The sequence below is a fragment of the Puntigrus tetrazona genome, chromosome 1 (assembly GCF_018831695.1).
Source record: "Puntigrus tetrazona isolate hp1 chromosome 1, ASM1883169v1, whole genome shotgun sequence".
In the NCBI taxonomy this organism is placed as follows: Eukaryota; Metazoa; Chordata; class Actinopteri; order Cypriniformes; family Cyprinidae; genus Puntigrus; species Puntigrus tetrazona.
This window is the reverse complement of record NC_056699.1, coordinates 5,572,163-5,636,025: the sequence shown is the minus strand read 5'-3', so window position 1 is coordinate 5,636,025 and position 63,863 is coordinate 5,572,163. Positions and strand designations below refer to the sequence as shown.

General features: G+C 35.9%; 5 protein-coding genes and 1 pseudogene across 8 annotated transcripts; 3 read left to right on the top strand and 3 right to left on the bottom strand.

Moving 5' to 3' along the window:
- The first annotated feature begins 6,958 nt into the window (after positions 1-6,958).
- LOC122342384 (interferon-induced GTP-binding protein MxB-like) lies at positions 6,959-10,316 on the top strand. Its single transcript, XM_043236157.1, has 3 exons — positions 6,959-7,123; positions 9,754-9,987; positions 10,077-10,316. Exons 1-3 carry the CDS (start codon positions 6,959-6,961, stop codon positions 10,299-10,301), a joined length of 624 nt encoding a protein of 207 aa, XP_043092092.1. The 3' UTR covers positions 10,302-10,316.
- Positions 10,317-12,065: 1,749 nt separating this feature from the next.
- Positions 12,066-18,573, top strand: LOC122347241 (annotated as a pseudogene).
- Positions 18,574-19,910: 1,337 nt separating this feature from the next.
- mxa (myxovirus (influenza) resistance A) lies at positions 19,911-24,118 on the top strand. The gene is made up of 12 exons (XM_043241868.1): positions 19,911-20,309; positions 20,632-20,769; positions 20,836-20,990; positions 21,080-21,218; positions 21,441-21,639; positions 21,753-21,831; positions 21,920-22,042; positions 22,142-22,283; positions 22,507-22,665; positions 22,872-22,948; positions 23,309-23,566; positions 23,656-24,118. The coding sequence occupies exons 1-12, from the start codon at positions 20,111-20,113 to the stop codon at positions 23,878-23,880; spliced, it is 1,893 nt and encodes a 630-aa protein (XP_043097803.1). The 5' UTR covers positions 19,911-20,110; the 3' UTR covers positions 23,881-24,118.
- Positions 24,119-25,286: 1,168 nt separating this feature from the next.
- Positions 25,287-27,697, bottom strand: LOC122347193 (PEST proteolytic signal containing nuclear protein). Of its 4 annotated transcripts, none has more exons than XM_043242343.1 (6): positions 27,600-27,689; positions 26,819-26,845; positions 26,542-26,750; positions 26,359-26,433; positions 25,857-25,912; positions 25,287-25,751 (listed from the first exon to the last, which is right to left on the bottom strand). In XM_043242343.1, the coding sequence occupies exons 1-6, from the start codon at positions 27,643-27,645 to the stop codon at positions 25,643-25,645; spliced, it is 522 nt and encodes a 173-aa protein (XP_043098278.1). In that variant the 5' UTR covers positions 27,646-27,689; the 3' UTR covers positions 25,287-25,642. The 4 variants fall into 4 exon arrangements, with proteins under 4 accessions (XP_043098278.1, XP_043098286.1, XP_043098293.1 ...); XM_043242351.1 differs by having other exon boundaries at positions 26,542-26,747; positions 27,600-27,676; XM_043242358.1 differs by lacking the exon at positions 26,819-26,845 and having other exon boundaries at positions 27,600-27,697.
- Positions 27,698-28,610: 913 nt separating this feature from the next.
- mylz3 (myosin, light polypeptide 3, skeletal muscle) lies at positions 28,611-32,319 on the bottom strand. The gene is made up of 6 exons (XM_043246294.1): positions 32,193-32,319; positions 31,785-31,815; positions 30,264-30,407; positions 29,992-30,162; positions 29,278-29,355; positions 28,611-29,087 (listed from the first exon to the last, which is right to left on the bottom strand). Exons 1-6 carry the CDS (start codon positions 32,193-32,195, stop codon positions 29,059-29,061), a joined length of 456 nt encoding a protein of 151 aa, XP_043102229.1. The 5' UTR covers positions 32,196-32,319; the 3' UTR covers positions 28,611-29,058.
- Positions 32,320-35,970: 3,651 nt separating this feature from the next.
- lancl1 (LanC antibiotic synthetase component C-like 1 (bacterial)) lies at positions 35,971-42,384 on the bottom strand. Its single transcript, XM_043251527.1, has 11 exons — positions 42,329-42,384; positions 41,574-41,675; positions 41,321-41,438; positions 40,840-41,047; positions 40,089-40,236; positions 39,033-39,179; positions 38,749-38,931; positions 37,580-37,756; positions 37,171-37,243; positions 36,781-36,859; positions 35,971-36,688 (listed from the first exon to the last, which is right to left on the bottom strand). Exons 2-10 carry the CDS (start codon positions 41,658-41,660, stop codon positions 36,783-36,785), a joined length of 1,218 nt encoding a protein of 405 aa, XP_043107462.1. The 5' UTR covers positions 41,661-41,675; positions 42,329-42,384; the 3' UTR covers positions 35,971-36,688; positions 36,781-36,782.
- Between the last annotated feature and the right edge of the window lie 21,479 nt (positions 42,385-63,863).

The following is a 63,863-nucleotide window of genomic DNA, read 5'->3' as shown; positions in this document are numbered from 1 at the left end:
AAACCAGCTTTTCTAGCATAGATTTGTTTTGGTCTGGTTTCTAGCCAAAATATCTAGAATTTTGAGACAAGAAAAAAATCAAGTCAAAATTAAGTGAGTTTTTATTTGAGACAAGCAAAATAAATGACCAACGGTATAAGCAAAATAATTTAGTTTTCTGTTTAAAATAAAATTATTTTGCTTGTTCTAAGTATTTTTTTTCTGAAAACAATACAATATTTTTTTACTAGAAATAGTACAGATTTACAGAAATTTTGGATATTTTGGCAAGAAACAAGACAAAAAAATCTAGTTGAGAAAAGCATTTTTTACAGTGAACAACTTCAGGGTGAGTAAATTACACACACACACACACACACACACACACATATATATATATTTATATATACACACACACATACATTAAGCTGGACTATTCCTTCAGTGCATAAGAATCCCTGTTAGATCATGCTTCCCCAAACCGAAGCCTTCCGTTCTACTGGATCACCAAAATTGTTGGTTTTTTTCAGTTTGTGTGTGTGTGTGTGTGTGTGTTCCCATAGCTTTTGTCTTCTTCGAATTACCCAGAAGGCAGCGGGGCAAAGGTCGATTTCTGGCAGGGTGTGTCCACGCAGTCGGTGGACTTGCATGGGCGCATTTCTGGGGCCCACTGCTGCTCCAAGATCCCGTTAGGTTTGTTGGAGGCTGCAAAACACACAGCTAATATGTGAAGACCCAGCAGCAGTTCCGATACTAGAGAGGCTTTATATCAACAGAGATGGCCAAGCTAGCAAGCAGCAGAAAGATAGTGAGTTAAATGAGCATCAGCCTACCGTACTTCATAAGGTGCAACACATGCACCCTGCAATAATGCAAACATGCAATTTACAGCAAAAGACAAGTCATTTGTGAATGAATGCATGAGAGAGTGAAATTAGAGAACTGAGAGAAAAAAAGGAGAAAGGGGAAAATAACACAGAGAGAGAAAAAGACAGAAAGAGAAAGCCTGGAAAATATTCTGTGTAAAAAAAAGATAATTTCTTCTGACTGGCTTTTCCAGCGCGGGGGAAGGGATGAGAACAGTTGTAGCAAGCCTGACATCATGCCACGGCAGTGCTACTATAACTATAATATAGAAGCACAAATATAAGACATAGCACTACATATATATACACACACATATATATATATATATATATATATATATATATATATATATATATATATATATATACTGTACACAGTACTGTGAAAAAGATTTAGGCAGGTGTGAAAAATGCTGTAAACAAAGAATGGAAGTGTTAAACATTTATTTTCATAAATGAACAAAATTCAGTGAATGAACAAAAGAGAAATCTAAATCAAATCAATATTTGGCGTGACCACCCTTCAAAACAGCAGCAATTCTTTTAGGTACAATTGCACACAGTTTTTGAAGGAACTCGGCTGGTAGGTTGTTCCAAACATCTTGGAGAACTAACCACAGATCTTCTGTGGATGTAGGCTTTCTCACACCCTTCTGTCTCTTAACTCGATGATGTTGAGATCAGGGCTCTTTGGGGGCCATGCCATCACTTCAAATAGTTCTTGTTCTTCTTTATGCTGAAGATAGTTCTCATTGACTTTGGCTGTATGTTTGGGGTCGTTGTCCTGCTGCAAAATAAATTTGGGGCCAATCATACTCCTCCCTAATGGTACTGCATGATGGATAAGTATCTGCCTGTATTTCTCAGCATTGAGAACAACATTAATCCTGACCAAATCTCCAACTCCATTACAACTTCTACAGACTTCTCCAGACAGTGGCACTGATGCACATCTACCGTTTTCAAAGGCTAATAAGCTTGATGTGCCTTTCATCTGCTGCACTATGTTTCCTTGGCCAACCACTGCGTCTACGATCCTCAACGTGGTCTGTTTCTTTGTGCTTCTTCGAAAGAACTTGAACAGCCCATCTTGAAACACCAGTCCGCTTTGAAATCTTTGTCTGGGAGAGACCTTGTTGATGCAGTATAACTACATTGTGTCTTGTTGCCGTGCTCAATCTTGAAACTATTTTTCACACCCTCACCTTGGTAGCAGAGTTTGGTTGTTCCTCACCCAGTTTGAAGCCTCCTACAAAACTGTTTCTGTTTCAGTTCATGACTGGGTTTCGACCTATGTGTGACATTAATGATCATTAGCACTTGTTTGGTGTAATTGGTTGATCATACACCTGACTATAATCCTACAAAATCCCTGATTTTGTGCAAGTACAATAATGCACAGTTTATTAATCATATAGATATTTGAATATTTTGTTTAAATTGTTAAAACTAAATTGTTTTTGTTGAAATGTTTGAACTTGCTTGCAAGGCCCAATCATCATTAGCTCATAAGTAATAGGTCTTCTTTTATAGGTGAAAAAGCATAGCACATTTTGAACTATGAAATAAGCAAATTGCAAATAATGTAAATATAAAATATACGGAATTTAACAAAACCCGGACGTGCTATCAGCCTTTTCTTACATTCATTATTTAATCAGACCAGAGATTTTACATTAAACCGGATTAAAAATGCAAAGTAATTTTTTGACTGCTCACTGAATTCAAGAGGTCACGTGGCAATACTGCAGCCCTTCTTGAAACTTTTAAGGTTACATTCGCGTGGCTTTTAAAAATAAATACTGTCGGCTAAAGTACCTCCGGCGGGTAGCGAGCTAGTTTAGCATTCTGGACGGACTTCGGTTTGTCGTTTTTTGTCTTATTTTTCTTTCTTTCCGTTTCTCTCTTCCCCTCAAAGTCTCTCTGCGCATTGCACTTGCACTTAAATACCTTTTTTCCACTTGTGTGGTAATTGTACGTAGCGAGCTGTGCACGTGAATGGATTTCCAGGCCTGCCGTGAGGGGACCGTTTCATAGCCCAGAAGGTTCCAATTTAATCACACGCCGAATGTATATTTTGTATGGGGGACATTCTCAACATGTCAGAGAAAAATGGCTGGTGTATATCTGTAAAAATACATAATTATAAGTCACAAAAATCGTTTCAGACTGTTTCGTTTGCAAAAAGGGGTTAACAAAACATTTCACTGTCACATGCGCAGTCTCCGAGCGTCTAGGGAGTGAAAGTTAATAAATGCTTTTCACAGCTTGTGTTTTGCCTTCCCGCTATACTTTGACTAGGCAGTCAGCATTCGCCTCAGCGGCCATAAATTACAGTGCGGTGTGTTTGCCTCGGGTCCTGATGGTTTATTTCAACCCTGTTCCTTCATGACAGATTTGACAATGTGGCTGTGAGATCCTCTCCGTTTCGGCTTTTTAGCCCGTTGGATTGCGTGTGATTCTGCGTCAGAACATCTGTGAAGCCGTGGAGGAGATACTGTAGATTTCGTCAGGTGAGCGCTTCAGCGTCTGACGGAGTACGTGCTGCACTTTTCTGCTTTGCCCGCTGAAAGGTGCAGAAGTCTGTAAGGCATTGACAGGCGTGTGTGCAAAAGAGGGAGCAGGAAAAATGATTTCACCCCAGAGGAGACTGGCTGTATTATTTCAAGCCTGCATTAGCCAGATTCTGCTAATGGAGCAGGACTATAACTCAGCAGTTTGAAAGAGCTGTTGCCCCGAAGCACGAGTGTCCCTTTGACCCTAAATCTGAATACGAATTGCAATGTTGATGCGCAGTGACTGTATATAAATAGCGTTCACATGCAACAAACGCAAAGTGCATACGGGGGCAGAAACACAGCTTTAGCACTCTCTGTCACGTCAGTATGATGTAACGACAATAAATAGTACGCCAAATAAAAACTTGTGATATAGATATGTAAAAATTGATTTTGTGTATGTGCTTTTCTATGGGTAGGATTAGAGTTGTGGGATGCATATAATACGTACGTGAAAACACGTTTTTGCATATATCAAAACCACGAGTTTTCATTTCTATTTGGTGCACTGTTTATATGCATTGTCATGAGACTGGGCTATCAGACAACCACAAAATTATGAAGCAGCTTTGACAGAAGGTAGTTATATTTAGGTATTGGGTAGGATAAGGGATGTAGAATAAGACATAAATATGTGCTTAATTGGTAGTAATGAATGGCTAATATTCTAGTAATATGCATGCTAATGAGCAACTAATTGGTGTAACCGTAAAAAAAAACAAATGTTACCAAATGTTTCTTGTGCAGCAAATCAGCATGTTAGAATAAGAAACGCTGAAGACTGGATTAATGATGCTGAAAATTCAGTATTAATTTACATTTTGAATATTTCACGGTATTACTGATTTTATTGTGTGTGTGTGTGTGTGTCTGTGTGCATATAATAAATAAAATTTGCTTTTAGTCAAATTGTGTTTGTGTGTGAATTCCAATCAATATCTTCAAATTCACAGCATGATCGTTATTTTACATATTATATAATTAAAGACATATTACAGTATTTCTTCCTTTTTATACAGAAACATTACGCTATTATTTCTACAGTATTAAATGATGCTCAAAACTCTGTAACATTACACACAATACCTGTAGATAAAAATTCGCTTTCACCCTCGTGTCATTCCTAACTTGTTTGTTGATTAATGCATTAAAGCGTGCTACTTCTCATGCCTGACTGGAAAATCTGCGATATATATAAGTCGTCCATATTACTCATGGGACCAATTCTTACGAAACCATACGCGAGGAACACAGAAAATGAATCATTATTCACAAAAAATATTCACAAACAAACAAACAAAAAGTACTGAATCTGTACTGTAAAATTCCTGGCAGCTTTGGATTAGTGATATTATGACTGAGCTATTTGTAATGAGATTCTAAAACAGGTTAAAGAACAAACACAGAAGAGACTGTCGCTAAGCAAATATCTTGATACGGCCACTGATTTCATCCTGCTTTCATCTGCTTTTCAGATTGAGTTCTTTAACTAACTCTACGACTAATATTGTCCAAGATAAGGAGGGAGCAGAACTTTTTTTCTGGTGCTTCTCAAGGCAGAGAGGGAGGAGAGGAAAGGAGGCACAATGTGGCGACAGAATGCTCTAGTCCACACCCGGGCTCAGACAATAGGGGAAGTCCTGCCTCATAATGCATTGTGTTTAATACAGAGCCAGGACGGGGAGAGGGAATTTGTCAATCTAGCTGTGGGCTGTCACACGGTACACAAATCAAACCGCCGGCATCCTGCCAAACCTTTGGAGGGTTCTCATGTGAGAGCAAACAAGCTATTTTTCTTCATTGTGTTGTGCAGAGGTCTCAAAAGCACAAAATACAGCTTTAATGGGGTTGAATAGCACTCTGTAAACAGGTGATTGCCATATGCACCCATACCCATGGCATGGCAGACGTTTATGATTTAGTACCATTTACAAACTTTGGTGGGGAAATGAATGTGGTGTAAACATGTAGACCATTGTACACATTAAATACGGAAAAGCCTTGTCTTCATTATTTAGCCTAATGGGTTTGCATGCCACGAGCACTGTTTGGATTGCTTACTGCTTAATGTAAAGTTGCTTTACTGAAAGCGAACTAAAACAATTTTTGTTTATTTGGGAAAAAGTTAAAACATTATTATTATTTTTATTCTGTTGGTTGGTCTTGTCAGCGCAGAATGAATTAACCATACATCTAAAAATTTTTCAGCATTTTTGTGTTTAATAAAAAAACATCTATATCTATCTATCTATCTATCTATCTATCTATATATATATATATATATATATATATATATATATATATATATATCTATCTATATATATATATATATCTATCTATCTATCTATATATATATATATATATATATATATATATATATATAAAAACACAGAAATGCTGAAAAATGTTTAGATGCATGGTTAATTCATTCTGCACTGAAAGAATAAAATAATAATAATGTTTTAACTTTTCCCAAATAAACAGAATATATATATATATATATATATATATATATATATATATATATATATATATATATATATATATATATATATATATATATATATATATTACTTAATGTAAAGTTGCTTTAATGAAAGCAGTTCTTTAGTAATAGAATATATAACTAAAGAACCAAAGAATTTAAGTTTAGGAATGTTGAAACTGGAGTCTGAATTTTTTATTTGGATGACTTTATTGACTTTAGTGATCTAATAATAAAAAAAAGTTTTACTTAGAAAAGTAGATTAGGTCAATTTGATTACAGAAGTGCTTTACAAAGAAAGGCTTTAAGTCAACTTTATTTTAAGCAAGTATGTTTATAAAGGCTTTTGGTCTGAATGGCTTTGTCTAAGTAAGGCCAACTAATTAGAGTGCAATATACACTTTATAGACCCTAAACATTTTATATTTGCATTCAATTTCCATTAAGGTTAACGCACGGTTATTTGAAAAAAAAACGTTTAACGTCCAAAATATATAATCAAGTGCCATACTCAAGTTTCATTATGAATTGCTTACAGAATAGAAAAAGGTAATTTTTCCAGAGAGATTTGGAAGTTTACAACAAATCATTTCTTAAAAGACGGTCAGCATTTGCACCGACTCTTTCAGACATCATTTGAAAGACGTTGTTGTATAACGTTTTCAGCAAAGGGGAACACATCTGTTCTTTGCCATGCAATATGAGACCATTCTATATTACAGCACCGACAGCAACATAAGCAAACTGGCAGTTGTTATTGCAAATGACTTATGACAGTATAACAGTGATTAATCAGGAGAGAATTCTTTTAATGCATGGCTTTACATATTCGTCGCATAAATCATGAAAAAAATAGTCCTGCGCGTACATAACGAAGCCAACGAATGAGGTGTTTCGTGCTCTAATAAAAAGAAATAACAGCTTGTGGTTAACAAACGCATTCAAAACACAGCCGCACACACATCACTAAGCTAAAAGCGGTGATCTCACTCGCGAAATTTTGACAAAGTGACCAAACGAAGGCACAAAAAAAGAAGACGTTTCAGCTTAGAGGTACTACAAGTCTCGGTATGAAGGAGAACATGGTCTCCGTGGGCTACATCAAGCAGGAGAGCGTGGGTGAGACAGTTTCATGCTTCTTGGACTATGTCATGCCTCCCATTTTCAGCCTGCCAGCATCTATGATCCCAGGCAACCGAGGGACCTTCACTCAGTGTGTGGTGGGCGACAACACTGTACAGAAGTACGATATGCTACAATGAACTGTTGCGATGTTTATTCTTGTGATAGATCGTTGGAAAGCTTTACCATTATAGCGCATTAACTTTGGTCGGTCGGCTCTAAAATCAAGCAGGACAAAGCTAAAGCGGAAATGGAAACATACGCGGGCAGGATTAAAACGCCTGTTGTTTTTAAAAAGGAATCCGTGCTGCGAGCATACAGAAAGACAAAATTGATGCCATTTCTTAGATATGTTGTTGGTGGTGACAAAGGTTATAAAAATAATGTCGCTGCGTATTTCATTTGGGTTGTGGTAAAAGAAAGGAAAACAAGGAAGAAAAAACAACACTCCTGGTGTTTGTCAAATTCAGCTCTGATTAAGCCCTGACAAGCTTGACGATAAAAACGTCCCTTGAGGAGGGCCATATGCTTAGACCAGTCTTCTTTCCATTGTCAAAGTTGATTTGACCTTTTTAGATAATAGCTTTGAACTAGACATTGGAAATGTCTTTGCGAGTAGTTTTTAATTTGCGCCATTTTGCTTGATTTCTTTTTTTTTCCCCATCGCGATTTTTGTGCAAGCGCCCAGACGTGCAGCATGCAACATGCGACGCTGGCATGTTGAACTCTAGGCCTGTTTTCTGTTATTTTTAATCTCAGGCTCTCTAAACAAGTGCCTAATAGACTTTTTAAATAACTGGGTGGCTCTCCATACAAAAGCATCTGGGAATAGGAAGGAAGCGTGTCTCAATGAGGGGAAGATATGTGTGTGTGTGTGTGTGTGTGTGTGTGTGTGTGTGTGTGTGTGCGTGCATTACATTTGCATGGGAAAGATTCATAAGTCATAATAGACTGGACATTGTAGGTTACTCAAAGTCAAAAATAACATCTGCGCACAAAAAGTGTGGCAATGCAATACACTTAAGACTTAAGAAAAATATACCGGGTTCTGAAAAAAAAAAAGTCTGTAACAAATCAAATCCAACAAACTGTTTTTTTATTTCTCCGAATTAGAAGAGAAATATGCACAGATTCAGGCAAAAACAAATACGTTGTAGGATTTTGATGTGAGAAGACAACAGGAGATGGACATTTATTGCGCTATTATAGATTATAGAATCGTTTTGTAAACAAGATGTTAATTTATGGACTGGAGGATTACTCAGAGATTATTGTTTATATTAGCTCTCATTCTGACTCTGAAAAAGCATGTTTCCTGATTGGAAAACACTGAATAAGAATGACTGACGATAAGTAGCTGCTAAAATTGCATCCAACAAGGTCAACGCACAACACAGTTTATATTTATTCTGGGCTTATGCACCGTACTTTTTAACATTTGTTGATTTAAAAACTGAAATATAAAGCAAAAGTGTATGAATACACTAGATCGAAATGTATAAAATGGTGCTGCCTGCCAAGGTCAACGGTTCGAATCCCAAGGAATGCATAGATTAAAAAAAAAACAACAACTTTGCTTTTATCATTGAATAAAAGGTCCTGACACATACAATCATAGCACAGCATGCAAGGACTAATACTGAGGCTCGGATGTGTTTTGAGAAACAACTAATGTAAAAAGTCACACGATCAAATACGGTCAGTATAAATCTTCTTCAACATGTAATGGGAAATGTCTGACACAGAATAAATATTCTAAAAGCTCATTTATATCAATATTTACAACATCTTTCAATGTCTCTGAAAATGTGTTCTGGTCAATAAACACTGGTCAAACAGCCGGTGATACTAACAGTTCTCAAAGGCATTGAGCTGCATGACTTTGAACTTGTGCCTTGTTGGTTTTGGGAGGTAAAACGGTCCAAGTGAAAGCGCAAAATGAATTAACACACTTCTTTTAAGCAGTTTTGGTAAGCAAACAGCACAAACATCTGCTGCAATTATTTCTGTAACAATTTATGAAAACTTAGTTTGAAACTACGCAGAGCACAATATATCGACGGACGAATTCCTGTCCTTTCACACCAGTTTGCAGAGCTAAAAGCGATGGGATGACCTCTAGAATGAAAGAATTTGCGTTTGCCGAGAGTGAGCTGAACAGGAAATCAGTTTCAGCTTTTCCAGAACAAATTGGTTTAACGTTTGGATGAGTTTTTTTTAGGTCATGATACATAGCATATATGGCTTTAAACTTTGACTCAGATCACTTACTCCTGGTGCTTGAATGGTCAGACAGACAGTGATGCTCTGTTCACAGATCATCTGATTATAGATAAACACCCCCCTCTAGAGGATATTTCAGATATTAAAGAAACTATTTCAAAAGGAACTACATTATCACAGAGTAATAATAATAATAATAATAATGATGCAACATTAACATATGGCCATAACTTTATTTAGAGCATTAAGATACTAAATAAGATAGCTAATGAATATTAGCTAATGAACATAACTTGTTTTGCAGTGCATTCAAAATGCACTGTAAATTATTTTCCACCCATATTCTAGAGGTTGTGAGCAAATTCATTTTTTCAAATGACTGCTTATAATGCTATCAAATTCTGCAGAAAAAAAAAAAGATTACTTTCTTACTGTTTAATATTGCCATTGATGCATAACACAATTTTAAGAAATTTGTATACTGCAAAATACAAAATAAATCTTTTATATACTTTTTTAGACTAAGATTGAAGCCATCAAGCAGGATAAAGAATCCCAAGCAGAATCTATGCTGAGAACCCAATTCAAGATGGAGCTCATTGTTTACAGTCAAGATGGCACATACAGCCAGAGTCTGCAACATGCAAAGGACAAGCAGGAAGAGGAGGAAGATCAATTTGTGGGTATAGTAATTTCCACAGGTCATGATGCCACTTTGCGTGAGATGAGGTTGCACCTTGAGTCCTATTACATGGTAAGTGTGCTAACTAAAGCTTTCAGATCCATCGGAGCTTACTCAAATATAAATGTATATCTGAGACGCAGTGTTATCTACCTCACCAGATTGCAAGCAAGCGTCTAGCTGACCAGATCCCGATGGTGATCCGCTATCTGCTGCTCCAGGAAGCAGCTTCGGAGCTGCAGAGGAACATGTTGCAGTTACTGCATGATAGAGAAGATATAGACCACCTGCTTAAAGAAGACTTTGACATGGGCCAAAAGCGGGAGAGCTTACTGAGGCGCCAGAAACGTCTGATGAAGGCACGCAACCTCTTGCTTACCTTTTAGAATTTACTTTTGTTTAATCGATTCCAAATTTTTTAATGCAACGCAACAAAATTGGCAGCGAAATTTAATGTAAACTTTCATCCTGGTTTATGGTTGTATTTGAGAAATAGCAATTATGAATAGGCTGGCCCTTTTTTTAAGTAAATAGCTTCAGATAATATACTGTATTTATGAAATACATTTTTTTAACCTCAAGTCCCTTATTATGTAATAAGAATGGACTTTTTCAATTGCAATAATGTTGTGTACTACTTTTTGGTCTTGAGCAGGACATTGTAGAAGGCCTTTCTTTAAAAAATAATAAGCGAATGGCACCTCAAAAAATTCCATAATAATGGCATATGCTAAGTTTAATATAACTGTTGATTTGCGCAAGACTCTGAAACAATCGCCCTTATCTGAAGATGTTACAATTGTTCAAATTGGGTCAGAATGTCACAAAAATGTCCAACAGTGTCAAGCAATGCTTGAAAGGTAAGTCAGAATAAAACAGTGATCACTGGCACTGGGTCTTCTTCTTGAATGTTAATGGCGATTGGCAAACCAGCTAATGGTGCATATTCAACTAATGCATATTCCCGGATGGAGTGTGAGGTGTTGACTTCAGGATGAAAGAAAAAAAGGGAAACACACACACTCACAATTCTATATTCTACTAAATAACCGTAGCTTTCAAGAAAAGGAATGTTTTACTCAAATATCTTCAAAAGATTTGGGCTTTAAGAAAACTTCCGCAAGAAACCCGAGATCCTCCATGATTCTTTTCAAACAGGAAACTATCAGCATAATAAAGAGGTTGACTGGCAAAAATCCTAAGCTTAAATGCGTTTAAATACAAGAAAGTACTTTGTATTTTAAATACATTTACCAGAAATACTGCCCTTCCAGATATATAAAACAAAGAGCGAACTGCAGTACTGTTCAATTATACACCTCAAACTGAATCAAAATAAATATACCATTCAAAAACACATGACAGCCACTCACTTCATTCTTAAACATGGAAGCAAGCCTATGGGTGAAACTTTTTTGTTCATTAGCCACAATTAAAAAATAAAATAAAATAACTGTGCAGTAAATGGTACAAGCTAGTGTGTTCATAATTAAGATGCATTAATATAATGTTGTAATATGCACCACTTTGCAATATTAAACAGCAAAAAAAGCTTTTTTGTACAGCTAAAAATAGCTGGACATGGAAGATGCTAGAAGTATAAATTGCAGTGTCTACTCTTACTGTAAAGATAAAGCCTAAAAATGGGCTTCCAGTCACATAAGTGATTGTAAATTAAAGAAATATACCATGTCCTAACTGCATTCATTTAATTAGATTTGTCATAAAAAAAAAAACAGAAATACAAACCAGGGATAGAGTGGGGTACAACGCCCCCTACTGTTTAACACTGGTGATGTGCCAGAGAGAAAATGGATTTCACAGTAAATGATGTAAATTGTCAGGAAAAAGCATTTTAAAAATCACAGTTATATATAATATGAGAAACGTAAGGCATGTACATAGGGAGTATGTGTTATTTAATTAAAATATAATATTTTCAGAATGACTTTTTTTCCACAGCAAGTGGATTTTTTAAAAGGCTATTGACTTAAACTTTTGATCAGCCTGTTTGAGTTTAAATGCGGTTTTTAAGATTTTGTTCGGGAGTATATGCGTTTTATATCTGTGATGGGCTTACTGCTGTATAGTCAAACCATTGATGTTTTCGTGTGATGCACGGGTGGGTAAAACGAAACTATTGAGATATTAAGGAAATGAAACTTCCCAACGCGCATAACTCCTCTAGCATCTTATCCGCGTCCGACTCTTTGTCGCGTTCGGGAAAGAAGGATTTCTCTGTTATTTTCACATTTCGACGTTGTTTAAGGATGGAGAAGATGAGTTACACGTTCAGTCAGCAATATGAGGAAAAAATCCGTCCTTGCATCGACACCATCGACAATCTACGGTCTCTGGGAGTCGAAAAGGACCTGGCGCTGCCTGCCATCGCCGTCATTGGAGACCAAAGCTCGGGGAAGAGTTCAGTTCTCGAGGCGCTGTCTGGAGTGGCGTTACCCAGGGGTAGTGGTAAGGACAACACTTTATGAAATAAAGATACTACTGCCTATGTTACACACACACACACACACACACACACACACACACACACACACACACACACACACACACACATATATATATATATATATAAACTGCAGCTGGGTTTTTTGACTAGGTAAAAAATACACAAAAACAATAAAATCATGATAATGTAATAAAAACATGATTTTTGAAAGTGAAAAAAGTGATTGTTTTTGCAAATAAGCTCTTCAAATATATACATATATAAAATACATAAATATACACTCTCAGAAATAAAGGTACAAAAGCTGTCAGTGGGGTCAAGGGTACATTTTGGTACCTTAAAGGTACATATTATTACTTAAAGTGTACATATTTGAACCTAATAATCTAACTGAAAAATTATGAAAAATGCATTCTAAAAAAATGAGGCAATAGTGATTGCTTAATTAATAATAATCATATAGTTTTATTGTGAAATTGCTTAATTTTATATATAGATTTTTTGGTGTGATTTCTAAATACCTGAGACGGACTATAGACTATATATATATTAATTAATAAAATTATAGCCATGCTCTTTTTGTGGTTGTTGTTAAAAGTATGTTTATACATATAATACACTCAGTGCTTTTTTTAATAACTGACAATATATTATTTAAATGTACACTCAGTAAGTTTCAAAAAATGTTGTAAAGGTTTTTCAAACATACTTGTGTGTATCCCATGGCTTTAGAGCTTCAGTTTTAATTTATAAATAATACAATTTAATTAAAATAAAAAAAATTGTACTTTTATATTTCATTAAAATTCTATTTGTTTTTTTTACTTCCACAACAATACAATTCTGCCTAGAGCAACTATTTGGTCAGCAGTGGCCCTGACCCGGGGAACTGACATTTGTACGCCATTTTGAAGAACAGCACGGTGAATTACAAAGTGCCACCTTTCATGTTTTGTGTAGGAATTGTTACAAGGTGTCCTCTTGAGCTCAAGATGATAAGAAGTAAAGATGTAGACAAATGGCATGGGAGAATCAGCTACCAGGACAAAGAGGAAGATATTCATGATCCAGCAGAAGTGGAGAAAAAGATCCGTGAAGGTACAGAATGCTTAAAAATGCATATTGTATATAGTACACTACTTAGGTTTGGGTCTAACTTGCAGCTCAGGATGAGATGGCTGGAGTAGGTGTTGGTATTAGTGATGAACTCATCAGTCTGCAGATCACCTCTGCCAATGTCCCTGACCTCACTCTCATTGACCTCCCTGGTATCGCACGAGTGGCTGTCAAGGGGCAACCGGAGAATATTGGGGATCAGGTGAACTCCTTATATTTACTTTCTATGACATTTTGGGGTTTTTTGACATAGGGAATGGAATGTTCACCAGACAAATGTTTTTTTTCTAGATTAAGAGACTGATCAGGAAGTTCGTTACAAAGCAAGAAACGATTAACCTGGTCGTGGTGCCATGCAATGTTGACATCGCAACCACAGAAGCGTTAAAGATGGCTCAGGAGGAGGACACTGAAGGCGAAAGAACATTAGGTGTGCTTTACTGATTGCATTTCATGCAATTCTATTCACCTTATTTTGAAATGTGAAGTATGCCATCTCCTTAACAATTATAGTTATAATAAGAAAGTTCAGTGAATGGTAAAACTAACTCAGTGTGTGATAACTACAATTAATGAAAACTAATGATAAGAAATACCAGTAATCAATATTCAGCAGCATAACTGACCAGTGCCTGCTCTGTTCTTACATTATCATTGAGGTGGTTACCATGTATATTCTGACTATATTGTCATCATATTCTATCTACAGGCATCTTAACAAAGCCGGATCTGGTGGACAAGGGCACCGAAGAGACAGTTGTAGACATTGTGCACAATGAGGTCATTCACCTTACTAAAGGTTACATGATTGTGAGGTGCAGAGGACAAAAAGAGATTTTAGATCAAGTCACTCTCAATGAGGCCACAGAAACAGAGAAAGCCTTCTTCAAAGATCATCCTCATTTCAGGTGAGTATAATGCCGTATTAAGATTCAAGCTAATTTATTTTATTAACTCAATCAGTGGTCTAATATCTTTGGTGCGACTTAAACTAAAACAGAATTCTGCAAGCATGTCAATCAAGATGTTCTCATTCAATGAAAATCTCACATTTTTTCACTGGTGTCACGTTATATTTTTACATTTAATAATAATGTAAAATACCAGTAAATAAAACACCACACAGCAAATGTTTTACATTCACTTGTATTTAAAACAGAACGTCATGAAAATTAAGTCTCACCTAAAGTCTAAACAAATTCAATTAATTTAAAGCAAAACTGAAACTACCAATGCTTTAAAATGTGTCGCGGAATGTTTCAAATGATAAGAGACATGAAACTGTTCCGTGAGCTGCAGGGTGTGTTACTTGCATGCTTGTTAGTCAACCACTTGCACTATGCCCAATGAACTGCACATGCAAATTTGTACCCATTACTTGGGATTTAAGAAAATCAGGCCTGTTGTGTCCAGTTACAAGTATGCATATGATTTTTTCCCCCACAGCAAACTTCATGAAGAAGGTTTCGCTACTATTCCCAAGTTGGCTGAGAAATTAACAATTGAGCTGGTTCATCACATTCAGGTAAAAAAAAAAATATATATATACACACACACACACACACACATATATATATATATATATATATATATATACATATACATATATATCCTATTGAAAAGCAAATTTTTGGCTTTTGGCTAAAGACTACTCTATTGTGTAGAAATCTCTGCCTCGTTTAGAAGAACAAATTGAGGCAAAGCTTGCTGAAACACAGAAGGAACTGGAGGCATACGGCAACGGACCCCCAACAGATCCTGGAGAAAGACTGAGCTTTCTTATTGATGTGAGCACAACCATTAAATCCTACCTTTTAACAACAGTCCCCAGATGTTTAACGTTATAAAAACACAGCAATACGTACCTAAATCAGTGTATTAAAAATGTGCCAGAAACCTGGTATTTTTTTTGTTGCTCCACTTAGTTGACATTTTTCTTTGAAACTGCGGTGAAATGAGTATAAAGGCATGTAAAAACTTTGTTGCACAAAAAGTGCACAGAGGTACATATTTTTATGAGACCAAATTGATTAAATCTGCACAGCTATTTAACTAAACTGATTTTACTGATCTTATGATTGATTTTACTTCAAATCTCATCACCGAATTTAGAAAGTGACAGCTTTCATACATGATACCCTCAACCTGACCACTGGGGAAGAGATTAAATGTATACAAGACATACTGATTTTTCCAGAACTTCGTCAAGAATTTGCAAAATGGAACAACTTCCTGGATCGTTCAGGAGATTCTTGTGAGTAAAGCTAATGCTTGTGCACCACCGGTCTTCAGTGTGTTCACTGTTTAATCACAGTCAACAGAAAGATTGAGAGAGAAGTTGACAACTATGAAAGACAAAATCTTTGCTTTTATAATATCTAAAATAATTACATCTCATTTCATCGTTCATAATGTTGACAATTCGTGTGTTATGATGAGATGTTTTGTGAGCATACATAAATTTCAGCACTGCACTCCTGAAACAAACTCAATGAAACTTCTTACAAATCGTGAATAAAAACTGACAATATTCATAAATCTTTTACAGTCAACAGAAAGATTGAGAGAAAATGTACCATTTTAGTATATTGATTCAAATTTCATGAACAAATCAAAAAAAGTTGGGACAAGTAGAGAGAAGAGCATAACGCTTCACAGGTCATTCATCAATTACAAGACCTTCTCAGAGGGCAGTGTCTTGTTAGAGGATCAGATTAAGCTGTTGGAAGAACCTGCCATCTAAAAACACTGAAGACCTGGAACAATCTCTGGTTTGTGTTCTCCGTTTCAAACAGGAATATATTTGGGCAAATCCCATTGTCCACTTGCCATTTTTGACACAGTTTTACAGAACCCTGTTATTTTTAAAATGGAGTGTGGCGAAATGGAAGACTGTTCTGTGGTCAGACGAGTCACGATTCGAAGTTCTTTTTGGAAATGGTTTGGCATGGGACAGAATGCCAGTTGTTAAACGCTAGCCTGCATCTCTGATGGTATGGGGTTGCTTTTATAATATCTAAAACCATAATGAAAAATATATTCAGGTTCTAGTTCCCATCGTATCTTTTTCAGGAAGACCCTCATTTTTCAACAAGATAATGCAGACCACACTGCATCAATCACAGCATCATGGCTGCGTAAGAAGGATCACAAAATGAATAAACCTATAGCATTAATGAATCGACAAAGAAGGCATAATGATTGAACAGTTAGAGGCCTGTATTAGACAAGAATGGGAGAGCATGAGTCCCCAGACGTGTTTGTTGTAAAAAGAAGGGAGATGCCACACAGTGGTGAAAATTCCTCCCAGCACTGCACTGAATCAACATGACAGGCCATTTTCTTTTAAACTTTTGTTCCGTCAGTTATGTTCTAAAATAAAATATTAGAAGTATGCACCTACATCATTGCATTCAGTTTTTATTCACGATTTGTATAGTGTCCCAACTTTTTAATCCGGTTATATATATATATATATATATATATATATATATATATATATATATATATAATACAGTCAAAATCATTGACTTCAATTTATACTGCAGGTTTCACAACTGTTTTCTTCTTTCAATTGCTGATCTTACAAATGCACTTCCAGAGTTTTCATATACGCTTCCTTATGTTTTGCTCACCATTCTTGCACAAATATTGTGGGGGCGGGGCTAGCAGCAGCGTGTTTTCATTAGCTACTGAGTTTTTGATTGACATCTTTTAATCATTTTATCAGTATTTTTCTGCTACTACACTACATCGTTGAGATGATTTCTCAGGAATAGCACAGCCAATGATATCATCATCCTTACTATTTTACAAGTGTGCTGTCAATCAACTTTAGCAATGTAAGCCTTTTTACATAATACCTTTGAAAATACATTTTCAACTACCCCGTAACTAAAAAAGCAATCAAATTAGCCTACAGTAATGAGTTACTAAGTACTGCCCAACACTAAGACTTATTACTAAGTATACTTCCTGACACCTGCCAAACTGGCTTCACTGGACAATCAAGAAAGTAATAGTTTGCAAAATTATCTGTGTTAACAGTGTTTTTTTACGTTCACACAGATGTGGTTAGAAGGAAGTTCATCCAGCTGGCACAGAGCAGCTTTGTAGGATTTCCTAATCTTCTGAAAATAGCAAAGGTATTTTTTGTGTTTAAGCCAATGTTTCAAGCCAACACACAGATTCAAATTTTATGGACAAATTGATTTGAGTGTTAATATAAATAACACTTTTATGAATAATTTTCTGACACAAACGGTGAGTTAAATCACAAAACAATTTTAAATAAATGTTCTGTTATACAGAGTTCTTAAGTCTTTTTGTTTTGTTTTGTTTGTGTAACTATTTAAGACTAAGATTGAAGCCATCAAGCAGGATAAAGAATCCCTGGCCGAATCCATGCTGAGAACCCAATTCAAGATGGAGCTCATTGTTTACAGTCAAGATGGCACGTACAGCCAGAGTCTGCAACATGCAAAGGACAAGCAGGACGAGAAAGAAGAAACTACTAAAAGCTTTAGCCCTTTGAGCATAGACCTAATAACCGACAATCATGCTACCTTGCGTGAGCTGAGCTTGCACCTTGAGTCATACTACAAGGTAAGTGTGCTAACTAAAGCTTTCAGTGATATCAGATAGCTAAGATTGTAATGTATATCTCAGATGCTGTGTTATCTACCTCACCAGATTGCAAGCAAGCGTCTAGCTGACCAGATCCCGATGGTGATCCGCTATCTGCTGCTCCAGGAAGCAGCTTCGGAGCTGCAGAGGAACATGTTGCAGTTGCTGCATGATAGAGAAGATGTAGACCACCTGCTTAAAGAAGACTTTGACATCGGCCAAAAGCGGGAGAGCTTACTGAGTCGCCAGAAACGTCTGATGAAGGCACGCAGCCTCTTGGTTACCTATTAAAAATAATTTAAAAAAAGGGTTAAGGAAAGGAAAGTATGAAATATATAGTATGGAGCACAAATATGCATATATGCAAATATGTTATTTCAGTTTTGGAATTTAACTCTTAATGAACAACATGGGGTGCATTTTCCCAATTAAAGATATCCATCATATTATAAAGGCCTCTGGTGTGCCGTTTAATGCAATATGAATGCACTATTTTTCAACGTCAAAATGGTTTCTTGTAGCCTAGTTTTGGGTCTGAAATTTTTTTTCTGAAAAAAAACAAACAAAACTAAAATCGATTATAATAATGCATATTAAGCATGTTTTATAAGTATAGGACAGACAATTATAGAAAACATTATATTACATTACATTATTACATTATTAGCCTACACTGTGTGATAGCCATGCATTATCCACTTATAAGCTTTTTTCTTGATGTAAAAATGGTCGTGGTCATATGTAAATTTTATGGGTCTAGGTATTTTTAGCTGTACATCAAAGTTAGTTTTGCTACGATATAAAAGTGTTTCAAGTAATACTTTATAAGAATTTCTTAAGGATCAAGTGACTGAAGTAATGGCTTATGAAAATGTTGCGGTGCGTCACAGAATAAATTCTATTTTAAAGTATATTAAGATAGGAAACCAATATTAGAAATTCCATTTCAAGCCTTTAAACAGTTCACTGAAGACCACCTGTCCAAGAGAATGAATTACTGGAAGGCTTATTGGACAATAATATTTTCAATTATTTTAATTTTCCTAACACATTGCCAAATGTTTTTGCTTTACAGCATTACTCTCATATGTTTATATATTTATTTGAACAGTCAAACACTGTTAAAAAAAAGAAGTAATTTTACATGAAATATAACCATATCTTCATATCATATCAACTTTATAATACTGTGTCAGTGGTCATTTGCACACTCAAGCATACAGCAACATTTCATCCCCCCACAGAGATTGTTCTGCCAGTAAAATCAATGTTTTATTACATTCAAGAAAAAAAACACCCTCAAACTCAAAACGCTTAATACAGTTACTTTTAAGTACCCACAATAGAAATTGCAAAACCATTAGCAAGAAACAACAGAACTGAGGGTAACTCCTCAAATCTTCAAGGGAAAAAATCAACACTGGTAGATCAAAGCAAAGGAGAAAAAAAGGAAAGGAAAGGAAAGGAAAGGAAAAGGGAACCCCCCGGAACTATTAATATATACCTAACCTATAACCACCTTCACTGTTCGTACACATCAACCCGCTTTACATGTTATTAGAGAGAAGAAAAAACATTAAATAAACTCACAAAACCTCAAAAACAACATGATCCTTATGAGTGGTTTTGTGGTCTAGCGTTACATATGATAGCTATGTGATCGTTTACAGTATATGAGGAAACAGCATAATGTAAACAAAACTTAAGTCTTTATTTCACCGCCCACTTTGTCAATACCGTACAATAAACCTCACAGCATGATTCTATGTCTTTCTATTCAGTGAACGATGATACAGTGAGAGAAACGAAACTTGCATTGTCTCGGAAATGAAACTTACCGGCGTAGTGGAGTAACGTTAACCACAGCCAGATTTGCCTCGAAAAAAAACATCACTCTGTGACGAACTCAAAACGAGTCCACTTCGCCGTTTTGGTTTGTTATCGTGATACTTAGAAACTATTTTGGCATTTTAAAGCCGTTTAAGGATGGAGAAGATGAGTTACACGTTCAGTCAGCAATATGAGGAAAAAATCCGTCCTTGCATCGACACCATCGACAATCTACGGTCTCTGGGAGTCGAAAAGGACCTGGCGCTGCCTGCCATCGCCGTCATTGGAGACCAAAGCTCGGGGAAGAGTTCAGTTCTCGAGGCGCTGTCTGGAGTGGCGTTACCCAGGGGTAGTGGTAAGGACAACACTTTATGAACTTTATATATTTAAAGAGTGTGTAAAAGAGTGAAGCTACTCCCTAGCACGTCTATACTGGGGTCTACCCTGCTGAAGGAAAAATATATATAAATAATAGGAACTATTACTAAATTTGTAATTTTTAATAGAAACTATAATGGTCCCTGTTGGTCTCTACTGGTAACTTTTCACTTTCTTTGGTGGTTTTTTAACTACTAAATCCTAGTGGAATATGTCCCAAAATAGTTAGATGGATTGTAATGGCATTTCAAAGAACAGCATGATGAAACAATGTCTTCATCCTTTCATGTTTTGTGTAGGAATTGTTACAAGATGTCCTCTTGAGCTCAAGATGATAAGAAGTAAAGATGAAGACAAATGGCATGGGAGAATCAGCTACCAGGACATACAGGAAGATATTCATGATCCAGCAGAAGTGGAGAAAAAGATCCGTGAAGGTACAGAATGCTTAAAAATGCATATAGTATATAGTACACTACTTAGGTTTTGTGTCTAACTTGCAGCTCAGGATGAGATGGCTGGAGTAGGTGTTGGTATTAGTGATGAACTCATCAGTCTGCAGATCACCTCTGCCAATGTCCCTGACCTCACTCTCATTGACCTCCCTGGTATCGCACGAGTGGCTGTCAAGGGGCAACCGGAGAATATTGGGGATCAGGTGAACTCCTTATATTTACTTTCTATGACATTTTGGGGTTTTTTGACATAGGGAATGGAATGTTCACCAGACAAATGTTTTTTTTCTAGATTAAGAGACTGATCAGGAAGTTCGTTACAAAGCAAGAAACGATTAACCTGGTCGTGGTGCCATGCAATGTTGACATCGCAACCACAGAAGCGTTAAAGATGGCTCAGGAGGAGGACACTGAAGGCGAAAGAACATTAGGTGTGCTTTACTGATTGCATTTCATGCAATTCTATTCACCTTATTTTAGAATGTGAAATATCGAGCAGCACAATGTACTGTTTGTTTATTGTACATGCACAGGTATCTATATGCAAATGATACCCTAAATACAAAAATAAGGTGCGTACATAAATCAGAGTAGGTAAACCTATAGGCTGCTATGCATATTCTGACTATATTGTCATCATATTCTATCTACAGGTATCTTAACAAAGCCGGATCTGGTGGACAAGGGCACCGAAGAGACAGTTGTAGACATTGTGCACAATGAGGTCATTCACCTTACTAAAGGTTACATGATTGTGAGGTGCAGAGGACAAAAAGAGATTTTAGATCAAGTCACTCTCAATGAGGCCACAGAAACAGAGAAGGCCTTCTTCAAAGATCATCCTCATTTTAGGTGCTTTTTGTAAATTACCTGCAGTATGCTCACATGCTGCACACATTATTAACTGTTATTTGGGATTTAGTTCATCTAAACGTTATGTATTTATGGCATTTTTTTCCTCTCAGCAAACTTTATGAAGAAGGTTTTGCCACTGTTCCCAAGTTGGCTGAGAAACTAACAATTGAGTTGGTTCATCACATTCAGGTGAATTCATGTTCTTTCTAACAAAAGTGAATTGCGGTCATTTTTGACTCATAGTAAGCATGGCTAATATTTATATTGTGTTATGTAGAAATCCCTGCCACGTTTAGAACAACAAATCGAGACAAAACTTGCTGAAACACAGAAGGAACTGGAGGCATACGGCAACGGACCCCCAACAGATCCTGGAGAAAGACTGAGTTTTCTCATTGATGTGAGTACAACCATGAAATCTACACAGTTACTATACACATAGTATTAATATTGAAGCAAAAAGTCAATAACATCTTTCATATCCCATCACTACATTTAGAAAGTTACAGCTTTCACTCATGATATGTTCAACCTGACCACTGGGGAGGAAGTTAAATGTGCTTCAGATCTACTAGTTTTTCCAGAACTTCGGGATGAATTTGCAAAATGGAACAACGTCTTGCATCGTTCTGGAGTTTCCTGTGAGTGAGGCATTTACTTGGTATCCCCTGACTGTACTGCTGCCTTTGGCCAGTGTGCTATGTTATGATTTAGTTAAAGGGTTTGACGGTTACCGAACAATGAATTTCCAACCTAAATCAACCTAAAGTTGCTTAATTTCACCAAAATACACTTTTACAAGCTGAACACAGCTGCATAGTTGAATGTAGTTTTCTGACAATATAAAAAAAAAACCCTTTGCAGTCAACATGAAGATTGAAAAAGAAGTGGATAACTATGAAGCCAAGTATCGAGGAAGAGAGCTTCCAGGATTCATCAATTACAAGACCTTTGAGGGGCTTGTCAAGGAACAGGTCAAGCTGTTGGAGGAACCTGCATTGAAGACACTGAAGATTGTCTCTGGTTTGTATAAAAAAAAACCTAGTAAGACAAACCATGAACTCAACATTTTGTTCTTAAGTAAGGCATGCAACCCACATTTTTCCTTTCATTAAAAGCATTGTGAATTGCTTCAGATACAGGGTAGCTGTTTCACTTTGTCGTGAAGCAAATTCACTGGATAATCAAGCTTGAGAATTGCTGTATTAACATTCTGCTTGCATCCACAGATGTGGTTAGAAAGAAGTTCATCCAGTTGGCCCAGTGCAGTTTCATTGGTTTCCCTAATCTTCTAAAAATAGCAAAGGTTGGTTGTTACGTGCAAAGTTTCTGGCAGCCACAGCTCATCAGTAGGTCCAGGTGGGGCATTAGAAAACAGAGCTCTTTATAAACTGAACTGGTAATAAATGAATGATGCAATGAATCCTACATAAGCATCATAAACCAGTGCTAGGACACTTTATTTATGCTCAGTAGCTGCTGCTGGTTCCAGGCAGTACACAAATTTCTGATAGTTTATCAGTCATTTCATGGGCTTTTATAAATACTCTAAATGCTAAAAGTCACATTACTTTTCAATGTTCAAAAATATAATTGAATTACAATATAAATGTACAAAATTTCTCACTAGACTTTACCATAACACATCTTTCATATACTTTCTTAGACTAAGATTGAAGCCATCAAGCAGGATAAAGAATCCCAAGCAGAATCTATGCTGAGAACCCAATTCAAGATGGAGCTCATTGTTTACAGTCAAGATGGCACATACAGCCAGAGTCTGCAACATGCAAAGGACAAGCAGGAAGAAAATGAAAAGTTAGCTTCAAAAACTAAAAAGAATAGTGTTGTGATTTTAGACGTTGGTACAGATAATCATGCCACTTTGCGTGAGATGAGGTTGCACCTTGAGTCCTATTACATGGTAAGTGTGCTAACTAAAGCTTTCAGATCCATCGGAGCTTACTCAAATATAAATGTATATCTGAGACGCTGTGTTATCTACCTCACCAGATTGCAAGCAAGCGTCTAGCTGACCAGATCCCGATGGTGATCCGCTATCTGCTGCTCCAGGAAGCAACTTTGGAGCTGCAGAGGAACATGTTGCAGTTACTGCATGATAAAGATGGCATAGACAACTTGCTTAAAGAGGACTTTGATATTGGCCTAAAGCGTGAGAGCTTACTGAGTCGCCAGAAACGTCTGATGAAGGCACGCAGCCTCTTGGTTACCTTTTAGAATTCACTTCAAATACTTAAGTAGTATGCTGAGAGCAGCGTTGGCAGCAAAGAATTTAAACATTCATTCTGGTTTATGTTTTTATTACAAAAAATGGCCATTGAGCACTTATTCTTTTACATCCTTTTTAACTTTTTACTATTTGTATACCATTTGTTACTATTTACTATTACTTAAAGCAATAATAATGTACTTTTTATTATTCGTGTCAATAAAGTTTGTACTGCTTTTGGGTCTAGTGCTGGTTCATGGAATTTCAAAAGAAGGAATATGGTATCTGCTTGCAAATATGGATGCGGGGAAAATTCTGTATAGAACATGTGTACTAGCGCCCCCTACCTTATAACAATGAAAACAAATTCTGGGAGCACAAGCAAAAGCTCAAATATGACTCAGGAGTACAAGAGACACAATAGGAGGTGCAGAGGACAAAAAGATTTTAGATCAAGTCACTCTCAAGGAAATACCACAAGTCATGTTTGTATGTCGCATTATATATTTTTACATTCAGAATGTAAAAATATATAAGAACACCACAACAAATCCCTTTACATTTTGCAGCGTTCAAAATGCAAAATCAATGGAAATGAAGTATAACACAAATACAATGGCATTCATTAGCAACATTTATTACAAATGCAAAGCCTAAACCAGTTTATTTAAAGTAAACTAAAACTACTGATGCTTTGACGGTGACGCTTACACAATCCCCACGCGCTTGCAAATGGATACCAGTTACTTACAATTTGAAAAAGTTGACAGCTATGAAATATTGAAGGTATTGAAAAGAGGGCTTCCAGGAATCATCAATTATAAGTCCTTCGAGGCACTTGTTAAAGATTAAGCTGTTGGAAGAACCTGCCTTAAAAGACACTGAAGACCGTCTCAGGTTCGTGTTGTTTTATATCATGTTATATCATATTACGCAATACATTTGTAGTTTTTCCACCTAATGGCAACTTGCTTGAGTTAAGGTTGCACTTTGAGTCATACTACAAAGTACATGTGCTAACTAAAGCTTTCTGTGATATCAGATAACGCTGATTTACATGTATATCTGAGATGCTGTCTTCTCTACCTCACCAGATTGCAAGCAAGCGTCTAGCTGCCCAGATCCCGATGGCCGAGATGTACTGAAAAAGCTACTTGTACCAGTTGAAGCAATACACTGTAGTATCCTTTCATAACACCAGTGATGTAGCAAAAAAAAAAAAATTAAACAGTATGACAGAAATAACTATCATGAGTGCAATTGTTGACCGAAGTTTCAAGAACAGTATAACGTTATTATAGCCTTTGCATTGATTAAAAAAATAATAATACTAGTAGTTTTCTTAGTTATGATTGATTGATCTTGTCATCTTTCTACCACATTGATTACAACAGTAAAAAAAAACTCTTCCAAGTGATACCACATCTCTCATTTATTAATGACTTTATAAACTACAATGTCTTGATGAAACAACCCTACACTACATTCCTTCTCTGGATAACATATAGGCAAATGATAACAGAAGTCGGTGTGGAAAACCCATATCGTACAGCTAGAGAGAGAATTCTGATTTTCTCGGTTGTAGTCTGCATCTTACACGTGAAGGCATTATTTAACCAAAAAAAAAAAAACACACACAAAAAAATCAAAGTAGCTACAATAAAAAGATGCTTCAGAGCATTAACATTCATTACATATATACATTTGTACAATGTTCATCAAACGAGAAATATTTCGGAGCCATAAAGCGAACTAGTAAGCAGCCAGACATTACTGATCTGTCTGTGCTTTAAGCTTCCTCTCCCAAAGTTTCTGATGGTCTGAGAATCCTTGCTTTCCTTTGTTAAAGGAATTGGGTCCGGCAGATGTGGGCGTTTCTCTGAAAATCAAAACAACACATCAAGAGGTAGTAAACAGTGCTGTACAGAACGTTAACATGCTATGAAATCTGAAATTGAAAGATTTAAAAATACAGAATTCCAACCTGCCAATATTCTTCATTCTCATCTTTGCCTCAGGTGGCATTTCTTCAGGCTCGCTCTGAAACAAAAATAAATAATGTTCGGAAATTGAACATATACTGACATTTTAAAAGCTTCCATTTAAATCAATTAGATTCTGTCACAGACTGAATTTTGGTTCCTTGCCGCTGTCGCCTCTAGATTGCTTGGTTGGGGACGCTTCATTTCTGGTGATTAGCGTCGATTTGATTACACACATCCTATTTAAACTAAGCTGACACTTCTCCTATTTTGACACTGTTGAGTGCTTTGAGACAATCTGTACTGTTAAAAGAGCTATGCGAGTTGATTGATTGATTTCCTGAGTCTTAAAATCAAATTTTTTAAATTTTAGTACCGTTTAGTATCAACGTATGTACTTTTGACAACATTTAGACTTATATAGTTCAACATATTTGTACAACATGGTAAATATCACAAGAACACCATTAATATTACATTTATAAAATAGAGAATTATACTCACATCATCGTCCTCATTAAAAACAGATGCAAGTCCAGCTTTCTTGGTAGGTGCGGCAGGTGTGGGCTCTTTAGGTTTCTAAGAGAAGCAGCAACAAAAGGCAATTTTTAAATGTTCAAAATTAACTCTCAAGCATTGTTTTTAGATATATATGCACACACATATAGGCTAGATATATATACATACATTTGCTCCCAGCTTGATAGAGATTGGTGTAGGTTTCTTCGCAATCATGCTAAACCCCAGTTTAGATATTTTAGATGGTGCTGGCTTGCTTTTAGACTCATCTTCTTGGTCGATCTCATCAGCAGAGCGCTTGCGCAGACTGTCCCCTGATGCCGTGCTGGAAGAGACAGTCTTAGTTTTCACTCTGCCTCCCTTCTCTTCCGGTCCTGCTGGAGGCGAAACAACTTACCAAGGTGAGCGACTGTTGGCTTGGAGACCAAAGGTGAGCTACAGTTACCTGAAAGACGAGGGATGCCAGGAGGACCTGCTCAGAGAGACGCTGTTGAGCTTAAAATCTAATTGATTAGTTTGATTAGCACTATCTGCCGTTAAATAGCCTAAACTGACACATCAATACAACTAACTGCTTTCAGCAACGTTGAAACAGAGATGTGCCATTGGCTATCATTACAAACATTTATATGGCAGTACCACGGTATCAGATGGAAATAGCATAGTACTTTACCGTGATGCTGAATTATGACCATAAAACCCATTTAATTTACATTGTACACCATGGTAGATTCACTATACCGTAGTACTTTAACAGTATTATTGTAAGAGAGTGTACAGATATTTCCAAGAAAACCATAATGATAGCATAAATCTGTAATTTGATGTATACCATGGTACTTAATTCACAGTATTTGCATAATACACTAAAAAACTTCCAAAAATGGCTAACTACTATCTATATTTTAACGCTATTTATATTTTAGTTTATAGATCAAAGCTCAACAAGTAAAACTTTGTTAAATGTATGACTCGCAACAATCTTATACATTTATTAAATCCAACATCAGCGTTAAATATTACGCATCCACACAGAAACACGGAATTGAAATAACAGCCCGTTGCCGGCTAACGTAGCTAGCTTGCTAAACTTAGCTAGAAAGTCCAAACTGATGGCTGTAACTTTACTCGTAAACCCACGCTCACAAATACAAGCATTACAGTTATTCTCGAAGACGTTTAAATATAAATTAACTGTAAAACAAAAACAGTTTTGTCAGTTTCACCTCCTTCTTTAGAAGGGCCTTCGTTGCAGCACTTCGCACTCGCCATCGTATAAATCTGTTTTCAGCGGGTACGGCTACCGGATAGGACAAAATACCTCTGCGGCAGCGCCAAAAAAAAAAAAAACCTCCTGTGTCTCCTGTTCCGCTTACGAACATCGGAGGAGAAACTACGCTATCTAGCGACCAAATATCTCAACAGCCCTGTAAACAACACTGAAAACAAAGCAAGAAATACGTAAACGTTTTTCATGTTTGTATTATTTTTTTATTATGAGCTTATTCATTTTATTGAGATTTATTAATAATAAATTATATTTTTATTTAAAAAAATTTATTTACTAAAATAATTTCTAAACGGAGCATAGGCTACAGTTTCAGTGAAAAGTGCTTGCACATAGTTGCAACAGAATTAAATTCATTTAAATAATCAGCACTACGAGATCGCATTAATTAGCATTAGTTAATGCACTAACCTAAATCAACTGAGCAATATTTTTTTTATTTTCTTGTTTGCTAGTGCATGCTTTAAAATATTCACTTTTGACTTTAATGGTGCATTATTAAATGCTAATAATTAACATAAAACAAAGAAAAATACAGGTTTTACAATGTAATTTGTTTTATTGCTTCCTGGCAATTAATGTTAGCCCACGGAAGCTTATTGTAAAGTGTGCAACCATTAAAGATGACAGAAAGTCGCCTGAGGTTTATATTAAGGCTTTTAAGTGGGGACCTTACTACACATGCAACAGATTCTTTATATTGATATCCAGCTGTATTCATTTATGAACATATTGATGTGTTGCTGTACGTTCCCTTATACAACTTACCAGCATATACAGCTCCATACATACTCCATCCAGCGTTGGTATCACGCATATAAACGCATCAGCGTTTTTATGTTTATTTTTGACCTGCAAATGTATTATTGGGACCTGCAAATGATGTTTCTCATGATTTTCTCACATCTAGCGTATTATCAGTTTTAGCATGCAAAAGAACAACCCCGTGTACTTTTGGAAAAAAGTTTATTGTGAAATGACTGTGTGAAAATCGGGATGGGGGAAATCGGCAGCCTGGCCACAGCAATGTCATGTGCCTTTAACACACAGCTAGAGGTGCTGTTGTAACCCTGGATGGGTGGAGTAAGAAGAAACCAACCCTCACTTCATGAGTGGCCTTTTCCTTCTTCCCCGGTCTCCATCCCGCTGTGGACGGGCGCCCCGGGCGGAACAAGAAGGCAAGGAGGGTCAACTGCATGAAAGGACAATGTAACTTCCAAAAAAAAAAAAAAAAATGGGCAAGAAAACAAATAAAGGGGAAAAAACTGAATGGTTTAGAAGTGACATCCCATAGTCCTTTTTATTGATTGGTCTTCAAAACAGAATGGATGTCCTGACACCATGGGGTCTGCAGATATAGTTCAGCCTTCTTCACCACTCTCTCAGCGGATGGACTCTTACACGGACATGATGTGCTTGACGAAAGCTGTAAGAGGAGAAGCAGACACGCGTAAGGAATGACCATCTCTACTGGCTCGCCATACAAGGGCTGAGGTGGCTGCTAAAAATAACGGAGGTGAGCTTATTATATCACTTTAATAAGTGCCGAAAAGTACGCTCACTGTTATGTAATGTGTCAGAAAAGAAGCTAGAAGGGTTCAATCGGAGGAACGTACCCTCATAGTGGACACTGCCGTTCTCATCCTCCTGTCCCTGCATGAGAGAGTCGATCTCGGGCTCGGTCATCTTCTCACCTGTGACGTGAAAGGTACTTGGTTAGGAATCGTTTATTTCCTATACTTTTTGCTTAATACGAAGCATAATCAAACAATCAATAATTATTTGTATATAAATCAATGAATAAATGAACAGATATATTAATAACAAATTATAAAGGATATTTTGGCCTATGTATCACGGTAGTACCATTTATTTATTTAAAGAATTAATTATTTTATTTAGCAAGGACACTTTCATAGATAGATAGATAAATAGATAGACAAATAAATATCGTTACAAAAGATTTCTCTTTTCAATAACTATTTGTTTGAACTTTTTAGTTAATCAATCCTGAAAAAATGCATTAGGGTTTCGACAAAAATATTAAGCAGCACTGTTTTCATCACTGATAATTATAAGAAATCAGCAGTTTCTGAAGAATAGTGTGATGCTGAAGACAATGCTAATATAAAATTTTAAAATATATAAAATCCAGAAAGTTATTTTCGACTGATTTAATGTTTTAGCATTTAAACTGTATTTTTGATTCACGAGTGACATTTTTAAAGATCATTATAACATCCATATAGTAATTTTTTTTTTTGCAAAGTGTATTATGCAACTTTTTTTCCCATGCATGGGAACTACACAATAATTTCATCTTCACTCACCCAGTGTTGAGAGCACAATGCGCAGCTCAGCGCCCATCACTGTGCCGTTGCCCTCTTTGTCGAAGACGCGCAGACCCTCAACGTAGTCATCAACGGTACCCTTCTGGATGGCGTCAACGGTCTTCAGCATGGGCAGGAAAGCTTCAAAGTCAAGTCTTTTGTTGGCCATATCTGTGTGCATACAGTTCCGCATACACATCACAAATCAGTGAGGGGCTGTAAAGCATTTATAATTATGCCCATTCCTATTTAATAAAAATGATATATCTTACCGTCAGCAGATGGGTCACCCAGGATTTTCTTCACATCCTTGTTGGTGGGGTTCTGTCCCAGGGCACGCATGATGTCAGCAACCTGGTTGAAGGCAACCTTGCTGTCACCAACTCTGTCGAAGAGACCAAAAGCCTCTTTGAAGTCTGTAACAGAAGGATAACAGAATGTTATCTGGAAGCAGATTTTAAGGGAGGATCATAATGTCATAATCTCAACTAATGTAGGCAAGCATAAAAAAGAAATTTATCTCACAACATAGCATCAGACAAAAATAAATTATATATTATATTTAAATTTTTTATTGTATTAAATACTTTTAAATTTTATTTTATTTTATTTTATTTTATTTTTTTATTTTATTTTATTTTATTTTATTTTATTTTATTTTAGGGGCATCATTGCTTTTTTCAAATTAGGTAAATCAAGGAATCTTGTTTTTTTACCAGTGCCTCTCCCACATCACTCCTTTGCCAACTGTACATGCAGCAGAGGAGGAAGGAAGCCAATTTAAAAAGAGCTTAGCAACTGCATTTCCGTGGGCTGTGAGGGAGACCAAGTTGAAAGCGATCCGCTAAAAGAAAAATAGCATCCTATGACTTCTGTGCTCCAGCAGCTGTGCACGAAGGTGGCACTTAATGCGTGACTTGACAGGCGATACCCTCAGCCTTTGCCATACATGGTTACAGTGCTTTACGACTGACACAAGTCAAATACAAGAATGCTGACAGCAATGTAACCTACACCTACAACCAACCGCATTCTTTCTGTACCTAAATAAGCAGCACCTTGCTGTGAACTGACCCTGAGGTTGGGTACTTATGAATTCTTTCTGTAGACAAATATAAAGATCATTAACATTTTAACTACTACATCAGAACACGGTACAGCAATTAATTCACTCGACACATGCACTGCATCAAAAAAACTGTACTCAATTCACCAGTCAACTAAAACAAATATGTACTAAAATACATCGTCTTTATGGTCTGCAGTCAAGGTCAGACATTAATCGGTTAACCAAAATATAAACAAAACAATATATATGAAATATAATAAATTATGTGATATTATTTGTCATTCATAAACAAACTAACATTATTAATAATACTTATTATTACAAATGATATATAAAAAATTATTCTCCAATACAAATATTTTTTAACCTATTTTTCATCCATTTATACAAATGTATTTATATATTATATATTATATATATAAGCCTCCAATGTTATTATTTTAGACATTTAGGATACATTTCAACTTCATTTTGAGTTATACTTTTTGTTTTATTAGGTCTGGTGCTATGTTGTGGGTTTTTTTTTTCTACATCAAGTTCAAATGACTTTTGATGCAACGGCCATACTTTTTTCGTACGTAAAAATTTAAGGAAGCAACCAAACTGAAGTTTACAGAGAAAGAATTGTCCTTCATCAGTATGCGTTATACACACGCAACATCCCCATTACATTGGTAACAATAAGTCATAAAATCATAATGAGCTTGGATGTGTGAAGACTCACCCTCAATCTGGTCAGCAGAGAATTCTCCAGCCTGCCAGAAAGACAAGAATGGATCAGTCCCACTGGCAAACCTGACAACATCTCACAACACACACTACAGTCTGAAATAAGGAATTATTTTAAAAGACAGTAGGTAACATAAGCCCTTTTCGGACACGAGCAAAGCAACAGATTGGAAAGAGCGCATATATCCAGCAGGAGAACAAACCAGCTGCATGATTTTCTCTTTAACACTGATATACAGACTGTGCTTCTTTATACGACACCGCTGTGTCTTGCCCCGCCAAAGTCAATTTGAAAATCGCAGATAGGTGTCCTACTTCATTTGAGGGGGGCTTATTGCCAGTTTCGAGCCAGACGGACAAGAACAAGGTACGATAAGATAGCAAGAGTAATCCAAGTACACACCATGATGGAGTTTTGGGTGCAGGAGCGGAGTGGCAGAAGTCAAGAAGCCGGAGTCCCAGGAGAGTGGTCCTGAGCCATGGAGCAGCTCCTTCTTATTTATGCTATGCTAATGATGTCACGGGGCGGACCTTACGACTCAGAGGAACTTCTTTAACTTTCTTAGGTCAAGCTGGAAGGAAGGCTGCTGCTTTCTCCAATGTGCATGTGCGGCGGTATTTTTAGACTGTGCTCCAGGCTGCTCGTAAGACCTCCCGGCTTCGGTCAGCACTTTAATTTGATGTATTGTGTCTTTATTTGCATCCTTTCTGAACGTTTTTTTTATTCTCAGTCAGGGATGATGGGCCGTAAATCCTGATGTCACCTGTTGTGCCGACACAACATCTCAGGAAGGCTTTTGATTACAGTGTCGATATTTATAACTTGCATATGGTGGACTCGGCCACTTATGGTTATATGGGAAGATGGAAAAAAACAGTCCTTAAAGCTTATTTTTCACGGCATGGAGGCGTTCACATTTTTTCCTCACAATATATGACACCGCCGAGGTTAAAAAGTAATGTTTTTGTTACGCTCAGGCCAGCGAGGCCTATGAACAATTTTCTAATCGAAAGAAAACAAGTCAACAAAAAGATTGAATCTAAGATTTTCAGTCGATCAAGATGGGGAAAATCCCCAAAAAGCAGTCTATTTTGATATTCACTATTTACTAGACATTCTACTAGCTGTATCGTAAATACATCTCAGCTAATTCTCATTCATTTGCAACTACATGTCTGCTAACTATCAGAGTAGAATAAGCTGACATATACTTGCAAAGTTTTTGATAGTATGTATGTTGCAAACCCATCAAAATAAAGTGTTAGAAGATATTAAACAGACAGTCTACTATTACTCTAATGACTGCTACTTTACATGTAGTAGCAAAGTTACTTAGTGTTAGTAGGGTGTCTAAAGTGGACTGTCGAAATAAAGTGTTATCCAAAAATCTCTTTTAAGGAAAGTTGATATACACTGTGTGGCCAAATTCGTAATTTGAGGCTATGATATTAACTATTTTCATCAAAAAGAAAATACTCTCTTGGTCAAAATGACCTGAACACAACATGAGGGTAAAATGCCACATTACAAATGTGAGATCTGCCACTCACTATGAAAATGCCAGAATTAACCCGTGTAGAATTAACCCCCATTAGAGTTACATTGTCAACGCTTTCCAGCCGGGATTATAGCACCGACACTGCATGCATTACAGTCTCGTAACATGCTCTTTAACATTTCCGCTAATCTTCATCTCATTCTACTTTCGCATTTGATATGCCGTATTTACGCTGTAATGTTTTCTCAGAAGACACATAACACCCTACAGAACGATCGCATGGCTTGAGAAGACCATTGGCATTGTGCATCATTTGGGCTGTACATAGACTGCATTTTGCACGAACAGCTAAATAAATAAATCATTAGCCAGAAACAAGTTTATGCAACGCAAGGCACTGATGAGGCAATTGATGAGGCTGCTTTGGTTTTTCTCAAAAATACATCAGCAGCGTTTGCCCCAAGGCACTATTTTTTGGAAACACAAAAAAATGTAATAAATTAATTAATAAATGTTTTGAAAAATAACAAGCTAACAATAGAGTTTTAGAGTTTTTCAATATTAAAAAAAAATAAATTGTTAATGGTTTTGCAATTTAAGAGCTTTGAGGAGTAAATTAAAATATTCACAGAACATGCAAAATGGTCAAAATCTTTTTTAAAAGATTATTTATTTATTTGTTTTGAAAAAGCCCCCCATACGCTCTATCAAATCAAATTATAAAAATTATTAAGTAATATTTAAAAATATAATTATTTTTAAAAATCTTCTATTAGTATTTCAAATTATTCCACTCTTTATTATTCCACTCTTCAGTGTCACATGATCCTTTGGAAATTATTCCAATAAATATGCTTTCCTCAAAAAACATTTCTTATTATCAATATTTAAAAGTTATGTTGCTTAATATTTTTATGAAACTGTATTTTTTCCCTTCAGAATTTTTTGACAAATTAATCAGCATTGATTTGAAATATAAACATTTGTACCATAAAATCGTTACAGTCACTTTTGATCAGTTTACTGTGTTTTTCCTGAATAAAAGTGTTTATTAAAACAAACACATCCTAATGACATCACAATGCTGAACTACAATCATTTTTTCAATGTGGTCCGTATCGTAATATAGAAGTTTTTCTGTATTTTCATGCCCTTCGGTTAATTAGACATTCCAGTCCTGCCCTGAGACTCTTCCCTCTGAATGCTGCAGAAGTCATGGAGCTGAAGACCTCGCCCCTGGGCAGATGAGCTCTATATTTAGCCGTTCTTTTAGGAGGTGTAGAGTTTCTCTAAAGCTTCTCTGAGAGGGTCGGTAGCACCTCAAGGGTGGTTGACACGTATTAGCCCTTTACACCCCCACGTCCAACCGAGCGAGCAAACTCCAGATCGTAAAGAGCCGGCTGCTCAGGTTACAGCGCTCTCTTCTGACGCGGGATCAGTTCCTCAGATCTCCGGGACTGCAGATGCGATTACGCCCCGCACACAGAGAGGCTGACCTCAGATCAGCTAGGAGCAACACCGAGGAGACCAGCGTTTAAAAAAAGCAGTCGTATGGGCCAAGCATTGTCCATCAGCCCCTGAGAAAGTATGAGCCTTATTTGGATTCGCAAGAGGGTTTCAAACGAGAGTAAATGACTTTTTAAACTCACTCATTTATACAGTGGGCTCAAAACACAGAGCACTGGTGAAAATGCTAATTAGTATTTTTGAATTCAATGCAATTTTATTTTACATTTTTAACTATTTTAGTAAAGACGCAATTGAAAAATGAACATTAAAATGAAAATATGTCCTTTTTGATTTATTGAGCTCAAGTTGCATGATTGGACACGAAGGTCCAACAAGCAAGGAAATGCAAACATGAAACAAAAAGGTTTACGATTTCTTGAAAATTGGCAAATACAAATAAAGCAATTCTGCATTGCTATGGCGGAATGCCTCATTTGCAAGCAGTGTTTTTATTTACTCTTTGGCTTTTTTATATTTGCGACGTCAGTGACAGAATCGATAAAATGTAAAAACGGGCTTAGAAATGCTTTCTTTGATTGTGTTGAAGGCATACTCTTCTGTTCAATGGTTTTGGCTCAGTAACTTTTCAATATGCTCACCGAGGTTGCAATTATTTGATCAAACATACAATAAGACATTGTTTATTGTGAAATAAATGATTTAAAATAACAGTTTTCTAATTTAAATTGGTATTCATTCCTCTTATAGCAAAGGTCCATTTTCAGCAGCCATTACTCAGTTCAGCATCAAAGGATCCTTCAGAAATCAGAAGACATCCGTGTGCAGCTTATTATTTTTGAAAAACATAAAAAGTGTTTGATTTGAGTTTTTTTCCTGTAAAAAACTATATATGGTCACTTTTGATTAATTTCACTTTTTTTCTATTAAAAAACTTGCAAATCTGAAAACTGCATCTGAAATCTGAAAAACTGAAAATTGGCAAACCTACGAAAGCTTCAAATGTACATAAATAATACACAAAGACCTCTGTTTTGACACCTGAATTGTGTTAGGCTCGCGTGTAACTACAGAAAGTGTAGCTAAACTAAAAGATCTTCACAGAGACATGTACTAACAGAATTTTTAGCTCCATCTAGTGGAAGAAAGGTTTGTCAGAAAACACAGTAAAAGTGATAAGACGCGGTAAACAAACCAACTATCAGACATAACATCTGCTTTCCTTATTTTTTTTTATTGCTGGGCAGATGAAAATGTACAAATACTGATGAAAAAAGGCAAATGAAAATGCTAAAAAACAAATTATTCCACAACCGAATAAAACCTAAAATTGTGTTGGCAGCACATCCTCTGATATAACAACTAGCATTATCAAGAGAGAGAAAAAAAAGGAATAATACATTACTAATACAGAAAGCAAAGCATTAATCTTACAGAAAGCATATCATCACTGTATTTTAGTGTCACCTTAAAGATGCTGTTTGATTAATTACCAACCACTAAGACGTCATACTTTACCTTGCTGTCATATCGGAATTTATCCTCACAAACACATCAAAACAGTTCATTTTCAATGAGTCGTATTAATTAAAGTAATACTAACGGACATGTAACATCAAAAATTCACAAAAATCAGTGCGATCTGTTAAGCATATCGAGCTATTTAAAGCAGCTTTCCTTAACAGTTCCAAAGTAACCCTAATCTATACAGCCTAGATTCCCATCCACCTTCCGTTAAGGGCAAAAATAACACCTCCAGGGTACTGTTCTCCACATGTACAGCAACTCTCATAAGACTTAGCGTGAATTGTGACAGATCAGCGGCATACAGACGCACATGCAGAGTGAGACAGTACTATTCCACCATTAGAGCGCGAGTTCTTCTGGCTCGGGGGGAAGCTTAAGCGAAAAAAACTCAGTCGTCTGGAACAGTCTGGAACGAGGGATTTCGACGTTAACAAGAGTTTTTATTTGCATAACAATGTCTAGACGGTTAAAGACATTCAAAAGCAGACGTATATTTACCTTTACACCTCAAAAGCCGGGAACTTGGCTCTAGTCGGCTGCAGCAAGTCGGTCAGGAAATAAATTGTGCCTGCCATCCCTTCATGAGAAAATATGATAGACATGGAGGTGTTTCAATACTATTCAAGAGCCAAAACTGTTATCTATCTATAGAGATAGACAGATAGACAAATAAGAAGAATTGTGAATGATGCTGAAAAATCATGTGACACTAAAGAGTGGAGTAAATGTTTTTCATCACAGGAATAAATGCCATTTAAACATATATTCAAATAGAAAATACTGTACTGTTTGTCAAAAAAATGCAGCCTTGTTGATCTTATGAGAATTCTAGCATGAACATAAAAACAAATTGGTAGAGTAGATAGGCTTGTGTATTGTTTAATCTACCTTCAAACAGTGAGAACGGTGTATCTGGAGTCCGGCAGCCATGTTTTCCATAATTCATGCACCAGTCTGCAAACTGCGAATGAGAAGACATCAAATCCCATCATGCCTCTGTACACACAACAGGCGATGACAGGTCCCTCCTGACGGCACGATGATTTATAACGGCCTTCACGCGTTGCACAGAATATGCATAAATTAACCCAGAGACAAAGTCACTGAAGTAGTTTGAAAAATATCACTTTGCTTTACTCTTTAAAGGAGTTTTTAAGATTTTAATCATTGCAGCTTCCCTTGGAGTCCACTTGTAATGTTAGTCAAGTTCTCCTGGATCAAGAATATAATGTAGTTTTAATTGCTACTGTAGCTTTAAAAGTGAATAATGTCTCGTGTTGAGAGGGGTTAGACTCACCATGCAGGCTCTGTAGAGGTGTTTGGGATCCTGGGTGATCTTGTAAAGGGCCAGGAAGCCATATGCGTTTCCAGCCGCACCATGACAGAGGCCGTAACCCTTCTTCAGCAAACCTCTGTGCCAGATCACCTCCCCACAGTGCAGCGCGTCCTCCAGATACTGCCTCACGCCAAACACCTGGAGAGGAAGTGTTATATTTTCCTGAGGCTTCTGCTTGTCTGCTCGTGTGTAATGTTGTTTACTCGCACATGATGGCACTGTAATACCAAGAGCTAAAAACTACAAAGACGCTTCTGCTGGTCTGCAATAAATAAATAAATGGCCACACTTCATAAATGTAATTACAGAAATTAATCACAGATGTAATTTCATAGGTATTTTTTTAAAATATAAGTACAATGTAAAATCATGCATGTACACAATAGGCGCATTGCACCAAATTATTAATTTTAATTTAAATACATAGTAGTAAAGGCCACCAATAAAAGTCGTTAAGGCCACCAATATAAATAATAATAATAATAATAATAATAATAATAATAATAACTAATTTTATGAATATTTGCCATTAATAATAACAAGAGTAAGTTTTGATTCAGAAAAGGGATATTATAGATAACTAAACCTAAATCCATAAAACACACATTTGTTACCTATATATAAACCAGTATATGGGTTATACATAAACATAAATGCATTTATTATTTTGGCTCATTCCCATGTTTAAATACTAAAGTAAAACTGAAAAATAAATAAATAAATAAAATATACACATTTGCAAAAAAAAACAAAAACAAGAACAAACAATACAATTACTAAAAAAATACTTCCAAAAAAAATAAAAAAACTACAATACCATCTCAATTATATTAAAACAACCCTGAATCAGATACTGAATAGTGAGTGGCTTAAGGGCTAAATTCTGCTGTCTTCACAGGAATAAATTACATTTTAATATATATACAATAAACGGTTATATACCGTAATAACAGTAATTCACAGCAATACTATTTTTACTTACATTTTTATCAAACAAATGTATTCTTGGTGTTTTTTTCTTTTTACGAAACTAAAAATCACACTGATTGCGTACAACAAAATCAATCGATCTCTCGATGATATATACAGACAATTTGAAATCTATCACAAACTGATGCGCAGACTTGTACCTTAAAGGCCTGTATCAACATGTAGATCACTCCAGGAGAGCCGTGACACCAGTGCACCAGAAGATCCCGAGAATCTCCGACACAAGGTGGGTAATTGCCTGATGGAAACTTCAGGTGACACACGTAGTTCACGCTGGGTTTGACTAGATGGTAAACTCTGTCCTCTCCGACCACAAAGCCAGGCTATGGGGGGAACATACTTTGTTTAAATGACTTCAACCAAAGCGGTAAAGTTATTTTTGTGCTTCCTTAACCAATAAGGTATCGTGAGTGATTGAGTTGACCTGCATCAAGTAGTAGTAGATCCCTGACAGGCCATGGGCGGCACCCATATACTCCTCCTGATACCACTCATACATGAGAGGGCTCTGCTCCTGGATCTTGTTCCTGATAGACAGATTCTGTCCTGAAGCCAACACTGCATCACAGATCTGAAATAAAAGCACAGTCAGGTCAAAATCGTGCTTTCGGAAAAAGCATTAATCATGTGTTTTTCTAAATATGTATTGAATTCTATATATACATTTATACATATAGACTAATTTATACGTTGAGACGAGGTGACTGGCAAATATTTAGAAATGGCCAGATATTTACAGGTTAGGTGTCAGTTGCAAAATATAGTAAGAACAGTAATATTATGAAATAATTTGCAGTCTTCTATCTTAAAAATAACTTATTTTTGTGATGTAAGGCTGAATTTTTAGCATCATTACTCCAGTCGTCAGTTTTAATTTGATGATTTTGAAACTTTTAAAATGAAGTTTAAAACTTTAATTTCAAATAAAGAAACATATCAAGCTAATATATAATCCATTTAATATACTAAATATAAATCCCACTTTTGTTCCGTTTTAATCAATTTTAAATTTGATCAATTTTACTCTTTGCAGAACAGAAGCACAAAAATATATAAAAAATTACTGACAACAAGCTTTGAATAGTGTGGATATTACATTTTGACATTTTCATTACATTACAAGTCACTGAAAAGAAACAAACAAACATCTTTTTAGAGCTAGAAATAATTTAAAGCTTGGTTTCATCCATTGGGATTGGATTAGGAAAGTTATACTACAATATTATCTTTTGTTTTTGTATATAAACAACAGATATTTTGGATATATTATGTTCTTGGTTACATCAGCAGGTGACCGAAGCAATTTTTCGGAGACTGAGAAATATATTACATTTTAATGAAAAACAGTATTTTTTTCAATATGAGCTGGGACATTTAGAAAGCGTAGATTTTGGTCATGTTAATTGCAACATACGGCCTTTCTCACAAATCAGGTCACGTGTGTTCGGTAAGGCCTAAGGCCAAAGGAATTGTGACTGACCTGCTGAATGTACTGAATGGGGATCTTCTCCTGTTGAAATTGCTGGTTAATGAAGATGAGGGAGTAAAGGTAACCCACTCTGCCATAGAGCAGCTCATCAGGAAGCCTGCCTTTCCCCTGCACTACTGACTGGTGCAAATGCAACAGCCTGGAAACATCGGAGCAAATAGATCACAATAAGACCCCATGGGAATGAAACCCTCTCCAGGCTGAGAAAGAGAAACAGGAAACAGAAAGAGCTGAGCTGCCCTACAGACCGAGAAATCTTTCACTTTTCACCCTCGTTCTGGAATCTTAGTATGAGATTTCTAATGAACACCAGCTCTTGGGGAGAATTTCAACACAATTTCATTAAAGTGGTAATAAGTCCTAAACAATGTGAATGTAAAGAAAATGTGATTCAATGCGCACAGCCTTTAACAAACTATTTTGATAGGCGTTGCTTCCATATTTTCATTTTCGGACTAAATTAAATGGTATTTAACTATAGCACTTGATTTGAATAATCTGAATTCCCAGTGTTGATCAAGTTTACATGGGTCAGTAACAAACTGGATGCAATTAATCATTTCACAGCACTAATTAAAACTACTCCTTTCTTTAATATATCTTTCATCAGAGACAATAAATGTTTTATTTGATTTAGATATATAGCTTCCTATAATATATCATTTATTCTTTTTGGAGGAGTGAGGTCACTGACTCAACATACAAAAAGACGGAGGTGGAGCAGGGTCAAACAGCATCAGACCTGTTCACACACTCCTCAGCCTCATGAGGTTTCTGGAGTCGATGATAGACCACCGCAGCAACAGCCAGCGGCCCTGCATCCCCACACAGGAAGGTCACCCAGCGCTGGGTTAGACTCCTCAGACTGCGGCTGACATAGTCCAGAGCCTTCTGGAGGAAAGAGGGCTCTCCAAAGGTGCTGTGGAGGTGCAGGTAGAGCAGGGCAATGCCTGCAGTTGGGGGGAGGAGGGACTTAGCAATGTGGGCCAAGTAGCTTAATGACATACAACCATGAACATGAGTTGTATAAATGTAACGATAATACAAAGTATACATTTTTTTTTATCAATCTTTCCTTGGAATATCTACTTTTTTGTTTTGCTTACAGGTTCGGAAAGACGTACGGATAAGTAAATAATTACTATTTTTTCCTTTCTGGGCGTACCATCCCATCAGTTTCACTTTCAGCGCTATCAGTTTCATCACGTAAAACGTATTCTCACCTGCCCAGCCAGTGTAACCAGTGCAGTCCCTGGGATCAGCGTTCTTCAGTCCATTCTCCATGACCGCCAGAAGCTCACTGATCTTGCTGCTTATACAACTGGCAAAATGCTGGGTCAACTGCACAGAGCAAAACGCAAAAAAAAATCACAAATGAGATATGGCGATGTATTAATGTAACGTATATATTTAATATATTTATATACTACTAGCGCAGCATTGGTAAACTAAGGGATTCATTTTGGAATCACTCACATTTCCCTGCATGTCAAACAGATCTTGTGCACATCCAGGCCCGGTGTAATCTGGATAGGGGTTCTTTAAAGCTCGTTGTTCAGACATTTTTTCAGGAGTGACCTAAAAAGAAGTGCATAACACAAGAGGAGATCACAATACATTATTTAGACCACAATAGGCGCATTGCAGGCGCGTTCTAACACTGCAGGATATCAGATGCATATTTGAATTTTGAATTCGAACATTCGATCGATTCGAACGTTCGAATCGTTTGGGGAACCATTCAAACGCGTGAATCGCGCGTTTCGGCACAGTAAGCACTTTGGGGTCGACACTCGAGAGCACGATGAATCTGCACGTCAACGGTGCCTTTGCTGAACCGAACGTTTGTGTCACGTTAGAGACGCGCTGGGACGTTCTTCACGGGCTCGAAAGCCCATTGTGTTTTGATACACGGTTGGGCCTTTTGCATGAACGCACGCAGACCCGTCACGCGCCCTTAAAATGGTAACTGCTATTAATCGTTGCTTAAGCGGCTTTGTCAAAACCTGCAAATAATTTACTTGGGGACAAATTATGATTTGGGATATTAAAGTAGGGTCGATGAACACACGCCCCCTTCTGCACTGTCACGCGATAGCGTGCTACTTGTGCCAAAAAGCGCACAGTACAAATATACAGGTCATAAATCTGCAGTACGTGTTCCTAATCGAATGCATTCTTGCTAAATAACTTCATAAACGACGTTTATTTTTTTGTAACAGTGAACATACCGCTGTTAGCGCTGCACTGTTGAGTTCTTCTTCCCAGGACGGCAGGTTTGTGAATAACTCACTGCGGCCATCTAGTGTTGAGGAGGCGTACTACTTCACTGTACTGTTCAGCTCAGAAGAGGCCAGAATGACATGAGAAGTTAAGATGGAAGAATACTTTTTTTACGAGGTGAATTCCAGGTTGAATAAAATACTACTACTACTACTACTACTAATAATAATATTGGTTGTTATTCTAACTTTTTACTGAGATATTTAATTAGAATTTTAGAAGAACAAAATAATCAATGTCACGAATCCAGAATGCAGCATAAGATAATGTGAATTTGCTGCTACATTTTGGAAATTGAATGTATAATTTTAATTAATGTAAAACAATATAGAGGGATAAAAATAAACAATACTCACTACAATATCATTTTTTATTGCAATAATTTACAGGACAGTTATTTAAATAGATTAAAAAAAAAAAAAAAAAAAAAAATATATATATATATATATATATATATATATATATATATATATATATATATGCTATATATTCAGATAAAATGCTATTTTAAGAGCATATACCTATACAATAAAAGAAAAATAACAACTATAAGTCAGCTATTAATCTCGTGCAGCACTGACTTATTAATTTCATATATTTTAATATAGGGAGAAGTCAAATTAGGTCATCAGTATTTCAACTGACTATATAAATTTGTGTTACACGTGTTCATGTGGGGCAGTAGAACAAAAATACGCGAATATTAGGTTTTTGTGTAAACTTTATGCCTCCAACAAACATGTGTTCCAATTTACCAGAAAAAAAACTGAAGTAAAAAACAAAAAAAGGGTACTTAACATTTTTTAATCTTTGTTTTAAACAACAACAACCATAAAAAAACAACAACAAAAAAACCCATTGTGGGTGATACAAGAGACAATAGTTGGTAAAATAGTTTTATTTGTATTTAATACACATCAAAAAGTGTCCCAAATTTACTTGCACAGACAAAGTTCAGATATTTAAATAAGCATGACATCCAACAAAGGAATTAACTAAAAGAAACTTTGAGGAAGTAATTACTGGTAAGAGATGATCTCTTTTGAATATGCATTATCTGATTTGCTTTAACCTCTTTTGAGACTCTCATCAGAACTTAAATAATTCATGAGGGATTGAATGATAGTGATGGATCCTGAAACACTGAAGAGCGTGATCATGTTGCTGCCATGGAGATGGAGCTCTGATAGACTGATGTTCAGTAATGCGTCTGACGCGAGATGTTTCATGTTATGCAAACTTTCCACAAACTTGCCAGTTTCTGTGATTTTTAAAAACTCACTAAATAGAAAACAAACAATTGTCAGTGTCTGGATGTCTCAAATACGGCAAATATTCCAAAAATAAATCTTTAGATTTTAATGCAAAAATATCTAGCCAAGCATATATGCAAAAATCATATGTTACTTATTTGTTTTTAATTTGCATTACTTTTCCAGGTAGTTTATAGTTCATTGACTATAGAAACAATGCATTATCTAACCAATGCTTTGTTTTTGTCCATAATAAGCTTTTGATTTGGAATATCCCTATGCTTTTACCTGACAGGTCATGAAATGATGGAAATGCATATAGTGCTGAAAAAAAAGCACTCTGAAGTCTTTTATGATTTAATGTTGTTATATTGTTATATACGATTTTCAGAGTTTCAATTAATAAAAACGCAATTTTCACACAACTACTTGAAGAATATCAAGTTATGACTTCAAAACACTATGAATATTTTGGGAGAATTTAAACTGATGCTTTTAAATGTTAGCATCATACATATCCAGCTTCATATCTATGGGTTTTCACAAACAGTATAGTTTTTTGGTAGCTCAACAGAGGTATATTTTTTTAACGCTGAACCATCACAATATTCAGACAATATGTACCTATATGAACATAAAAAACGTGCCAGGGTTCACATATTTAACCCGTGTTTTAGCGCTACTCAGTGGACATTTCTTTTTGAAAGTTCAGCGAAACGTTTAGGTATGTACTGCCCCTACACTAAAACTATACAGAGCTTTAAACATAAAACTTTTAAACCTTTTAAATATCGTCATACTAAGATATTTTCTGGATGTACAGAATGACAACTGATATTTATATGCATTTCATGTAACTAGTCAGCTGTATTTTTTGCTCTAAATAAAATCTTTCTATTTTGCTATTCTCTTATATCATCCATAAAAGTTGTATCAGATTGGAAAAGTAAACAAAAAATAAATAAATAAATAAATAAAAATCTTTGCCTAAAGCTATAGGCTGTTTCAATTGAAAGCCTGGATTTTTGGACTATTGCTCCAACTTTCTGTGAATTCAAATGAGCGACAAAATATATTTCTGGACAACGATGTGTGGACTAAACGAGCGTGCAGCATAAGTTAAAAAAATATATATTTTCGTGACAATGTCACATGAAAGGTGCACTGCAAAGGCACTCCAGCTTTACCAGTGTGCTCAATCCTCAACATGCAAACCTCCGCCAAATTGAGTTATGAAAATTTGATCAGAACGTTAATGCAAAAATGGCCCTGTACAGTCCACTCCCACCACTGCCAACAATGTGGATAATCAGACTGCCACTCTCCTACTTAATAGAAGCATGGCAGGAACTCAGCCTGAATACTGATCTCCTCTCTATTCTTCGCTAACCCTCAAAGGACAAAGTTCAGGCCCGTTCTTTGTGCGTAACGACCTACAGTACGGCACGTGGATTTAACAAAGAATAGTTCCGTTGTGTTTGTGATTACGGTGTCGCTGAATGGGTTCGAGCATGTGGGTGGTCATTATGCTTGAATATGTACAGGATGATTACTGTTGGTGTCATTGGCTAACTCCAGCTCTGTGAATGACGATGCTGTATGGAATTTGTAGTCTGAACAATGGCTTTTCTCTGGTGGCAATCACCTGTATAATTACTGTGCAGTTTGGGAACAATGGCTAGATCTAAGAGGTAATTGCACAGGTATATAATCCCTGTCTCTCAGCACTCAGAAAAGTTTTAAATATCCAATAGACGCACTTGGAGATGAATATTAAGTGTTTTGAAAAGCCCTAAGTGTGTGTCCCTTCAAACAAAGGATTTGGATTTGAGAGCTAGACACGAATTACATTAAGGGTAGAAAATCTGACTTTTTTTCATTCTTTTTCTACAGTGCATGTCCGTTTGGTTAAGTGAGTGAATTACAAATCATTCGGAATACAGTTATGAACAAAGACAATTCTAAGATTGTTCTAAGACAATCAAAGATCTTTCGAGATGATTACGTTAAAGCGGTCTGTGTGACATCAGCGGTTCAACTGTAATTTAAAAAAAGCTACTAGAATACAGGGCTTAATGGAAAAAAGCCTGAAGTTTTTTCAGGGGCAGGGTCCAGCACATAACTTGAACTTTTGAAAGGATACTATGGCAAAGTTATTGCTTCTTTATTCAAACAGATTTTTTTTTCATGAATATATGATTGACCTTAAGAATAAAAGCTATATCATACGCTTGGAAAATTATGAATTATATCGCTGCTTATCAACAATAAGGGTGTGACGACATGATTCTAATACCATTTTTAAGACATTTTCAATGACAACATATTTGTCTTTTCATCATAAAAAGTTTAAAAATGCAGTTCTATTTTTAAAAATCTAATCTTGGTCTCTAACTAATGATTGTTTTGGCAATCAAATAATCTATTGATTACACTAATGTTTGTAGTAACACAAACAAGTGAAAACTACACTCTAGTATAACTAATGATGAGGCAATCACAGGCTCAAATAAAATATCAAAACCTAGTAAGCACATGGTTTTATTGAATAACACTGTTAAATACATAATGTAATACGCCTAAACAAAATATGAACATAAAAAAAAACTTAAAGGAATACTCCATTTTTTTTAACTCCTCCAGAGTAAATAATTTCAGCTTTATCAGTTTTGAATCAATTCAAAGCATCTCCGAGTCTGCTGATTGCACTTTTAGCTTAGCTTAGCATAGATCATTGAATCCAATTAGACCAGTAGCATTGCGTTTAAAAATGACTGAAGAGTTTCAATATTTTTCCTATTTAAAACTTGACTCCTCTGTAGTTATATTGTGTACTAAGTCCGTCAGAAAATTAAAAGTTGCAATTTTTTAGGCTGATATGACTAGGAACTATACTCTCATTCCGGTGTAATAATCAAGGAAGTTTGCTGCCGTACCATTGCTGCAGCATGAGCAGTGAAATCACACAGCGCTCGCAGAAAATAGTCCCCAGCTTGCAAGGTGTTTAGATCTACACTTTGCTCGTATTTCCTTTTATGACTTTTTACAGCTCTGAACGTAACCAATCACACGCAACTGTGTTGAGTTAATGAATGCGATGACCAATCAGGTGTTTCGATTAGTCATGCTGATATGTTTTGTTTTGGTTTTGCTGTCATGTTTTGTTCATGCTCTCTGACTGTATTCTGTACTCTCATAAATTCTATCATCATAAATGCGCTTTCACACCGCAGACAGCTTCTTTGCATAAAACATTTTGTTTTCTGTAAGTGATTAAACTGGCCGTAGAGTCAGTGATCGTTTTCTCATAAATAGCTAAAAGTATAGGCCCTTTTTATATCTGATTGAATATTTCTATCATGGCACCCATATATGGTACTTGCATAAAAAGAAGGGTTTATACGTAGATAATAACAGACTCACACCTGAATCTCGTGACAGTTTTGCAAACTTACCGTGATACTTACCTTCTTAGGTTGTGGCCAGATAGGATACAGCTAAATCGGGAAGCTAACAGTAAATTAAATGCCTACCTCTTACAATAAAGCAAAAAGTAAACCGTGCGACAGCAATTACGTAATGCTAATGTGCGCATGCCCAGCAGTCTCAGATGTCCTTCTAGCCTTAACCAACTTCTTGTAGATCCGATCCCAGCTCTGGCTCTCTGGATGCCGTATCGTAGCAGGCCTATAGGTGGCAGTATTGCCATAAGCATCGTATCAGATCCAGCGAGCAGCACAAGCTTTATTTGGCCTATCTCGTTTTCTTTGTCTCCCCCCCAACAAAGTGTCTCCTTCTCTGAAACTACACCTGTGATATCAGTGAGCCACACACCCCTAAACCAGACAGTTTGCGTTCTCATTTACCAGACTGGTATCCACCCTCCCTTTTGAAGTGTCTTTCACTCTCTCTCCCCGTCAATCTGGCCCTAGCCGATGTGCTAACGGTTAGAAAATAGACTGTGTACCATACCTCCCATATTAACAACTTCTGCCCCACAAAACAAAAAAGGACTCGCTGCTTTCTCGCTACCGGCTCTTGAGACTGCTTAGCCTTCCTAATCAGAGAGCAATGCTAACAGCCTCTGTGGACAAGTCCCTGAATGGACTTAATAAACACACTCCTCATTAAAAAAGAACTTGATTTAATTGCATGGGGGGGCTGAGCCTTCCTGTCTTAGGGTCCCGCTGGGAGAACTCTTAATCAGGGGTAAAGCCATACTTATTGTTCCACACCAGACACCTGAATCGGAACGCACAGAAAGGAAAGAGAGAGAGAGTGAAAACAGATAAAGAAAACAAGTGGATGGAAGCCCCAGCGAAGAAGAACGAGAGATGATGTGAGCAAAAGACACTGTCAGTCAGAGAAGAAAGAGAGAGGGGCTCTAACTTATTCACAAACTGCCCTGTGAAAATATAGAGACAGAGCGCTGCACGCATGATGGAAAATAAAAATCAATTAGAAATTAATTATGGAAACATTGCGGGGTACACTGCACCTTTCCCCCTCAGAATATAACATCATAGAGGATAAATGTTGTATTTATTATAATGCCACAGATTTAATAGATTAGATAGATAGATAGATAGATAGATAGATAGATAGATAGATAGATAGATAGATAGATAGATAGATAGATAGATCTGTAATACCGCAGGCTTTTAAGGCCCAGTTTTTAATATGTGTGTATGTATGCAATGAATGAAATTAATTAATGATCAAACAAACAAATAGACAAGCATGCAAGCTTTGGTCTAAAATAAAAAAACTGGGTAAATATTGAAATGGAGAATTTATAGAATAAAAATCTATTTTGAATAATAATTGTAACAGATTTTTAAAGTATGATTTATATCAATTTATATCTGGGTCAAAAAATTGTTAACACCTAGATGCTGAATTTTTAAGTAGAATATAAATATTTTTTTTTGTTTTAGATAAATGTATGTATACTAATACTTTTAAAAATACTTTTCATTATGCACATGCATATAAAACTAAATACAATACAAAATAATAATAATATTAATAATAAAATAAATATACTTACAAATAATTTGCCATCTCATACACCTAGAAGTAAGAAGTAATAGGACTAATGAGTCTGAATTACAAAACGGACCACCCTTCTCAAACGTGATCTCTTCTGCCCCGCTGCAGCGCTCTGTCCAATCTCTCCACTGGGGTTTAAATCTTTTGAAGCTCGGATAAAAGCTGACAGTGGTTATTTCTCATCATGGCCTGGCAGTTTCATGTGTCACAAGCGCTCAATATGGGCATGGTACAGAAGTATAGAAGACTATTATGAATCCTACTTTGTGAAAGCTAAGCACTTCTCTATCTGGGGACCTGCCAATACTGTCATGTTTTATACTCGTCCGGATGACTCCGGAGTTTATCTGGAACACTGACAGGACATTGATAGATCCGGGTGCATTGTGTTTCAATTCATAGCCGATTTCGATTCTTACTAAAGTTGCTTTGATTGGAAATTAAAATGAACATCACAATTCATGAAACAGAACATCAGCTGTCAGTTCGCTTGATACAGTTTGATTATGAAGTAACACGAGAGGCAGTTCTATGCAACGGTTTGTGTATCAGGTAGCCCGATATGCTTAAAAATGTATTGGTTAAATTAGAGTGGAATGCTCTCACCCCAAGATAAACTTTTCCGGCTCAGAACTCGCTCTTTCATCTTGACAAATCTGAGATCTGTTTGTGACATTTAAGATCTCTTCTGAAACTCTAGAGGAGACAAATGTGAGATTAGGGCCTTTTCCTCAGGAGAAAAAGAAAGAAAGAAAAGCACTCTGAAGTTTAAAGCAAGATCAATTCCTTAAAATGATATCTAAGCTCATACGTTTCTTGTAGTCATTATGTGAAATTCATGCATATGCATTCATGAAGCTAGGAATACCGCAATGAACGCAAGGTGATTGAGGTTTGCTTTATCCCGCGGGAACAAGTGACTCTTGAACTAGTCCAACTTTCCCCTTGTTCTAAAGAAAGTCAGCCTAGTTCAAACACTGAATTGGTGGCGTCAGCTCTGAGTGGTGTTTTGATGTGTTGCATCACAGCCTGCATACTAAAGCTTTAAAATCTCTTTTATGCGTGTAAAATTAGTCATCGCCTGTCTTCGCGGGGAAACACTTCGCATAGTGAATCTCTGCAGTAATTGAAAACTATCGGCATGACAAGTATGACAAATGGTTTTAGAATTGTGTTTATAATCATCTCCGATGCACAAGCTCATCTCTTAGCAGTTTGACCCTTTTCTTACAATATAAATGTGAAGGTTTTAGGTCAGCTGGGTAATAATAACAAGTAATGGATTGGACTTGATATATCATTGCTGCCTATGTCTTTTTAGGCTTTTAAATACTGCAATATTGGCTAAATTGAGTTAACTTTTAACAGGAATGTTTATGTGGATGATATTCCTATAATCAAAATAAACTAAAGGCCCATTCACACCAAGCACAATAACTATAAAGTGAATGATGTGGTTGGTTTGTTCTAAGCTCAAGTGCGTGATAGCAGGATTGATTCTGATTGGTTGTCAATGTTTCTAGCGTTCAATCAGCTGGAAAAAAAACGTTCTGAACATTATTCCAACAGTATAGTTTCTTTGTGCCTTTATCGTTATATTTTTGCTATTCTTTAATATTAAGAATACTTTTTAGAGCTTTATCTTTATCATTATCGTTATCGTGCTTGGTGTGAATGGGGTTTCAGGTATTATACACTATTTTGCTACTACATATTAGCTTAAAGGGGTAATCGGATGCCCATTTTCCAAGTAAATATGATTCTTTAGGGTCCTAATGAAAAGTCTATAACATACCTTGGTTAAAATATTTCAATATGTTTTTTTACCCTGACAACATCAGCTGTTTTCAGCAAGCGATTCTAGTCCATGTTGCTTTAAATGTTAATGAGCTCTGCTGACCCCGCCCCTCTCTTCCATGGTGTGATGGGCCCTTCTCATGATACTATTTACATTAGCCGTATAACTAATGGACTTGTGTTTATTAAGTCCATTAACTAGCAAGTTATTAGGAAAGGTGATTTGCAAAGGTTCATAAAAACCCTTATACTCACTTCTTCTGTAGATGGAGCTGGATGGAATGGTTCACGTGACCCATTTAGGCCATTTAGGGATCGCCACATTCCCTTCAAAATAAAAGTAATGATAATCCTCTGTGTCTTCAGCGGCTCAGATGTCGGGAGTAAATGATGACTGTTATATTCATTATTACGTCCAACAACAAAACACCTCAATCGCTTAATTGGAGACATCTTGTCTTTCTCTGCACTGGAGGTGACACAAAACCAGACTAATGACTGCTCACTCAGGGTGGGCCTGAGGTAAAACGGTCTTGTCAATCAATTATTGTGGGAGGTGCCTGTGCAGAAGTATGTCATTTTGCCAGGCATCTCAGAACAACCCGATTTGATTTTAAAAAAGGGATTTTTAAAAAACCACTGGGTGGATTTGTATCATTATAGGATGTATTTGGACACACTTCCACCACATTTATTTTCAAATAACTTGTAAAGTTTATATCGCTTCTGATAACCCCTTTGATGCCTTTACATGACAAATGCATAATCAGAATACGATCATATTTCCAATACTAGAGGAAGAATCTTACATTAGTATTCTTGGATTGTTGTGGAAGTTTTGAAAGAGACTTCTGAAATCCTTCTGTCTTGCTGTCTTGGACTAAATTGATTTTCCATACAAGTTAAACACTTGACATGAATATAACGGTAACATTGCTTCCCTTTGAACCCAAGCAGATTTAACTGAAACACGAGGTTGAGAGGATCTAACGCACAGTGTGAACGAAGACTGTTGCTTCTTTTGTTGGCTGCAGGTACTTTACACACTGCTTTAAATTCCTATTAAGCGCCTTTCTGTGTTTCCACCTACGATGCTTGATTAATAGCTATATAGCGCTAGTAGTGGGCTTTAAAAAAACTGATAATTTAGCTCTGCTTATGGTGGGATAAACGGGGCCTGATGCATTGCTCTGACTGTTTATCTGTCTGTAGTTGAAAACACAAAAGCAAAGAGATTTTCAATTCACCCGAAATCTCTCAGCGGGATCTTTCTCGTTTCATCAGGCTCATTCAATTTTAAGATTCTTCTATAGACGTCATGTCCTACATGTTTCTTTGTTGATACTCCTTCACACAGCATGACTTGGTTAAAAGACTCAAGTGTACAGGTGCATCTCAATGAATTAGAATGTCGTGGAAAAGTCATTTATTTCAGTAATTCGACTCAAATTGCGAAACCCGTGTATTAAATACATTCATTGCGCGCAGGCTGAAATGGTTAATTGTGACGATTTTGGCTCACAAAGTTTTGTAATTCAATTGAATTACTGAAATAAATGAATTTTTCTATGACATTCTAATTTATTGAAATGCACCTGTAGAAAGGTACATTTTTAAAAAATGCATCATTTGTGCTCTAGGATGCACCAATATTATGGTAGCCTGCAATGTACTGCCAGTAATTATTCAACCTTATTTCATCTTTTTACTCTCTTGTGTAACCAAACTTGAAAAAATGAAAGCAATCTATCCCCTTTTTTATAAAAACCAGTGCTTTTTCATTGTTGAAGAACCTGATTTGAGTGGGTGGTGTGTATCTTTCATACTCTGGGCATTCTGTGGCCTGGGAGATAAAAAATGTATTAATGGACGACTTAAACAAAGGTGTGTTTCAGCACTTATTTGACCGTCTGAAGCTGTTTGTAGTTGCAAAGAGTGCATCAACATAAGAGCAAACCCTGAACTCTAACACTTTAGTCAGTTTGGGTAAAATCTTCTATTTTATTCTGTAAAACAAATATAGCCTTCGGCTGCTCCTTTTCATTTGTCTTTTAAGGTCAAGAATGCATGTTTAAAAGCCAAGTGAATGTGTTTAACATTCAGGAAAATACAGAAATACTGTCTGAAAATATATTTTAGATGTAATTATTAGAGCTTGCAATGATAATGGCTTTTTGTATATTTCCAAGCTAGTTAACATTTTTGTGTATATTATATATATCATTTTGTTTCTGCTTACAGAAACTGTTATTTGGGAAAATTGATTCATGCTTCAATAGATTTACAAAAAACGTTTGTCGTCGAGATTTTAAAAAGAGCTAATAATTTTATTCAACAAATGTTTAAAATTTATTAAAATGAAAAATTAAATGAATTAAATCGGTCAATTAAAATGATGATAATATTTCACAATATTCGTTTTTTACTGTAGTTTTCTGGTAAGCATAAGAGTGCATAAGCTGCCTACCCACTTTATGTAAATTCATAATTAATATTTTAATATACTTTCAGTATCTAATATTCCTGGCTTCCATTATTGATCGTTCTTGACTAATTGGCGGCATCACTATGGTAAAACGGGTTTTCGGTTCTGTCGTCAGCCTGATTTTGATTGACTGGACGTTCTATATTGATGTGTCTGCTAATAATCAGTAAAACAGCAGGTGGAGAGCCGATGATGGCCAAAAAGCCCCACACTCTTGATTATGAACCTCAGCTCACAGCGAGGGTCGAACTTCACACAGAACACCCCAGGACCCAGCGCCTCTGCTGTAGTCCTTTTCTGTTAAACCAAGTCCACAAGAACTCGCTGACATAAAGGGAACTCCACTGATTGGTCAGATTATAACAAGCAGGCGCTGGCTCTCGGTTATGTTTAGTTCCTTAATCTCTGTCCCACTCTTCAGTTTACTTCAGCCTTGTAGCTCTTGTTGAAGCCGCCCCTGTGGATGCTGTTGTTATGGACAGAAGCGGCGGTGACTCAGAGTCGAGGTCTCAGCAGTGTTCCTCACTCTCCTGCTGGTCTTCCGTGCCCAGTCAAGAGGTCCCATCATGATGAGCATTATGGTGACGGAACACAACAGGAGGTGAGATGAAGAGAAGCGAGACGCAAACCAGCATGGCTGTCTAGCTCCTAAGTGTTCCAGCCATTGCTCACAATCAACTCTTTTTTTTTTTTTTTTCTTTGATTTCAGCTCTGGGTTCAGGAAGTTGAGTTTGATGTATTTAAAGGGGCACGTTAAGGAAGTTTTACAGCCAAATAGTACTTTAAAATGATGTAAACTCACATGAGGCTGTAGTCATATCTTAAGTGTTGCCGAGCAAAATATTTAGTAGATCATTTAAGTTAATAGTTCAATATTTATTTAAAGTGCCCCTATTATGGGTAATGAAAGGATCATATTTTGGTTTTGGAAGTCCCCAACAAGCGTCATCTAGTGGCAAAGAGTGAATTTGCATTTTTATTCAAATGAGAAAAAAATAAACTAAACTATTAATTGTAACAGTTATATTTAGACTTTAATTCATTGTTCATTAATATTGCGTAGATTGTCTAGATAAGCAAAATGGTAACACTTTACAATCAAGGTGCACAAATATCCCTTAATTCATGCTTAAATAATGCACAGATAATCACCAGTTGATGTATAACCCATGAAGAGGGAAACCATTTATTAATGATTATACAACTAATGAACATTCTATATGATCCATATATTAAGGAATAAATTGTTATTAGTTAAAGATGTCATAATGTATTAGTTTTATATTAACTAATAATGTGAATTTATATGTGGTAAACGCTATAACATTTAATTTTCAGTTGTCTGCTTTAATCAGTCATTAGCTAATGATTAACAAAGGTATCATTATGTTAAGACAGAGCTATTAACTAATTGTTAAGTATGTCATGTTATGGATTTTAGATTAGTTAGTCATGTGTCAACAAGTAAAGTCATAACTTGATGATATCTTTGTAAATCATTACCTAGTTATTAATTAAAGCCCACAAATGGAAGTTGCAATGCATAGCGAAATGCATAGCTTTGACCCACTGTGGCAATGAATGCATGAATTTACACTATAAGTTAATATGTTATTAGGGAATTAATACAATATGACACATTTAACAAATCACAAGATTTCTTAATCTATGAATCAAATAGAGTGTTCATTTGCTGATGATGCAGGGATTATTAATAAATGGTAGTTCTTCATGAGTTATATATTAACTCATTATTATCCGTGCATTAGTCAAGCATAAATTGACGCTTATGAGTGACATGTATTGTAAGTGTTAACAAACAAAACGTATAAGAAGATATTATACGCATGATATTGTGCAGGTAACCGAGCTTATATTCTACAATAATTCAAAAGCAAATGGAAAAAGTGACGCAAACTTCCATAATGACCTACAAAAAATAAATAAATAAAAATTAATAAAAAAAAAAAAAAAAAAAAAATATATATATATATATATATATATATATATATATATATATATATATATATATATATATATATATATATATATATATATATATATGTTTAAACATTTCTTCTATTCATTTGTTTAGGAGATTAATTATATTTGGTTTCACTTTAATTGCTGTCCATTCTATTTCTTATGGAATTATTTTCCCCAATATAAGTTAAATATTTACACATTTAAATAATAAAAGACTAAGTAAAATCATAATACATTAACACATTATGACTCATGTTCTCACCAGCGAAGAAAGGTATAATTTTCACTTTCAAACTTTAGGTTTGTCTGTGTAGGCGACTAATGAACAATTCTCATGCAGACCCTTCCTGAACTACATCTCAGAGCCAATCTGCATAAGTGCTGCAGAATGTGTTGAACAGCCAAAGGGGCTTTGGCCCGTTCTGACGTGAGTGTCAGCTTCCCCTCCACCTGTGAGGGGATGTTGACCATGAGCATGCCCGAGGGACACCTCTGAGGGCCTGGCAGATGAGGCGGCCGTCTACCGCTCGCATACTAATAGCCAGCCATTCTTCCCAATAGATGTTTTCCACAGATTTAGCCTGAATACCAACACACAGACTGCTTTACCCTCTCTGAAACAATTGCCGGGTAACCTTTACGCAAGCTTTTGAAATGATAAGCTACTGCACTTGTCGTTTATTAACCGAGCGGCTATGTGAATTGTTCTGTATGACAGAGTCAAAACACGAAAGTGTGAGTTTTTACAAAGAAGGGACATCGTATATGCACACCGTCGCAATACGTGTCTATCAGAGTGATATAATAATAATAATAATAAGAGCGGGGTAGTAACTAATTGCATGTAATCTGGTTTATATCATCAGATTCCAAAAATTAAAGGGGTCATGTGATGCATTTTCAAGCTCTGGAATGTTAAAAGCTAAAAAGATCTCTTATCTATCCCTTTAAGATCCCTTTATTTACACAAACCAAGTCCCAAAACCAAAGGGATTTCCACACCCTCCGAAAACGGCTTGTTTAAACATGCCCTCACTTGTTTACTCAACGAAAGGAGGCGGAATCATTATTCTTGCTGTAGTGTTGCTGCGGGCGCCATGTGTTTCGCTGTGAAAGTGAAACTACTTTGTTTGTGCTTCCAAAAGAAGACACAACTAGAAATCAGCGTTAAAGCTGTATTGACGACACTGTTTCTTGATCCTGACAGAGTAGCCTGTGCCGGCCGTGCAAAGAGACTGTAAAGTGGGGCAATTCCAACCTTGCAAGGACAGTCTGGCGCTTCTGACTCAAAACCTTTTTCTTTACTGCGTGCACACATGAGCAACTATTACAGGTGGCTATGCACAAAATATGGGGTGGCCACGCAACATTTAGAATTTTAAGTAATATTTTAATAATTTAACAACACGTTAACATGTTCACAGGCCTCTGATATTTGTTAATGGCCACTAGACATGCAGGTAAACGATTTAAATATTTAATATATGTATTTTTTTTTTTCTGTTTGTGTTTCTTTTAATTTTTTTTTTTATTAAGTCAATTTGTTCTTTTTTTGCTTTTCATCATCTGCAATTCATTCAGAAACCTTGCCAGTGGCATACTGTAATGTTTAATACATTTCATGATGTTGATTTCATGATATAGCAAGAATACATTACATAGCACGTATAACCCAATATCCATCATTTCCAATTTACAAAAATATTAAGGTGAGTGGTTGCAATCATTTTATTTTTGCTACATTTATATAAGAAAGTAACTTAGTATATTTAAATGTAGCTAAAAAAATTTGCTCCGTAACCTCCGCACATCTCATGTTTCTTAGATTTAGTTTTTTCACTGTGTGTGTGTTGGACAAATAAAAAGATAGACTTCTTTCAAAGAACACTTGCGAGATCATTCTGTCACGATGCGCGTGCATGTGTGTGTGTGTGTGTGTGTGTCAAATTAATTTTGTTTCACAGCCAGCTCATCTTCTAGAGAAGCACATCTATCCTTATCCACAACTGTGAACGCTACACTACTTGTCTTACAGGTCGGACATGGTAGAATGCCACCGCCGTATGTCTACATGACGTGCCTTTACCAGCGGCGTTCGACTCTGCTGACCTGACTAAGACTGTAATTGAATGCTTGCCTGTGCGATTTGGGGTGACTGCTATATATAAGGTGGTTGTCAGATGGCTCAGGATAGTGGCTGAGTTGCTTCAGTGGTTTGTAATAGGAACGCTGCCTGCGCGTCTCCAGTGATCTAGCTCTCGGGAATGGCTCATCTACCGCAATATCTCCCTCGTAAAATGCTGAGCGGAGAGGTATTGATCAGCAACAGCAGCTAACTGATGGCAGTTCTCATGCTGTATGATGCAATGTTTTAATGGATTAGTAATGCAATTAATATGACAAGGGATGCCCTAAAGGCCTGTTTTCAGTTCAAAATCTCTCATTAAATACCCACATGGGTCCGTATTTTGGCAGTGTTTTTTAAACCTCTATTCAATAAGGTCAGGTTTTGGCATGGTCCAGTAAGGAGCCGTACACCATCATCTACCAGCAGGGACTTACACCACCCATATTGATTTCTCCCTTTCATTTACAATAAAAAGTATTCATGTTTTATAAATGAATAAATACATTTTGAGTACATTTTACACAATGCATTAACAACAAATTAACAATTTGTTATTAGTCTTTTTTTGCAAATATTTATGGAATTCACTGATTTTAAGTAAAAAAAAAAAACTTCAATTTTTTGGGTGTATTTATTACATAATATACTTTTTTTCCCCAATGTTTGGACAATTAACTATTATCAATATCAATCAAAGTTTATATTATAAAGTCATACATATTTATTACAAAAATGTAATAGAAATGTTCATATGGAATCTTAAAATTGACAAACAGAGCATATATATATATATATATATATATATATATATATATATATATATATATATATATATATATATATATATATATATATATATACACAATTTTTGACACTATCTTGACACAAATGCACACGCATTTATGACATTTACATGCATAAAATATAAACGTATATTACATATAACAGATGTCTTGATTTCTGGTGTGCTATTAAAAGTATGAAGTTTATTCATTCTAATCAATCACATAACATTTCCTGTTCAAATACAACTGCAAATGATATGTCACTGAGCAACAAACTTCAAGGCCGGTCGTACAGTAGTCAAGCACCTGCCATGGAAATTAATGTGAATGGCAACCTGCACATTTCATTTTACAGATTTACTTGCATGCAAAAAGCTCAAAATTAATGTATGCACCAAATGACTCAGGAGACAGATTTACTTACAATTTCACAGAGGTCTGCACCATTTTAATAATCTTCTAAAAGCTCACACTGAAGTCATACCGATGCTAGATGACACACGGTGGCTTTTGCCCTAAAATCTATTGAAGCAGCATTTTTCAAGCTTGATGTTTCATGTATAATTTGTGAGACCAATACCGGCATTGAAGAAAGCCTCCTTTTAATTATTTCATTGCGGTGTAATTTCCTTGCTGGAGGCTGTGAACGGCTTGCTGAGACTGCATTAACATAATCATCATCCAGTACCAACAAACCTGTGAGTCAAGGCTCTGTGATATGGCCCAAACAGCTGAAATAGATTATGTTTTATGCTGTGTTGTTTCGTACTTCTGAGCATTTTCCAGCTTAACTTTTAGAGCATCTCACTGCAGCAGCAATGCCAAGATCATTAAGGGTTTGATCCATGAACTCAAGCAGATAAAATGGATGGCTTGAATGCCTTATTGCTTTGGATTAAAGCAGCTGCCAAATGAATAAATGTACTTGCATGGCAATTATGTTTCTTGCACATCAATAGCTGTTTGTTACAGCTCGCAAACAAGCATGTATAATTTTTTTGTTTATTTCAACTGGAAAGAAAGATAAATAATAAAAGATAGAAATAAATAAACTTCATCATCATCAATAAATGTACAATAATATTAATATTTTTATTTATAAAACTGATGAATAGAAATATGTCATTGTTTATAAAATTGTATAATTATGTGCAACCAGAATTGTGGAAGTTTAAGTTATATATATATAACTTCCACAATTTTTGCATGATATATATATATATATATATATATATATATATATATATATATATATATATATATATATATATATATATATCATGTATAAGTACAAACGCAGTTTAAAAAAACTTAATGGCTAGCTTAATGGCTTCTTTATATGATAGTGGCACTATATAGCACCTTACAACCCCAAAGAACCTCTAAAGAACCATACAGAACCTCTACAAGTTCTTTATACAGCAATGGTGCTATATAGTACCACAGCCTTTCCAAAGAACCGCTGAAGAACCTTTTTTTTCAGAATGCATGCTTTGATATTTTCTTATCCGATGCAATGAAATGTATTTGTTTTAGTGCGGCTGTAGTGTCAAAAATCCTTTTGGACCAACAGTATCTGCATAACCAATTCGCTCAGGTTTGCACGAGTTCTTTCGTTATTTCTGCTGGACTCAAATCTAAAGTTATTGCATTCATATTCAGACAAAACAGCAGATGTAATGAAGTTAGAGGTTATATTGTGAAAAAGTGCAACTTAAACTTCAGGAAACTCAAACGAACAAACGGTTTCTGTTTTCACTGATGCACTCATGTCGCAGACTATTGCTAAGCATATTTCCTGTTGAATAATCGAAATGCATTTCATTTTTAAATGCGAAACCTCCCCGTAACCCTCGAAAAACCTCTCCAGAATAGGAAATAGATGCTAGTCTGTATTTACAAGCTTGATTTCACAGGTCCTTCTGGCCTGTTTCCTAGGCTGTTCACGCTCCCTGGCCTCTGGCACACTCCGTGTATTCATTACTCCAAACAGACCCAGGGTTGTCTCGCTATTAAAGCAAATTACCCTGGCTTCTGTGTGACAGTGACCGTGCTTCTACATGGTTGACGGCTAATCGGAGTGGAACTGATGCAGGATTTCCTTCCAGGGCTTCCCTGTAATCCCTAAGAGTATAGAATTTCATTCAGCCTCCGTGCTGAGCTAGCAAACACGGCCGTCTACGCTATTCGGTTTTGCGTGTGTGTTTTTTTCATTTAATAAAAACGGCACGTATAATAAAACATATAACCTTACCAACCTTACTTAGTAGTCGCTCTTATAGTTCAAAAGATTTACAACTTACTTTCTTCTGCAGAACTTCAAAATCTGTTTCAAAAGTGTTTATTTTTAAATTGTATGTCCATGTGGAAGTCAGTGATAACCGAAAATGTTTGGAAAACAAAACAAAACAAATTAATAAATGAAGTAAAAAAAAATAAAAATAGAAGCAAATGTGTGTGTTTCTGTGTTCCTATCAACTCTCCAATAATGCAAATCATGCATTAAAAACATGGATTATATTTTGTATAATGATTATTCTAAATTATGTAGCTACATTTATATACATTATTATTAAATGATTTTAAATACAATTAAAAATAATTTTAAAAATGTATATATATATATATATATATATATATATATATATATATATATATATATATATATATATATATATATATACTGTATATATATAATATATTGTACACTATTTTTTTATCCAGTGTACTGGCCAATAGGCTGCCTGCATGAATTCTGTAATACAATGATTAATCATCAACAAAGGCCAACAAAAAAAATAAAATTAAATGCAGAGGAATGATTTAAACCAAACCCCCTAAGGTCAGTAAAAATGAATCAGAGCGGCTTATCTGACCAGCCAATCATCTGTACAGGTTGGCAGCGCGTCTTTACGGAGACCTGAGGGGTAAGTGGGATCACTGTCACTTTAATAATTATTCTTTTAGCCTATGGTGCATTCTCAGTGTGAGGAGTGAGACGACTAACATGTTTCACTGATGGGTGTGATTCTAATTGCAACAATTAAATCAAAGTATCTGTGCATAATACTGCGAACATAATTAACATTGTGCCCTTGACGGTCTTCTGGGCCTACACAGCAGGCGATGATGTTAGACGTCAGCAGAGCTCCTGCAAAACAGGAAAATTGCTATGTTCCATTTTATCATTCACAAAAAAAAAAAAAAAAAAAAATAAATATATATATATATATATATATATATATATATATATATATATATATATATATATATGCACATCTGAGCTCTGATCTAAGTTAATGCTTGTTTTTGGGCTATTTTGTACCGTTTGCACAATGTGTGTTTGATCAGAGAACTAATTATTTTCATCATAAAAAAAAAGGGAGAGAGAAAGAGAGAGAGAACGAAAGCAAAACAAGTATGACAATAAAACGAAATGGCCATATTAAGTTTTTAAAACATGAAAAGAGTTGCTGTGCTTGAGGCAACATGGATTTTATTTTAGAACTTATATTACTTATTTATAATTGTGTTTTCATAATTCTGATACAACCAGCTAATCTTTTATCTAAGATTTTATCTTAGTTTTACGTTATCTTTTTCTTTTATCTTAGTGTTTTTCGCTTTATCTAAATGTATCGATGTTTAAATAACTTTCCATCGTATATTTCTTTCACGCACTTCGGTTCTGTTTAACTAAGACTAAAACCGGAATCAAAATAAACACAAACTGAAATGAAATAAAATGTAAACAACACGTATGCATATTTTATTACAGTTGCTAAGCAAATATTTTATTCTTTTAGATTAACTTGATTTAATAAATCGACTAAATCTAAACAACAAATGGATAAAACATGAACTATAATTAAAATCATGTAGATGACAAATTAAATATAGCAATAAAATAAAATGTGAGATCTAAAAAAAAATAATTTAAAATAATAATATTAACTACTATAATAACATCTCAATTAAACTAAAATAACACCATAATTCAGGTTACTACTAAGCATTACTAGTACTGGACTGGTTTATTGCTACTTCGTGTTTTCCCCAAAAAATGAGTGCCCATATACCAGGCAGGCAAGAGGAAGCTATATTAAATGTTGCATATCAAATACCCACAGCCGTGAGGGCCTCTTCAGCAGCGTGTCAGACTGTCCTGACAACCTACTACAAAGCCTGCATCTGAAAACAGAGCGCAAATGATATTTCTAGGCAGAGGACTTTTGCAAAGAAGACATTCGAAAACATGCTTTTAGTGCTATAAGTGCGTACTTTCGGTTTTCACCCTTGACTCATTTACAAAAATGGAAGACAAACATTGTGTTCTTTATAAAATGTGCGTTCCCTTTGCTTTGCACTCTTTAGGGCTGAACCGGCCCACACCAATCCTAATGAGTTCAGGACAACCGCGAGAAGCCAAAGAGAGAAAATGCTTTGAAATCTGGTTAGTGCGGTGCACCGAGGTTTTTGTCGTTATTACCTTTACCAAATGAAACATTTTTGTATTCTGCGAACAAAATGACTGAATCGCATCGTGCCCCTGCAACCTGTTAAGAAACAAACACAAGTTGCTGTAAAGTAAAGTAAAGTTTGGTTTCTGCCATCAGAGTGTTGTTTAAAAAGATACAAACGGTACATGGGAAAATGGCATATTTTATAGATTAAAATAGATTAGTTATAGGGGTATACTTGCTGAATGTTTCTGTTTCATGCACTTCTCTGATCAGTCAATCAAGAACTGAAACGTTCCCTTAACATTTCTCGTCATAATAAAATAAATCTTTTGAGTACAAGTGGTGCTTGCAGTGTCCCAGAGAGCAGAGCTATCAAACATGCTAATGAATCTCTTCGATAATGATATAATATCTGAACACGAACTGATTAAACACTCATTTATGCACTCGCACAAGTAGAGGATTATTCATTTGTTAAACTTTTCTTTTTTAATTCGCTTCCTGGGTGGGTTTACATTTAAAGCGTATTTGGACGTTCACATTTAGCTGTGGTGTGACATGCCGAACCTGATTTCATAATTATTTTTCATGCATTTTTATGACCATGTTAAATGGTACGCTGCATATAAAAAGCAATAATATTTCAAATAAATAATAAAAGGCAAAGGGTGATGAAAACTGGGGCCGTTGGTAGCCTCACAGAATATATACTTTTCCTTATATGAATAAAAAAAATCATGAAATGAAGACACAAATAGAAGCATAAACCTTTAAATAAAAAGTTTTTGCGAGCACGAGAAACACCATATTTCTATGACTGCACTTAAACTCTTCGCTTCTCAATGAAAAGATGTTTTATCTGGCAGTACATTGTATCATGAGTATTATTAGTTTCTAAGATATTTGATCTTGTACATTTTATCAAATCTCGAAGGACATCTCTCCATTTCAGACTACAGACATAAAGAGCAAGGATTACGTACAAGAATTCCATTATGAAATAGTGTGTTTTACAAGATTGCAATGACAGAATCAATGAAAACAATTTACGACCCCATTTCTCACATCTGCGCTTGAGCTTTATAGGAAAGTGTCAGCATATTTCTCTTTAAGGTTACACGGAACTTTCTCCGGGAACGGTCAAAGTTTTCATTTGCCTACTTTTCGGGTTTTTACTTACACCTGAAAACGATTCGGCACGTAAATAAGCAGTCTGTGAAAAATAACTGAAAATGATCGCTGAGAATTATTTGGCTTTCGCCTATCGCCCGCGGATGCTTCCGTCGAAAACCGTTTGTTTGTAGCGTGCGGAAAATGTCTTTCATTTAAAAAAATGCAGCACTTGAATTCGAAAAAAAATGAAGACGGGTAAAGTCATCCGTCAAATGAGCGACAGTTGGATAACAGACGACATCATATTCCATTCGCGGTGCGTGATGTCGTGATGTCAAAACAAGGGTAAAGGACTCTTCAATGGCGCGCACACAATGAGCTCTCGGAGGTATATGGGAGGTCGTGCTTACATGACAGCGCT

Coding starts and splice junctions, on each gene's coding strand:
- LOC122342384 (XM_043236157.1), top strand. CDS start 6,959: ATGAAGGAGAACATGGTCTCCGTGGGCTACATCAAGCAGGAGAGCGTG. Junction 7,124..9,753: donor GTGTGGTGGGCGACAACACT/GTACAGAAGTAC, acceptor ATACTTTTTTAG/ACTAAGATTGAAGCCATCAA. Junction 9,988..10,076: donor ACCTTGAGTCCTATTACATG/GTAAGTGTGCTA, acceptor CTACCTCACCAG/ATTGCAAGCAAGCGTCTAGC.
- mxa (XM_043241868.1), top strand. CDS start 20,111: ATGGAGAAGATGAGTTACACGTTCAGTCAGCAATATGAGGAAAAAATC. Junction 20,991..21,079: donor CGGAGAATATTGGGGATCAG/GTGAACTCCTTA, acceptor TTTTTTTTCTAG/ATTAAGAGACTGATCAGGAA. Junction 22,949..23,308: donor ATCTTCTAAAAATAGCAAAG/GTTGGTTGTTAC, acceptor ATACTTTCTTAG/ACTAAGATTGAAGCCATCAA.
- LOC122347193 (XM_043242343.1), bottom strand. CDS start 27,645: ATGGCGAGTGCGAAGTGCTGCAACGAAGGCCCTTCTAAAGAAGGAG. Junction 26,751..26,818: donor TGGCATCCCTCGTCTTTCAG/GTAACTGTAGCT, acceptor TTTCGCCTCCAG/CAGGACCGGAAGAGAAGGGA. Junction 25,913..26,358: donor TTTTTAATGAGGACGATGAT/GTGAGTATAATT, acceptor TTTTTGTTTCAG/AGCGAGCCTGAAGAAATGCC.
- mylz3 (XM_043246294.1), bottom strand. Junction 30,408..31,784: donor CTCTGCTGACCAGATTGAGG/GTGAGTCTTCAC, acceptor CTTCTGTTACAG/ACTTCAAAGAGGCTTTTGGT. Junction 29,088..29,277: donor CGGCAGTGTCCACTATGAGG/GTACGTTCCTCC, acceptor CTCCTCTTACAG/CTTTCGTCAAGCACATCATG.
- lancl1 (XM_043251527.1), bottom strand. CDS start 41,660: ATGTCTGAACAACGAGCTTTAAAGAACCCCTATCCAGATTACACCGGG. Junction 39,180..40,088: donor CCATTCAGTACATTCAGCAG/GTCAGTCACAAT, acceptor CTTTTATTTCAG/ATCTGTGATGCAGTGTTGGC. Junction 36,860..37,170: donor ACCGTTCTCACTGTTTGAAG/GTAGATTAAACA, acceptor TTTCTCATGAAG/GGATGGCAGGCACAATTTAT.